This window comes from Bos grunniens, chromosome 17 (genome assembly GCF_055505025.1).
Source record: "Bos grunniens cultivar Pamir isolate PY7600 chromosome 17, Bosgru_T2T1.0, whole genome shotgun sequence".
Lineage (NCBI taxonomy): Eukaryota > Metazoa > Chordata > Mammalia > Artiodactyla > Bovidae > Bos > Bos grunniens.
The window spans coordinates 23,128,023-23,200,111 of record NC_141181.1 but is presented as its reverse complement, the minus strand read 5'-3'; the positions used below and the strand labels follow the sequence as shown (position 1 = coordinate 23,200,111).

General features: G+C 36.8%; 1 long non-coding RNA gene across 8 annotated transcripts; it reads left to right on the top strand.

Moving 5' to 3' along the window:
- The first annotated feature begins 33,735 nt into the window (after positions 1-33,735).
- On the top strand, positions 33,736-65,076 carry LOC147355116 (uncharacterized). 8 transcript variants are annotated; one of them, XR_015143943.1, is made up of 4 exons: positions 33,736-33,845; positions 38,731-38,861; positions 48,286-48,454; positions 63,346-65,076. It is a non-coding gene; the product is annotated as an uncharacterized LOC147355116 (long non-coding RNA). The 8 variants fall into 8 exon arrangements; XR_015143942.1 differs by lacking the exon at positions 63,346-65,076 and adding an exon at positions 50,300-51,820; XR_015143941.1 differs by lacking the exon at positions 48,286-48,454.
- Positions 65,077-72,089: the final 7,013 nt, after the last annotated feature.

Here is a 72,089-nt window from a genome sequence, read left to right as displayed (position 1 = left end):
GGAGCCATAAGAAGAAAGGACTATCCTGTTGAGGGTGAAAGGATGCATCATCCCTGAAAGGATGCACAATGGAGAACAGAGGAAATACAACTGGATCTCAGGTTATTTACTAAGAAATCCTTTTTTTTTGGGGGGGGGGGTTCAGCACCTATTGAAAATGGCAGATTGAAGCAACCACAAGTGACACAGGGACGAATCAATTAAAACCACATCTCTTTTGGTTCCAAAGGTCCTGGATACTCTACCATGTCAAAAATAAAGAAATTAAAAGAAACTAAACAAACTCTGTCCCCAAACTAAAAAGAAATCATGAGTCACCAGTTCAAATAAAACTTGATCTTGGGTTTAAGAAAATATAAAATGAGTAGTAGAGGAAGAAAACGATGAACATCATTCACCATCTCCAATAGTGAAGACTGTTGTCAGCTATTTCTGATTAAAGTTGGGGAAAAAAGAACACTGTAAATAACCTAGGTAATTTTAAGAACTTAATGACTGGATAGATTTGAAAATATCTTCTCAATAAAACAGAGAGGCTTTTCTGTTTTCAGAGATATGGAGTTCCTGAAGTGCAATGTGAAATGGAGGATACCTGCAATGTGTGATGTGCATGTTCTTTCCTACCTTATATGCACCCTCTGCAATTCTCACCTCCCATCCTAATACTTTCTTTTTGAGGCTAACTCTGGAGCTACTACAGGTCTCACTTGTTATACATCCATAACTTAGAAATGCAGACAAATTAATTCATTGTAAGGGAAACTTTGACAAAGGGGAGATTCTCCCAACACAATTTGTCTTAAGATTCAGGACAGACAGCCTCTAAGAAAGTGTTGAAATAAAACAGAATCACCTGATATCAAATTGAGACAAACTTGTATTGTCTGACTGTTTGTGATCCAATGGACTGTACCCACAAGACTCCTTTCTCCATGGGATTTCCCAGGCCAGAATACTTCAGTTCAATTCAGTCACTCAGTCGTGTCTGACTCTTTGCGATCCCATGAATCACAGCAAGCCAGGCCTCCCTGTTCATCACCAACTCCCACAGTTTACCCAACTCACGTCCATCGAGTCGGTGATGCCATCCAGCCATCTCATCCTCTGTCGACCCCTTCTCCTCCTGCCTCCAATCCCTCCCAGCATCAGAGTCTTTTCCAATGAGTCAACTCTTCACATGAAGTGGCCAAAGTATTGGAGTTTCAGCTTCAGCATCAGTCCTTCCAAAGAACACCCAGAGCTGATCTCCTTTATGATGGACTGGTTTAATCTCTTTGCAGTCCAAGGGACTCTCAAGAGTCTTCTCCAACACCACAGTTCAAAAGCATCAATTTTTTGGTGCTCAGCTTTCTTCACAGTCCTACTCTCACATCCATACATGACCACAGGAAAAACCATAGCCTTGACTAGACAGACCTTTGTTGGCAAAGTAATATCTCTGCTTTTCAATATGCTATCTAGGTTGGTCATAACTTTCCTTCCAAGGAGTAAGTGTCTTTTAATTTCATGGCTGCAATCATCATCTGCAGTGATTTTGGAGCCCAAAAAAATAAAGTCAGCCACTGTTTCCACTGTTTCCCCATCTATTTCCAAGATGCCATGATCTTAGTCTTCTGAATGTTGAGCTTTAAGCCAACTTTTTCACTCTCCTCTTTCACTTTCATCAAGAGGCTTTTTAGTTCTTCTTCACTTTCTGCCATAAGGGTGGTGTCATCTGCATATCTGAGGTTATTGATACTTCTCCTGGCAATCTTGATTCCAGCTTGTGCTCCCATTTCTCATGATGTATTCTGCATATAAGTTAAATAAGCAAGGTGACAATATACAGCCTTGACATACTTATTTTCCTATTTGGAACCAGTCTGTTGTTTCATGTCCAGTTCTAACTGTTGCTTCCTGATCTGCATATAGGTTTCTCAAGAGGCAGGTCAGGTGGTCTGTTATTCTCATCCCTTTCAGAATTTTCCACAGTTTATTGTGATCCACACAGAATACTTAGTGAGTTGCCATTTCCTTCTCTGATAATCTTCATGACCCAGGGATCGAACCCACATCTCCTGCATTGGCAGGCAGATTCTTTCCCCTGAGCCATCAGGGAAGCCCATATAATCCTGTAGTAGATGATATGTGATTCAGTAAACTGAAGAAGAGTAATCTATATATTATTAATAAGAATCTTTCTCATTCATTTTCTAAAATGAAATAGTGTGTATAACATAGAGGCTTAAAATGAGATAATTTAAGTCACAAAAAATTTATAATGCTAATTATTATATGTATTATAAATTATATGTTATATATTATTATTATTGTTACCATCTTTCTAAATTCCATATATATGCATTAGTATACTGTATTGGTGTTTTTGCTTCTGGCTTACTTCATTCTGTATAATAGGCTCCAGTTTCACCCACCTCATTAGAACTGATTCAAATGTATTCTTTTTAATGGCTGAGTAATACTCCATTGTGTATATGTACCACAGCTTTCTTATCCATTCATCTGCTGATGGACATCTAGGTTGCTTCCATGTCCTGGCTATTATAAACAGTGCTGCGATGAACATTGGGGTACACGTGTCTCTTTCCCTTCTGGTTTCCTCAGTGTGTATGCCCAGCAGTGGGATTGCTGGATCATAAGGAAGTTCTATTTCCAGTTTTTTAAGGAATCTCCACACTGTTCTCCATAGTGGCTGTACTAGTTTTCATTCCCACCAACAGTGTAAGAGGGTTCCCTTTTCTCCACACCCTCTCCAGCATTTATTATTTGTAGACTTTTGGATTGCAGCCATTCTGACTGGTGTGAAATGGTACCTCATAGTGGTTTTGATTTGCATTTCTCTGATAATGAGTGATGTTGAGCATCTTTTCATACATTTGTTAGCCATCTGTATGTCTTCTTTGGCGAAATGTCTATTTAGTTCTTTGGCCCATTTTTTGATTGGGTCATTTATTTTTCTAGAGTTGAGCTGTAGGAGTTGCTTGTATATTTTGGAGATTAGTTGTTTGACAGTTGCTTCATTTGCTATTATTTTCTCCCATTCTGAAGGCTGTCTTTTCACCTTGCTAATAGTTTCCTTTGATGAGCAGAAGCTTTTAAGGTTAATTAGGTCCCATTTGTTTATTTTTGCTTTTATTTCCACTGGACTGGAGGAATCAACCTTCCTGACTTCAGGCTCTACTACAAAGCCACAGTTATCAAGACAGTATGGTACTGGCACAAAGACAGAAATATTGATCAATGGAACAAAATAGAAAGCCCAGAGATAAATCCACGCACATATGGATACCTTATCTTTCACAAAGGAGGCAAGAATATACAATGGATTAAAGACAATCTCTTTAACAAGTGGTGCTGGGAAATCTGGTCAACCACTTGTAAAAGAAGGAAACTAGAACACTTTCTAACACCATACACAAAAATAAACTCAAAATGGATTAAAGATCTAAATGTAAGACCAGAAACTATAAAACTCCTAGAGGAGAACATAGGCAAAACACTCTCTGACATACATCACAGCAGGATCCTCTATGACCCACCTCCCAGAATATTGGAAATAAAAGCAAATATATATTATTATTATTAATGATGTCACTAATAATTAAATATGATTAATTTTTAAAAATTTAAAGTGTCTCACTTTAAGTCAGTAATTCTTTTTTTTTTAAGTTTAATTATATTATGCTTATTTGTGACAGAAATCAGGGAAGTGAGTGATGACTGCCATTTTAAGAAATGAAAAAAAGCAGCAAGAAAAGGAATTGAAAGGAAACATGATTTTGAGAAAAGCTGATTGTCATCTTGGTAGATTTTTAATTACTTATAAGAATGTGATTTTTATATATTCACACTTGTAAGCTTACTTAAAAGAAAATGCCTAAATGTATTCTATTTCCGTTTACACTTATACCTATACCTATGTCTTCTGTATCTTCAATTTCTTTATTTTATCAAAAATATATATATCGATGAGACTGTAATGAATTAAACTATATACTGTATTATTTTGATAATTTTATCACTTCAGTTGATGGGTTAAAAATGAGTTAAAATTTATTCATGAATGCCTAAATATTTCATAATATGCACATTACATTATTTAAATGTAATATTAATATAACACAACTAAAATATGAAATTAATGAAACTTAGGGCACAATACCAGACTTCATATGCTACTTACAAGCTAATCTTAAACATCATTCAAACTATGAGATTCATATTCTTCACTTTCAGAATGATAAGAACAATAGCCCAGTTATAAGGTCATGGTGATATTGAATATCATAACCTACATAAATCACGTGGCATAATGTTTGGTGCATATAGGGTAATCAACATTTGATCTTCTGCTGTTTTATCAGCCACCATTTTCTCAAGTGTTACCAACACTTTATCAATTCTCTTTTACTGCCACTACTATTAAAACCTTTATCTACCAAGTCAGTTTTGAGATGACTTTCTAAAATCATCTTTATATATATATCCTGTCACTAAAAAATGACACTGTTAAGTTCCATTTTTTCCATGAGTTTGACATTATTAAAAATGGGTTTATGTCAAAGTGCACTTTGCTAATTGTTCTCACCTTGAATTTTTCTATAATTTCTTTAATGTTTTCTCATGTATCAGATCAGATCAGATCAGTCGCTCAGTCGTGTCCGACTCTTTGTGATCCCATGAATCGCAGCACGCCAGGCCTCCCTGTCCATTACCACCTCCCGGAGTTCACTGAGACTCACATCCATCGAGTCAGTAATGCCATCCAGCCATCTTATCCTCTGTTGTCCCCTTCTCCTCTTGCCCCCAATCCCTCCCAGCATCAGAGTCTTTTCCAATGAGTCAACTCTTCACATAAGGTGGCCAAAGTACTGGAGTTTCAGCTTTAGCATCATTCTTTCCAAAGAAATCCCAGGGTGGATGTCCTTCAGAATGGACTGGTTGGATCTCCTTGCAGTCCAGGGGACTCTCAAGAGTCTTCTCCAACACCACAGTTCAAAAGCTGGGGTAGGACCCTGTTGTTGTAAGTCATTTTCAGATTTCACTTTAATGCTAACTACTAATTTGTTTTTTCTTCCTTTATTTCCATATGTTTCAAAGCCTCTGTCATACTTAAAGCACAATCAAATAGTACAAAATATTTTACAATATATATACAAATCCACAGTAAGAAAGGAAAATCTCCAGGGACCAGAGATGAAAAACAAACTCTGCTGCAGAGTATTTAGCAGTTATTAAATTCAAACAGTGCAGACAGGTATTAGAATCATTCCTAAAAACTGAGATTCTTACACCAGTACTATGCTAGCCTTGGGTGAAGATGAGCTCCCTTCTAAAACAACCTGTGTTCCTATGGCTGAGGGACTTTTAGGTGGAACAAACAGAACTCCTTGGGCCACGGATAGGAAAAGAATCACTAGGAATAATTTGGAACCACAAGATTGTGCCTTTTACAATGAGTGATCTGAATTCACACCATTCAAATTGTGTGGGAACCTGTAGCTGGAAAATTATCAAAAATCTCAGACATCCCTGGAACTCAAGTAAATGTGAAATTTCCCCATAGGGAGACTCCACATATATGTGCCTCTCGGGCTTTCACAGATTAAAAAATCTTTCTGGCCACTTAGCCCCTGGTTAATTTTTAAAATATCTGTGGAAGAAACCTCCCACAGAGACAACCAAAGCATAAAGATGTAAATTTTAAAACTAAGTTTTAGAAAATTATAAAGTTAACCAAATAAAAAAACTATAATAATAATATTTTTCAGACAAAATAGATTTTTAAACAGAAAATATTATTAAGCAAAAAAGTTATTACTTAAAATGAAAAATTCCAAAAAAAATATATCGATTCTCAATCTCTATGTACTTAGAAATACATTTTCAATATCCATAAAAAAGCTATAAACAGAATTATAAAACCAAGTCCATAAATTTGTAATTATGGTTCAATTTTTTTAGTAACATTTCTGAAGAAACTGAAAGATGAAACATGGACATTAATGCAAAGAATATTTGATTCTTTGCATTATTTTACAGTTAAGAAAATGGATATGATGGCAATTTACAAATGTTAAAAATATATACGTATGTATAGGTGTAAGTTGACTCTCATGTTAGCTTTTATAAGTAGAGAAGCCCTTAAACCATGTATTAGTGAAAACATAAATAAGTTGTTCATTAATAATTGTTTAAAATTACAAAACACTATCCTTAAGTCAAGTAATAGGAAATAAATTACAATGTTTTGACACAATGAAAAACATACAGAATTTAAAATGAATTAGTTCCACATTTTAAGTTCTGATTATCAAAATCAGAATCTCAAAAACAAGTATTAAGATAAACATTTAGAAATATATTTAATTTAATGACACCTGGCGTGCTGCGATTCATGGGGTTGCAAAGATTTGGACAGGACTGAGCGACTGAACTGAACTGAAAATATAAAAAAGCTCAATTTAAGGTATTATACTACTTATAGCTAGAAGTATATTATAAAGTCATAAAAATATGGATAGGTTAGGAACTTGTCAATCTGAACATTGACTGTGGAAAGGAAAAGAGGTGAATGGGTTGTACAAGGACTTAAAATGTATAATATTATCACTCTTATTTGTAAATCTTCAGTAAGGCAGAGTTAAATTTAAACGGTTACTGAGAATTATATTTTCTATACATATCTGTAAGTTTTAAATATTTCAAAAAAATTTTAAATGTTTAAAAAAATTAAACTTTAGTGTCCATTTGTAATGTAATCTTTTTTGTGCTTTGCTGAATGTATCAGATATAGAATCATTAGTTTAAATCCTTCATTTACTCATTTAATGAGCATGTCCTCCAGTGCCAGGCACTGTACAAAGTGTTATTTTATAGAACAGTAATTAAAATCAAAGTGGTTCCCTTTTGCTATAAATTTATTCACCTAATAGAGAAGGCAGATACATAATTGTAGAAATACAGTGGTGTGAGATGACTGTTATAATGAAAAACTGGGTGCCATGAGAATACGGGACAGACAGATGTCCCTCCTAGGGGTAGAGGTAGGGGATTTTAATCTGGTCCTTAAAGAATGAGCCAGATTTAGAAAAAACTTGTTGAGAGCTTAGTTGACTGGTAGGAGACAAGGATATCTTCCAGCCACAAGGAGGATCCTAACAGAAATGAATCTAGCACTTTGCTGAGCTGGTCTAGCATGACTAATGCATATATGAATTTGAACAGCAGTTAGATAAGCAGTTTTACAGATCTTGTAGGGTCTGAAAAGAGTGGTAAGGATCCAGCTTCTAAAGGAAAATGTTATATTAGAATTTCTTTTCTGAACGAGTACAGTGAGGGTAGATAATATGGGAGAAGAATCTATTTGAATTAGGTGGATCAACTATTATCCAGAAAACAATGTTTATTAGATTCAGCTAAGACAGAGTCAGAAACAATGAGTGAATTTTCCACAAACACACAAATTAGTAATGACAGGACTTGGTAATTGAACAATAATGTGGTTTTGGAGAATGAGATATTAACGATGCCTACATTTATGAATCGAACAACTGGGTGATTTGTAGTGTCATAACAAGATAGAAAACAGGGCAAATAAACAGCATTTAAAACTCTTAATCAAGAAGACCATCCACTCCAGTGTCCATGAGGCACTATTTACAGTAGCCGAGACATGGAAACAATCCAAGTGTCCATCAGCAGATGATGGGTTTAAGAAGATATGGAGCACATTTATCCTGCTCCTGCTCACTCAATTGTGTTACACTCTTTGCTGCCCCATAGACTGTAGCTCCTCTGTCAATGGGATTTTCCAGGCAAGAATACGGGAGTGGGTTGCCATTTCCTTCTCCAGGGGATCTTCTTGATCCAGGGATTGAACCTGCATCCCCTGTGTCTCCTGCATTGGCAGGTGGATTCTTTACTGCTGAGTCATCCATATTTATATATATAATGGAATACTGCTCCAACATAAAGAAATGAAATATTTCCATTTGCAGCATCATAGTTGGACCTAGAAATTATCATACTAAATGAAGTCAGAGAAAGACAAATATTGTATGATATCATTTATATGTGGAATCTAAAAAGTAACACAAATGAATCTATACCAAAAAAAAAAAAAAAGCCTAGAAAACAAATTTATGGTTACCAAAGGGGAAAGGGGGTAAATTAGGAGTATGGAACTAACAGATATTTACACACTACTATATGTAAAATGGCTTCCCTCGTAGCTCAGATGGTAAAGAATCTCCCTGCAATTCAGGAGACCTTGTTTTTATCCTGGGTCAGGAAGATCCCCGGAGTAGGGAATGACTACCCACTCCAGTATTCTTGCCTGGAGAATTCTATACACAAAGGAGAATTCTATAAACAAAGGCTACAGCCCATGGGGTCACAAAGAGTCGGACATGACTGAGCAACTAACACACACACATATAAAATAGAACATGTCTCTATCATACAGCACAGAGAACTATATTCAATATCATATAGTGGAGAATAATCTGAAAAAAATAAATATAATTGAATCAGTTTGCTGTTTGCCTGGGTCTAACACAATATTATAAGTCAACTATATTTCAATAAGCAAAGAGTAGTACTCAATAAAGGAGATACTGAGTTTTAGTTGCATATGAAACATTGAGGAAGTCATTAGTCTACTAGGAAATCATAAGGATGAATATGAGATTGATGAGAGAATCTGTACTGCTCAAATATCAGACTATGAAAGTCTTCACTGATGTTTTCATGTGTGAATGGGATTACCTAGGAAGTTGGTATAGTTGGGTAATAAATAAGAACATAGTAATGAATGCTGAGTATGAGTTTTTATGGAATTACTGGTAAGAAAGACTCATTGCACTGGGTTAATGAAAGTTAACGCGACAGAGCACAAGCGTGGCCGAGAGGAGCTACCCCACGTCCGAGGTCAGGGGCAGCAGCTGAGAGGAGCAACCCCACATCCAAGGAGTGGCAGCTGCGTGGGTACAGGAGGCCTAGAGGAGCTACTCCACGTTCAAGGTCAGGAGGGGCTGCAGTGAGGTGATACCCCTAGTCCAAGGTAAGGAGCAGCGACTGCGCTTTGCTGGAGCAGCCGTGAAGAGATACCCCACATCCAAGGTAAGAGAAACCCAAGTAAGACGGTAGGTGTTGCAAGAGGGCATCAGAGGGCAGACACACTGAAACCATAATCACAGAAAACTAGTCAATCTAATCAAACTAGGATCACAGCCTTGTCTAATTCAATGAAACTAAGCCATGCCCGTGGGCCCACTGAAGAAAGGCAGGTCATGGTGGAGAGGTCTGACAGAATGTGGTCCACTGGAGAAGGGAATGGCAAACCACTTCAGTATTCTTGCTTTGAGAACCCCATGAACAGTATGAAAAGATAAAGTGATAGGATACTGAAAGAGGAACTCCCCAGGTCAGTATGTGGCCAATATGCTACTGGAGATCAGTGGAGAAATAACTCCAGAAAGAATGAACGGATGGAGCCAAAGCAAAAACAGTACTCAGTTGTGGATGTGACTGGTGATAGAAGCAAGATCCAATGCTGTAAAGAGTAATATTGCATAGGAACCTGAAATGTTAGGTCCATGAATCAAGGCAAATTGGAAGTGATCAAACAGGAGATGGCAAGAGTGAATGTTGACATTCTAGGAATCAGCAAACTAAAATGGACTGGAATGGGTGAATTTAACTCAGATAACCATTATATCTACCACTGTGGGCAGGAATCACTTAGAAGAAATGGAGTTGCCATCATGGTCAACAGAAGAATCTGAAATGCAGTACTTGGATGCAATCTCAGAAATGACAGAATGATCTCTGTTCGTTTCCAAGGCAAACCACTCAATATCACAGTAAACCAAGTCTATGCCCAAACCAGTAATGCTGAAGAAGCTGAAGTTAAATGGTTCTATGAAGACCTACAAGACCTTTTAGAACTAACACCCAAAAAAGATGTCCTTTTCATTATAGGGGACTGGAATGCAAAAGTAGGAAGTCAAGAAACACCTGGGGTAACAGGCAAATTTGGCCTTGGAATATGGAATGAAGCAGAGTGAAGGCTAATAGAATTTTTCCAAGAAAATGCTCCGATCATAGCAAACACCCTCTTCCAATAACACAAGAGAAGACTACACATGGACATCACCAGACGGTCAACAACAAAACCAGATTGATTATATTCTTTGCAACCAAAGATGGAGAAGCTCTATACAGCCAGCAAAAACAAGACCGGAAGCTGACTGTGGCTCAGATCATGAGCTCCTTATTGCCAAATTCAGACTTAAATTGAAGAAAGTAGGGAAAACCACTAGACCATTCAGGTATGACCTAAATCAAATCCCTTATGATTATACAGTGGAAGTGAGAAACTGATTTAAGGGACTAGATCTGATAGATAGAGTGCCTGATGAAATATGGATGGAGGTTCGTGACATTGTACTGGAGAAAGGGATCAAGACCATCCCCATGGAAAAGAAATGCAAAAAAGCAAAATGGCTATCTGGGGAAGCCTTACAAATAGCTGTGAAAAGAACAGAAGCAAAAAGCAAAGGAAAAAAGGAAAGATATAAGCATATTTCCAAAGAGTTCCAAAGAACAGCAAGAAGAGATAAGAAAGCAAAGAAATAGAGGAAAACGACAGAATGGGAAAGACTACAGATCTCTTCAAGAAAATTAGAGATACCAAGGGAACATTTCATGCAAAGATGGGCTCGACAAAGGACAGAAATGGTATGGACCTAACAGAAGCAGAAGACATTAAGAAGAGGTGGCAAGAATACACAGAAGAACTGTACAAAAAAGACCTTCACGACCAAGATAATCACGATGGTGTGAATACTGACCTAGAGCCAGACATCCTGGAATGTGAAGTCAAGTGGGCCTTAGGAAGCATCACTATGAACAAAGCTAGTGGAGGTGATGGAATTCCAGCTAAGCTATTTCAAATCCTGAAAGATGACGCTGTGAAAGTGTTGCACTCAATATGCCAGCCAATTTGGAAAACTCAGCAGTGGCCACAGGACTGGAAAAGGTCAGTTTTCTTTCCAATCCCAAAGAAAGGTAATGCCAAAGAATGCTCAAACTACCGCACAATTGCACTCATCTCACACGCTAGTAAAGTAATGCTCAAAATTCTCCAAGCCAGGCTTCAGCAATATGTGAACTGTGAACTTCCAGATGTTCAAGCTGGTTTTCGAAAAGGCAGAGGAACCAGAGATCAAATTGCCAACATCTTCTGGATCATGGAAAAAGCAAGAGAGTTCCAGAAAAACATCTATTTCTGCCTTACTGACTATGCCAAAGCCATTGACTGCGTGGATCACAATAAACTGTGGAAAATTCTGAAAGAGATGGGAATACCAGACCACCTGATCTGCCTCTTGCAAAACCTATATGCAGGTCAGGAAGCAACCGTTAGAACTGGACGTGGAACAACAGACTGGTTTCAAATAGGAAAAGGAGTACATCAAGGCTGTATATTGTCACCTTGCTTATTTAACTTATATGTATGAGAAATGCTGGGCTGGAAGAAGCACAAGCTGGAATGGAGATTGCTGGGAGAAATATCAATAACTTCAGATATGCAGATGGCACCACCCTGATGGCAGAAAGTGAAGAGGAACCAAAAAGCCTCTTGATGAAAGTGAAAGAGGAGAGTGAAGAAGTTGGCTTAAAGTTCAACATTCAGAAAATGAAGATCATGGCATTTGGTCCCATCACTTCATGGGAAATAGATGGGGAAACAGTGGAAACAGTGTCAGACTTTATTTTTGGGGGCTCCAAAATCACTGCAGATGGTGACTGTAGCCATGAAATTCATAGACGCTTACTCCTTTGAAGGACAGTTATGACCAACCTAGATAGCATATTCAAAAGCAGAGACGTTACTTTGCCAACAAAGGTCTGTCTAGTCAAGGCTATGGTTTTTCCAGTGGTCATGTATGGATGTGAGAGTTGGACTGTGAAGAAAGCTGAGAGCTGAAGAATTGATGCTTTTGAACTGTGGTTTTGGAGAAGACTCTTGAGAATCCCTTGGACTGCAAGGAGATCCAACTGGTCCATTCTAAAGGAGATCAGCCCTGTGTGTTCTTTGGAAGGAATGATGCTGAAGGTGAAACTCCAGTACTTTGGCCACCTCATGCGAAGAGTTGACTCATTGGAAAAGACTCTCATGCTGGGAGGGATTGGGGGCAGGAGGAGAAGGGGACGCCAGAGGATGAGATGGCTGGATGGCATCACCGACTGGATGGACGTGAGTTTGAGTGAACTCCGGGAGTTGGTGATGGACAGAGAAGCCTGGCGTGCTGGGATTCATGGGGTCTCAAAGAGTCGGACACGACTGACAGACTGAACTGAACTGAACTGAACTGAATGAAAGAGATACAGAAGAGTAGGCTAGAATTCTTTAAGACGTTTGTGATAGTCTGAAGAAAATTAGGGTTATAACTAGAGTGTGCACCAAATAAAATAATTTTTAGTGATTTGTATCTCTAAATGCTGATGAACACACACACACACACACACACACACAAAAACACTGATGGACTTTTCTCTCTTCTTCAAATCATTGTGCAAGAACTGTGTTTTCTATACAGAATATTCTTCCACCAAATATCCCTTCGGTGGGGGCTTTTCCTTATTGCTATCTTACCTTAAATATAACCCACCTCTTCAGCGAGGCTTTTTCTAAATTTCAAACAATACTCTGTTCTCTTGCGCTGAAGTTCTGATCACATCCCCCTATTTCATTCTAATCAACTGAATTATCACCACCTACTAATCTTGTTCAGTTATTGTTTTTTCTCTTCAAGCAGTGAGAGATTAAATGGTTGACTTTCAAATGACATTTAATCTTTGCTTTCTTAGAACAGATACAAAATTATCTGATTATAATATATTTATATATACACTGCTTAATTCATTGTGCTAACGTTTAGTGGATGATATGAATTTAGAAAGTTAAAGACACAGGAGACTAGGTGAAAATTCTTTAAGAAGTTTGTGATAGTCTTAAAAAAACCAGACTACTATTTTTCTCAAGAATTTAGAGTCTTGAGAAAAATCCTTCTCCAGTTCCATTTATAAAATCTTTGTTAGGTTTATGTGGTGTTTATAAAAAGTTGAAAAATATTTAATATTATATCTAAGGATTGAATAGGATTGGTCATGTTGACTCCTTACATGTTTGGAAGCTATCATTGGAGAGCCCATCTGGTTTTTTCCATATGGATCATATATATACTGAATGAATATAATATATATATAGGACAAGGTAAATTTTTCAGGTTTTTTGTGTGTCATTTTGGTAAATGGTATTTATTAAGAAATTTATTTTTATATAAATTTAAAATTTTATTATCACAAACTCTTCTTAAACCATTTATTTATTTTTTTATTTTTGCAGTATAGGGAGTAACATCACCTTTTAATTTCTGATATTTATTACTCTGCCTTTCTCAGTTTTGTGATCTTTCTCAGTTTTTCCAGGAGTATTTCAGTTTTATTAGACCTCTCAAATTCCAAATTTGCCTTTCAAAGCCCACATCTATAGTACTTTTTATTCCACCCCTTATTAATGCTTTTATCTTTATTATTCTTGAATATAATCAGAGAATACTTTCTAATTTCTGTATTTGTACACTTTATTTTTATTTTCTTTTCTATTATATGAAATAAAGTTTTAATATTTATTTTTGAGAAAAACTTAGCAGCCCACAAGTTTAGGGTATGTCATGTTTCTATTATTATTTGGTTCAAAATATTTTCTACAAATTCATGAATTAATAAAATACACAGTATTCAGTTTTCTTTTGCGTCTTTGGCTGCAAAGAATATAATCAATCTGATTTCAAACATTTGAAGATCTTCAGTTATCTTTGTATTGAATTCTACCCTAATTCCCCATGAAGTCAGAGAATATATTCTCTATGATTTTCATGATTTAATATTTGTTGATTTTTATGCTAACAATTTGTCCTAAATGCATCAAAATGTGTTTTCTAACAGAGAGTTGGCTTTTTCTCCCTATGGTACAAAACAGTGGTGTTGGAACCAGGTTAAAATATCTATTTTATGTATGCAATAAAATTATATTATCTCTCCAGGGACTAGTGGCTTAGGCATAATAAGGTAATAGATATGTAGAAAAATACAGCAGAGGACTCTGACTCTCTATGTAATTGTTTTTTTCTCAGTAATTGCTATGAAGATGACCATTCCAGGCAGCACCAAGTCCCAAGTGTATTCATCTCTTTACCTATGTTATAATCCAGCCAAGAGCTAATTTCAACAATGCATAAACATTATTGCTCTTATCGCCAATCTTCTTTCTACTTATCTTCTTTTTTTTTTTGTTTTTATTCAGAGAAGAAGTTTCAAGGCCTGACTTAGTGAGAAGAATTAAGGTTTAGGGAGACAAAACACTTTCACTTCCAATTTTACCAAATGCACCATCATAGATCTGATCTTGAATTGAGTTGAATTGAATCAATGTTGGGTTTTTAAAAACGAAAATAAGGCTATGTATTTGAAAGCAGAAATGATCAAGTAAGTAAAGTCACCAAATAGTCATTCCCCTAATTTTGGTCCCAGTGAAGAATATGCTTAATTTTCTGATAACTTCTCTGTGGTGTATATGGCTGGTGACAGATACAATTAAAGCGATGCCTCTTAGAATGTGTGTGCTGCTGACACCGATCCTTCATTTGGCTTTTTAAAGTGGGAGAACTGAGTCCATTGTCAAAGTTGGACCCTGCAGCAGGCCTTTCTAAGGTACATGCAATTACTACATGTACCCTCCTCCAAGTTTTAAGACATCCTGAAGTGGCCTCTGAATCACCGACATATGATCTCAAATTTTATTAATAAGAAGTGGAAACAATGTTTCCTATTGCCTTTTTTGCTTTAAGTTTTGAGTACTTCATATTGCTCAATGAAAACCAAGTTTTGTGGATTTTTTTTTTTTTTTTGGCTATGCCATGCGGCTGATGGGATCTTATCTCCCAGATTAGGTATTGAACCCTAGCCCTCAGTTGTGAAAGCACAAAGTTCTAACCACTGGACCACCAAGGAATTCCCTTCAGGAAGCCAAGTTTAAATCACTGGGAATAAATTAACTCTAGTAATAGATTGTTACTGTCTAGTAAAGAGAGAAAACTTCCATTTTCTTATTAAATGACTTTTTATTGATTACCAGATTTTTTTCATTATGCAAGCATGACAATCACAAAACATCATTCAAGACCCTTATGTAGGGCAAGTACAAGTAAATTATTTCCTATAGTAAGCTACTTTTAAGGACAAAATGGAGTAATTAACTAATTTCAAACATACATTATTTGAAATATTTATTGATCTATAAATTTGTTGACTTGTATTCATTGCCCTAAACTTTCTATGAATAAACTATTTCAAAATTAGAATTATCTCACATATATATATATATATATATATATATACACACATACATATTGCACATTAAATAGAAGCAGATTTTAAAACCTAGCTTATGGCAATTGTCTGAATATTAATACAAAACAAACAAAATTATTATCTTTACATATAATCTTGTAGTTTAATTAATCTCATATTTGTCCATATTACATTATCATTGCCATTTTTGGAAGGCTACATTTTTATAAATAGTCTCTTCATTTAAAAAAATTTACCTGCAATATTTTTCAAAGTTATATTTTGTGGATAGTTTGAAATTATAGAATCTTCAGTTGACTCTTCCTTGTCTGACATAATATTTTTAATTGAGGAAAATTTTCATCAGAGTTCTTGAGATAAGGTCAGAGCAAATTCTACTGCATTTTGTTAGGTTGATGTTATCAATTTTACTTTTTTCAATATTGAAGTAAATATTTTAGCCCTATTATTTACACAGGTTGTCTTTTACTTTCATTCAGCAAAATTTCTAAGACAAATTTTTACACTGAAAAATTTATTGAAACTCCTGTCTATACTTAAGGTATCTTGAGCATTTCCCAAACTTAAACACTTCAAAATCATGAGTTTTCTCAATTTAATTCCATTTTGGCACAGACTATAAATATACCCAGTGAAATGGGGCTGCATCCAAATATTCTTCTCAAAAGCTATTATTAAAATATATATATACATAGTTTAAACAGGAAAGCTTATATATGATTGCAGATTTCATCATTTTGCTTTTCTGTAAATAGCTGTTAATCTCTTCTTGTTTGAAAGTTTTGTTTCCAACAATTGCAGTTCTCTAAGGGCTTCCCTGGTGGCTCAGACAGTAAAGAATCTGCCCACAGTGCAGGAGACCCAAGTTTGATCACTAGGTTAGAAAGATCTCCTCAAGAAGGGAGATCTCCACTCCAGTATTCTTGCCTGGAGAATTCCATGGACAGAGGAGCCTGGTCAATTTTAACAGTAATTTTCTTTTTTTTTTTTTTATGGTGCTGTATCCATTGACTGTTTTGTTATAATTTTCCAATTCATTTTGAGTAAAATTTCTGTATTTTCAAGACATTAAAAAATCAGTATCTGATGACACCACCCTTATGGCAGAAAGTAAAGAAGAACTAAACAGCCTCTTGAAAGTGAAAGAGGAGAGTGAAAAAGTTGGCTTAAAGTTCAACATTCAGAAGACTAAGATCATGGCATCTGGCCCTATCACTTCATGGGAAATAGATGGGGAAACAGTGGAAACAGTGTCAGACTTTATTTTGGGGGGCTCCAAAATCACTGCAGATGGTGACTGCAGCCATGAAATTAAAAGACACTTACTCCTTGGAAGGAAAGTTATGACCAAACCAGACAGCATATTAAAAAGCAGAGACATTACTTTGCCAACAAAGGTCCATCTAGTCAAGGCGATGGTTTTTCCTGTGGTCATGTATGGATATGATAGTTGGACTATAAAGAAAGCTGAGCACCAAAGAATTGATGCTTTTGAACTGTGGTGCTGGAGAAGACTCTTGAGGGTCCCTTTGACAGCAAGGAGATCCAACCAGTCCATCCTAAAGGAGATCAGTCCTGGGTGTTCTTTGGAAGGAATGATGCTAAAGCTGAAACTCCAGTACTTTGGCCACCTCGTGCGAAGAGTTGACTCATTGGAAAAGACTCTGATGCTGGGAGGGATTGGGGGCAGGAGGAGAAGGGGCCGACAAAGGATGAGATGGCTGAATGGCATCACCAACTCAATGGACATGTGTTTGAGTGAACTCCGGGAGTTGGTGATGGACAGGGAGGCCTGGCATGCTGTGGTTCATGGGGTCACAAACAGTCAGACACGACTGAGTGAATGAACTGAACTGAACTGAATATGTACATAAGTTTACTAAACAAATAGCTATTCAAATGATCAAACATTTCTAAAGTCCAACTAATGTTGGCAGCAAAGAAAATATAATTTATATTAAGCTTCAGCTTCATCCAAAATTTTGTAGTATATTTATCCTGTCTACTTATAAATTATGTGTATATTTTGACTACTGTAGCTTCTAATTGATTGTTAGAATGTTGTATTTTATAGAGATGCACATTTGTTTATGACAACTCCAAGTATATATCTGTTCCATAAGTTTCTTAATTTAGTAACAACAGGGTTTTTTTTTTATCTTGACGCTGTGTTATACTAATATTTGTTCTCTAATTATCATCTCCAAGACAAGTAATTTTGTCTTCAATGTTAAACCTTTTAACTGAGATTACAATACTATTTACAATAATAACAAAACTTCACCTTTGAAGAATGAACTTCCAAATGCTATATGAGCATTCTATAACAATATAAACCGTTATTGAAATTCAGTTAACTGATTTTGTATTTGAAGCATCTGTCATATAATATGTTATAAAACTGGCAACATTTAGTTATTCTGCTAATGATGCCAAGATGTTAATAGCTATTGTTTCACCTTATGTGCATTTTTGTATCAGTAATGGAGATGTGCCATTTTGATTTGCCTTCAAAAATAAAAAGTGCATTTCTTTCTGAAAGGAATGTATCCATAGTTAGAAAACAGCCACCAGCTGTACCATTTGGGGACCTCCTGCAGCATTTGAGCTAAGGCCCTGCTCCTTTTCAGGGAGGCCACAGACAATGATTGAACACAGTGGCGATAATAGGGCCTGACAATTTCTGCACAACTAGAGACTCCTTGGGCAATCTTTATTCTGGACAATTGGTTTTACTGAGACTTCATCAGATTTTACATTACAATCTGTCTTGCTTTCTGCCAGTTCTCCTTCCCTGTTATGGAATTAATAATGTGTTCCTCAAATCCATATATCAATGCTCAAACTCCCATACATCAGAGTGTGTCTGTAATTTAGAGACAGAATCTTTAAAGAAGTGATTAAGTTAAATGAGGCCATTACGGTGGGGTTTCAATTCAGTATGTTGTTGTTGTTGTTTAGTCGCTAAGATGTGTCCAACTCTTTTGCAACCCCATGGATTGAAGCTCACCAGGCTCTTCTGTCCATGGGATTCTCCAGGGAAGAATACTGGAGTGGGTTGCCATGCCCTCCTCCAGGGAATCTTTTCAACACAGGGATCGAACTCAGGCCTCTTATGTCTCCTGCACTGGCAGGTGAGTTCTTTACCATTAGCACCACCTGGGAAGGCCACAGCAAGAGAGTAAACATCTGCAAGCCAGGCAGAGGGACCTCCGAGGAAGCCAACCCAACCAGCACTTTGATCTTGGATTTATAATCTCCAGAACTGTGTGAAAAAATAATAATAATTTTTTTTCATTTAAGTCACCAAATCTGGGGTATTTTGCTGTGATAGCCTGAGTAAACTAATACTACTTTTTTTCTCCACAGGTGTCATATCTGCCTTAAAATCTGAAGCCTTTCTCCACCAGATCCTACCTTCTCCCTGTTAGCTTTCACAGACTCCATTACTGTCCTATTGCTTCTGTAACAAATCACCAAACTTAGTGGCTTAAGATAACATCAAATGATTATCTTACAGTTCTGGAAGTTAGAAATAGAAAATGGTTTTGACTAGCCTAAAAATCAGTGTTGACAGAACTGCATTCTTTCTGGAGCCTTGTCAGGAGAATCCATTTCCTTGCCTCCTCCATTTGCTACAGACTGCCTGCATTTGTTTGCTTGTGTCCTCTTCCTTTATCTTTAAACCATAAGCACAGCATTTTAAAGTCTCTCTAACTCTGACCACTGCCTCTGTCTTTCTACATATAGGGATCTAAAATGTTTAGTCATATCTGCAAAGTTCCATTTGCCAGATAAAGTAGTACATTTCAGAATATTCAAAATTTCCAAGGATTAGCATTAGCACGTGTCCATTTTTTTTTTTTTTTTTTGGCAGGGGCTAGTATTAGTATTGGGCTTCCCTTGTGGCTCAGCTGGTAAAGAGTCTGCCTGCAATGACGGAGACCTGGGTTTGATCCGTGTGTTTGGAACATCCCCTGAAGAAGGGAAAGGCTAGTATTAGTATGCTTACCGTTCAGTCATTACATCTCCACTCCCCAAATAAACCATTTCTACCCCTAATTCTTTTTCTGTGTAAGGACAAAACAGACATATTAAAAACTGTATTTTATTTAAATAAAAAATTATGCTTTATAGAATCATATGTCAATGCAACTTCAGCAACTATCTATACTTTACAGTGATCTCTAGACAATCATTAAAATAGTAGGAACTTTTGAAGTAGATACTGATGCATCTTCAAACATTTATAGAATCAATATTATTGGAATCTCTGTGGTAGTTTACAAATGCCAATAAAATTATGTGCAAAATTATATGTTAAAATTAACTCTCTTAAGAAACAGAATTTTAGTAAATAAACATGCACTTCCCTATATTTTAATTTATTGCTGATCAAAGGGTTTTTTGCAAAATAATAGTACTACCCAACAATAAAATAAATTTAAAAATCTCAGTTTATCCATAGTACAAGATATTATGAACAACAGAAAATACTGTTACATGAGATATAGACTTTCTTAAGTTTCTCTACTGGTTTCCTGCTCTAATTTCACATTCACCCTAACCAATTATTTCTAACATTCTCACTGATTCCTCCTGTAGATTACCAGATAACCTAGAGGCTTTGCATGTCTCACAAACTACAGTGCAGGCCACAGAAATATTGGCCGCTACAACAAAGAGCTGGCAGGGGCCACAGCACTAACCACTCCTACCACCAGCTGTCCCTAGCAGATCATGTTTATTTTATCAGTGAATACCCTGAACAGAATGCTACTAGTTATATTACAACCAAAAAGCAAAGAATTATCACTTATTATTTTTTTTCAAATTAACTTCATGTTAAAGTGAGAAATCGGTTCACTACAAATGCTTCTCAGATATAATCTTGCAAGGATTGAAAGTCTACTAAATTCATGCTGACTTATTGTAATGTAATCACTAATAAAAATATCCAACTGAAAATTTTTAAAAATCTGGGACAGAATTAAGCTGAGTAGGCTTTACTGAATTTCCTTTGAGCAGGATCTCTAGGTGAAAATACTAGGAACAAATGCAGGAATCCAGCTCAACTTCCATGTGATCTATGTCACAGGAAGGAGATAACACTTTTAGAGTGCTACATTAAAGCTGCATGGAGGTATAATGGGATGATAATCTCTAAATGATGTTAAGGAATAACAGTGATAAAAAGCAGTATTGTAAACCTTCCTTATCTTTGACAGGGACTTGATATCATTGGCTTAAAGAAGCAGAAATTAATAGCCTATTTGATAGTTAAGAAGCTTCATTTTCTTTGTGATTCTTAGGACATCCAGAGGCAAAGGATAAAAACAACAACAATGAAACCACTAATTTAGTGTAAATCATGGCATAATCTCCTAACTCTTTGGGAAATTAAGTGACAGTTTCTGAGAAATAAGGTCAGGATTTTAAAAGACAAAACCCACATGAAGTTAATCTTGAAATATCTCACTTTTCAGAAATGTTTTATCAAGTAATGACAGAGAGCATGCCAAGATTTATCAAACCTGTCAACCCCTACCCTCTTTTGACTGGTGAAGGAACAAGTGATCTTGCTAAAATAAACCTGCAGTCTTATCTAGTAAGTTGAATTAATTTTCAGGGTGACACAGATGGTGTTTTTATCTCATTTTCCCATTGAATACTATGACTTTGAAAGTGAAAAGAGCCTGTGAAAAATGAAGTGTTGGCTTGGTGGATCATGCTGAAGAAATGAATTTGGTTTGGGAGACTTGGCAGAGATTGGGCATTTCTCACACAGCCCAGGAAGAATGGATCTGGCATGAGTATGGTGATCTGATTAAAAGCAATTTCATTAAAATGTAGAGAGAAAGGAGAATGTATGAAACTAATATGAAGGTGTTCTTGGTTAAGAATCGTGTTCAAATGGCCCATGAATTAGTCAGAAAATTATTCAGAAATTATGAAATGATAACTGTGATTTCAGATGCTTATAAACAATGCAGAGTATTAAGAGTGATAAATAATACATAAAACTTTCTTAGTTAAGACTAATTTATTAGTCTTCATTACTGTGTTTGAGGTCAGGCCCCTGGATCTATTACTTCAAGATTTGCAGTCCTCTCCAGTCTAGTCCATGTTAAATTCATCCATCAACCGTATGCAAGAACATGATGCTCCCAGACTTCGTTTTGTTTTAGTTTGTCAGTTGGTTTGTTTTTAAACAACCAAGCATACAGTTAGACTTCTGATGATATCATCAATTGTGTTGGGAGAACCACTCATCTTCCTTCACTAAGTCCAGGTAGTTTGATGGGGCCATACTGCAGAACTAGGAACGAGGTTCTCATTTAAGCTAAGAGAAATCTACATATTTCATCCCACATCTCACATTGATTCATTCAGGAATATGCATGTGCCCCAAATAGATCTAAATAGAAATAATTCAAAAATGATCATGAAATAAATCACTTTCTTCTTGAATTTAAGGTATACAGATCTGTGTTTTCTAGTACCTTCCTGGATTTGCTAGTACCTTAAAGAGCAAGATTGCCTGAGAATGAAGCAGTGCAGAGAAAAGGTGTGCTGAACTCAAAGGTGGATGATCTGTCGTGAGGTCCTAGGACTTCGTTACCTAAGCCAATTTTTATGCCTGTGGATTTTGTAGACACAGTCTCTCATTACTCATTCCCCTATATGTCTTTCTGCTATATCTCTGACATCAGATGTCCTCTGAATTCCTCACTTCACACACGCTCACAGGCACACACACATACAATCTTCAATAGCTTCTCCCTCTTCTGTTTCTTTTTCATGCTGTGTCTATCTTTTTATTATGATAGTATGTACTAATTTGCAGATGTTTCTGTTTCCTGCATGTGTATTACTACTTAAAGGGTCAGGATACTACATTATTCATCTCATAATTTTACTCGACTTTACTGCCTACACAAGGTGTAGGTATCCATTAAATTCTTTTGAACTAATTTCTATAAATCATGTATCCATTGTAGGAAAATTTTAGGAACCTGTATCTCAAGTGCATTTTTACACATTGATAGAACTATATTTTAGTAATATTTCATTCTTTGACTTAATTTCACAAAATTAGGGGAAAAGAAGACATATTTACTTCATTATGATATGGTTCACATAAAGGAAAGCAACAGCTAATATTTGTTGTATATTTATTATGCAATAAGCCCTACGCTATATGCTTTTTCATCTAGTTCTTTAAACAAATTTATGATTTAGAAACTATTTCACAGTTATACAGATAAAAAGACAAATTTTTGTGTGCATGTGTACTCAGTCATGTCTGACCCTTTATTGGCCCTAGGGATTGTAGCTGGCCAGGCTGCTCTGTCTGTGGGATTTTCCAGGCAAGAATACTGCAGTGGGGTGCAATTTCCTCTTTCAGGGGATCTTCAGTAAATTAAGTGGAAATCACACAGTAAATTAGAAGCATAGGCAATGGTGGAACTCAGACACTTGGACTGGAACACATATTTTTTAACAACTACGCTGAATACAAATACTACTGTTTTGTTCTCTTGAGACAGATTTTTCTATTTGTGAGTAAATTTAACATAGTAGAGTTTTAATTGAACTCAATCTCACCAGAATTTCCAGTTGGCTGCACTGTATGTTAAATCAGCTATCACATTTCTTGATGCCTACAAGGTAGGTAAGCAGTGGTAGTTTCCATTGACTCACGCTACCAGCACAGAGCTTTGATTCTCTATTTAGCTCTTTTCTAGCTAGAAAAGCTGTCTGATTTATTTTTCCATGTGTCAGTTACTTCATCTGTTACAATGGGATCTCACCACAAAGTTCTTTATCAAGTCAAATAAATTGGATTATGTATAAATAAGTCAAATTAGAGGCATTTAGTAAAGTTTACTTAAAAGAAAAATACTGAAAGTAACACAGATAATAGAACGCATTTGGGAAAAAACGATGCACCATCTTGAAGGCATGAGAAATTTGATAGTTTTCAAAATAATAATCATTGCTTCTGGGATTTCAGATTTGTGTCTTTGCTTAAAGGTGGCATATGGCCCCTCTTCTCTGGTCAAGTGTCCTAAGAATGAATCTTGTGAATCTAAACTTAGCTATGAAGCCTAGAGAAGCGAAACAATTACAATTTTTGGCCAGGTTCCTAACCATTAGTTTCTATTTCTCTTGCATACTAAGTCACTTCAGTCGTGTCCAACTCTTTGCGACCCTATGGACTGTGGCCCACCATGCTTCTCTGTCCAAGAAATTCTCCAGGCAAGAATACTGGAGTGGGTTACCATTTCCTTCTCCACTCTTTCTGTTAGCTAAAGTATAAAAAATAAGTCTATCTGAAACATTAACAATCGTAAAAAGAGAAAACTTAGATTATGAGTGGAGAAGGCTGATAGAGAAAATAACACTGTTATGAGATTGAGAGAAATATAACATTTATAACTTAAAAAATTGAAATATAAGTTGGTATAGATTTAAAAACAAGCAGAAATAAGTAAATTGAATATGAGATAAATAAGAAAATTAGTAAAATGAAAACACACCAAAAATCTTTAAGAGAAGTAGAGATTTGGGTATGATGTTTTAAGAATCCTTTCAATGGAATTAAGGGTCTTTTGCATAAACCTCAAAAACACTGATCTTTTTAGTCTCCTTCCTCTTCCCAGTGTTTTCTCATCTTCTTGCACAGTCAGCCTTCATGTTTAACAAATGAAAGAGTGAGCCCTGTGCTTGTATAGAAACACAACAAAATTCAGTGAAATTAGACTAACTAGTTTCTCTAATAAAAAGTTATTCACATGTCTTTATTTGAATAATCATACTTTATAGTAAGTTGTTGATTTTAGAGTTTCTTTTAAAATTTCACTTGCCAGATGCAAAATTTGGCAAATGATTAAGACTCAGTGTCTGTGCTGAGCACAGAAAGAAAACTACAACAATTAAAAGTTGAAACTAAAAAATGGAAATATTCATTCTGCTTCCTCATCACTATTTTCAGTATCTGAAATTGAAAAGTTATTCTCTTTACTCTTTAAACATATTGAAACACACTCGTTTATTCATGTGCTTTTATTTATTCAGGACTTTTTTTCTAATACTTGTACAATACTTGACTGCTAGAGAGATTATAAATACAAATAGACATTATAGTATTTTTTCTTTTGTAATTCAGGAAGCTGAACAGTTTACTCAATTAATTATTCATTTCAATAAAAGTCAGCACGTATGTGAGGCTAAAAAGAAATATGAATAAAAACACATTGTTATCTAACTCATGAACAAAAGGTTCAGGTCCTACTAAATCATATTCTGTACAGTAAATTAACTCTCATTCAGTGAAACCTCCTCAGATGGAAAAGGTAGTAATGAATGGTTTTAAGTGTGTCCATAAGTGCAGGGACTTCAGATAAACCATCGTGACCCAATAATGTTCAAAAACCCTCTGACTGCCAAATTTAAAACTCATTCACAAGGTGATTTTTTGATTTCTCTTATAGACTCATGATAGAAAAACTATTAGCTCTCACATTCATTAGAAGAAATACTTATTCTGTACAGTACAAAACATCTAAAAGCATCAGAAACACTTAGAAATGCTTAATTAAAGATCATATTTAACTGAGGTGGAGACTTGCTTTCTAAACCTATATGCTGCTGCTGCTGCTAAGTTGCTTCAGTCATGTCCGACTCTGTGCAACCCCATAGACGGCAGCCCACCAGGCTCCCCCTTCCCTGGGATTCTCCAGGCAAAAATACTGGAATGGGTTGCCTTCTCAAATGCATGAAAATGAAAGTGAAAGAAAGTCGCTCAGTCGTGTCCGACTCTTAGTGACCCCATGAACTGCACCCTACCAGGCTCCTCTGTCCATGGGATTTTCCAGGCAAGAGCACTGGAATGGGTTGCCATTGCCTTCTCCCTAAACCTATATGAGACTATAATAAATTGGAAGTACTAAACTATTTTTCCGGATTTATAAAATGGAAAAAGAGTACAGTGTAAAATTTGGACAGCTATATATAAGTAAGAATGAATTACATTTTATTATTAGAATTGAGTTTTAGCTCAATTAAATAAAACTGAATAGTCCAACAATATTTAATAAATAGCTCAATAGCAAAAAAAAAAACCTTGAATAAATTAAATCAATTATTCCAGTTTTCATAAAGTCCAAATAACTTGAAGCAAACATTAATATTTGAGGTGACTAGTCTTTTATAAGCCACATAGTACTAACCAGAAATACTACAGCACTTACAGTTTTTCAGCTAACTGAAACAAAACTCAGGTGAAGCTATGTGAATGAGCATTTACTAAATAAATTTGTTAATATTTGTTTTTATAGCTCAATAGTATATTACCTAAAGTCCTGTTTTTCATACAGGTTTATGATGCTTGCAGGCCTAAGTAGACTCAGAGCAATTAGGATTAGTTGACCAAATTGATGATTAGGCAGCTGTCCAAGTTAGATCATTTCAGTATTTGAAACAGCTCTCAAAAGCTTACCATCAAAGTAATCTCAAGTTGAAATACAAACATGACAGGCTCTTCTGCCTCCTTTGAATTCTTAAGCAAGTTCCTTTTTTGTTTGCTTGTTGAAGAGAAAGAAAATATGTACACCTGTATATTTTGTTTCCTGTGAAGACAGTGCCAGTCTTCACAGGCTGCTGGCTCCTTCCCTCAAAATCAATACTGAAGAGAATGTAGAGGCAAGAGGGAAAATAAATGAGAATCCCAGGAACTCCAGCAGCATCTCAAAACTTTAAAACTCTCTGGGGATATTAAAGACTGTTTTGAATTAATATATTTGTAGGAATGGAGTTCCCATAATACAGATAAGAGAGATTTCAAAGGTCCATGTAACAGAATAGTTTGGAGGAAAACATTAATATGGTTTTCTTGCCTCTCCCCATGTTCCCCTTGACAAGCTTTCTGGTTTCCTCCAGGTAATATCAATGTAACACAAAAATCTGTGCTTGGATGACAGGTTGAAGATGGCACTTAATGACCAGCTGCCCTCAGGCGTTCACTGTCACTGCTCCTGAAATAAGGTGGCAGGACTATTGGAAGATACACTGTGGAGGCAGCCTCCTCTCATTGGGCAGGTTCTCCCTAAGTGCTTTGAAGTTAAACCAGCCCTAGGATGCTGCCCTCATCCACATAAACTATGATGCTTCCATCCTTAAACCCATTCCAAACAGCAGAATAGAAGAGAGAGAGGAAGAAGGCTTGTTCCCTCACTTGAAAAGGAATTACAGGTTTTATACCTAACAGAGGTTATGTCACATTCCACTGGAAAGAATTCAATCACATCATGCACATAACCATGCACAACTGCAAGAGAAGCTGGGAAAAGTAATATTATTATTATCTTATTAATATATTAGGTAATATATCTTTTTCTGTGAACATGTGCCTTATAAAACATTTGAGGACTTACTTACCAAATAAAATGCAATGTGTATATTGGGTTACAGCTAGAAGCTTTTCTCAAAGTCCAATCCATTCCCTTCCCCAATATTTCTGCATATCCATCTCACCTTTTTTAAAGAATGTAAAACCTCTTACTCCAGATATATGCATGACTCCCACCTTCCCAATATTCATGATGGAACTCAAGGTAGTATCCTCAGAAATGCCTTCCCTGCCTGCCTGAACAAAATCAGCCTTGTTCTAGTTTATTATTGCCTCTTATTTTCTCCATGTATTTACTAACAACTACAATTATATAGTTGTATAATTATCATACACATTTATTTGTCACGTATAATTCTTATTATACATGTTCATGAACAAATATATCTATAAAAATAAACATATATACTTTTATTTACACATATTTGTATATACTTCTGGGCTTCCACAATGGCTCAGTGGTAAAGAATCTGCCTGCAATACAGGAGACACAGTGGATGTGGATTTCATCCCTGAGTCAGGAACATCCCCTGGAAGAGAAAACGGCAACCCTCTCTAGTATTCTTGCCTGGAAAATCCCATGGACAGAGGAGCCTGGTGGATTACAGTCCACAGGATTATGAGGAGTATGACATGACTTGGCAACAGGCACACATATACACATATTATCTTTTATATATGTGAACAAATATATTGACACAAACATTTATATATTACCATCCAAATATAATCCCCTCTGTCCATGGAATTCTCCAGGCAAGAATATTGGAGTGGGCTGTCATGCCTTCCTCCAGGGGATCTTCCCAACTCAGGGATTCAACCCACGTCTCTTACATCTCCTGCTTTGGCAGGTGGATTCTTTACCACTAGCGCTACCAAAGAAGCCCATATGTAATTTTGTCCCATATAATTTTTAAATTTACTTTTTCCCCTAGAGGGTAAGCTCACTTAAAGTTTAAACAGATTCATCTTAATTATTTGGTTCATTGTTGTATCTTCCAGTCCAAGACATAAAAGGCATGAGTAGGTATTCTGTTTAGAAGATCCAAGATTTCATTCTGAGTTAATACATGTTCAACTAATATATATGGTGTGTGTGTGTGAGTGTGTGTGTGTGTGTGTGTGTATATATATTTTCACTGCTGCTGCTTCTAAGTCGCTTCAGTCATGTCCAACTCTGTGCGACTCCATAGATGGCAGCCCAAAAGGCTTCCGCATCCCTGGGATTCTCCAGGCAAGAACACTGGAGTAGGTTGCCATTTCCTTCTCCAATGCAGGAAAGTGAAAAGTGAAAGTGAAGTTGCTCATTCGTGTCCGACTCTTCGCTACCCCATGGACTGCAGCCTACCAGGCTCCTCCGTCCATGGGGTTTTCCAGGCAAGAGTACTGGAGTGGGGTGCCATCACCTTCTCCGCTAGCCTTCCTCAAATTCCCTTAGATCTGATGACTAAGATCTTGCCAAAGAAGTACAAACTAAAGTGTTTGTGCAGCATCCAGGCCAGTTGCCCAAAGAGAGTTGATTCAAATAAGTAATATCAGGGCTTTTTCTTGTTGCCTGATGCTCTTTTTCTCCTTTGCTTCATTTCACAGAGTAGAATGTTTGCATAATTAAACATCTCAGTCATCTTGAACATAGCTGACTTTGATAAGAGGAACCATATGCTAGGTTGGTAAAGGAAGAGGAGATCCCAAATGATGATCAGGTTCAGTTTATCACACAGGGCTACTCACTCCAGAAATTTTTTTCTTCCTAAGACAGGAATAAATTCCTATTTTAAGACACGGTTATTTTGTTTTTCTTTGCTGAATAAAATTCTTAAATACTATATTAAATTATTATTATTATAACAATAAAAATCTAAGAAGATAGAAAGCATAGTTCCAATAAATTTTTTAAATTAACAGATTTTATTTTTTAGAGCAATTTTGGATGTTAAAAAAGTCAGGGTGAGTTCCCAAATGTTCCCTCTCCTCTTCCTCCCTCCACAGTTTCTCTAATATTAACATCTTACCTTAGTATAGTATATTTGTTAAAGTTGATGAACCAATATTGACACATTATTAACTAAAGTCCACTGTTTACATTCAGTTCAGTTCAGTTTAGTCGCTTAGTTGTGTCCGACTCTTTGTGACCCCATGAACCACAGCACACCAGGCCTCCTTGTCCATCACCAACTCCCGGAGTCTACCCAGAACCATGTCCATCGAGTCGGTGATGCCATCCAACCATCTCATCATCTGTCATCCCCTTCTCCTCTTGTCCTCGATCTTTCCCAGCATCAGGGTCTTTTCAAATGAGTCAGCTCTTTTCATCAGGTGGCCAAAGTATTGGAGTTTCAGCTTCAGCATCCGTCCTTCCAATGAACACCCAGGACTGATCACCTTTAGGATGGACTGGTTGGATCTCCTTGCAGTCCAAGGGACTCTCAAGAGTCTTCTCCAACACCACAGTTCAAAAGCATCAATTTTGCTGTGCTCAGCTTTCTTTATACTCCAACTCTCATATCCACACATGACCACTGGAAAAAACCTAGCCTTGACTAGATGAACCTTTGTTAGCAATGTCTCTGCTTTTTAATATGCTATCTAGGTTGGTCATAACTTTCCTTCCAAGGAGTAAGCATCTTTTAATTTCATGGCTGCAATCACCATCTGCAGTGATTTTGGAGCCCAGCAAAATAAAGTCAGCCACTGTTTCCACTGTTTCCCCATCTATTTGCCATGAAGTGATGAGACCAGATGCCATGATTTTCGTTTTCTGAATCTTGAGCTTTAAGCCAACTTTTTCACTCTCCTCTTTCACTTTCATCAAGAGGCTCTTTAGTTCTTTTTCACTTTCTGTCATAAGGGTTGTGTCATCTGCATATCTGAAGTTATTGATATTTCTCCTGGCTATCTTGATTCCAGCTTGTACTTCAACCAGCCAAGAGTTTCTCATGATGTACTCAGCATATACATTAAATAGGCAGGGTGACAATATACAACCTTGACGAACTCCTTTTCCTATTTGAAACCAGTCTGTTGTTCCATGTCCAGTTCTAACTGTTGCTTCCTGACCTGCATACAGGTTTCTCAAGAGGCAGGTCAGGTGGTCTGGTATTCCCATCTCTTTCAGAATTTTCCACAGTTTATTGTGATCCACGCAGTCAAAGGCTTTGGCATAGTCAATAAAGCAGAAATAGATGTTTTTCTGGAACTGTCTTGCTTTTTCAATGATCCAGCAGATGTTGGCAATTTGATCTCTGGTTCCTCTGCCTTTTCTAAAATCAGCTTGAATATCTGGAAATTCACGGTTCACGTATTGCTGAAGCCTGGCTTGGAGAATTTTGAGCATTACTTTAATAGCATGTGAGATCAGTCCAGTTGTGTGGTAGTTTGAGCATTCTTTGGCATTACCTTATTTGGGATTGGAATGAAAACTGACCTTTTCCAGTCCTGTGGCCACTGCTTAGTTTTACAAATTTGTTGGCATATTGAGTGCAGCACTTTCACAGCATCATCTTTCAGGATTTGAAATAGCTCAACTGGAATTCCATCACCTCCACTAGCTTTGTTCGTAGTGATGCTTTCTAAGGCCCACTTGACTTCACATTCCAGGATGTCTGCCTCTAGGTCAGTGATCACATCATCATGATTATCTGTGTTGTGAAGATCTTTTTTGTACAGTTCTTGTGTATTCTTGCCACCTCTTCTTACTATCTTCTGCTTCTGTTAGGTCCATACCATTTCTGTCCTTTATCGAGCCCATCTTTGCATGAAATGTTCCCTTGGTATCTCTAATTTTCTTGAAGAGATCTCTAGTCTTTCCCATTCTGTTGTTTTCCTCTATTTCTTTGCATTGATCACTGAGGAAGGCTTTCTTATCTCTCCTTGCTATTTTTTGGAACTCTGCATTCAAATGGGTATATCTTTCCTTTTCTCCTTTGCTTTTTGCTTCCCTTCCTTTCACAGCTATTTGTAAGGCCTCCCCAGACAGCCTACAGTTTACCAACAGTTTACATTAGGGTTCACACTTTGTGTTGCGCATTCTGTGGGTTTTGAAAACTGTATATTGGCATGGTAAAAACATTTTACATTATAGACTTAAACAAAAATAGTAAAAGTATGAGTGAGAATGATTTTTATATTTATTTGGTTATGTGTTTGAAGGATGTTTCTCCCTGCTAGAATATAATCCCCTCAGGCATACATTTTTATATGTTTTTTCATTATGATATTTGTAATTTCCAGAGCAGATTCTTGCTTGGAGTAGATGCTCAGTAAAGATTTGTTGACTATACAAATGCAAATATGGATATATATGTTGAATGATCTTGAAACAGAGCTGATATTCTCTAATGCAAAACAAAATGAAAAACTAGAACAAAAAACTGAAAACCATATTTGAAAATCTCAGGAATTTTGAAATGGTTTGGAGGAAAAGGAGGAGATAAAATAATTTGAGGGGAATTAAAGAATTTACAAAGGTGTGGAACAGACCTATAAAAACAAAGCAAAGGTTAACTCAGTAACAAAGTAGTGTAACAATGTGGAGTTATTTCCAGCTATAATACTTAATGTACTAGGAAAGGAAAGCCAGAAAGAGGGAGAGAGAAAAGGTGAGGGTGTATGTTTGTGTGAGACAGAGAGGCAGAGAGATGGAGAGAGCTAGCTAGCAAGAATCGGAGAAGGCAGTGGCACCCCACTCCAGTACTCTTGCTTGGAAAATCCCATGGATGGAGGAGCCTGGAAGGCTGCAGTCCATGACGTTGTTAAGAGTCGGACACGACTGAGTGACTTCACTTTCACTTTTCACTTTCCTACATTGGAGAAGGAAATGGCAAGGCACTCCAGTGTTCTTGCCTGCAGAATCCCAGGGACGGGGGAGCCTGGTGGGCTGCCATCTATGGGGTTGCACAGAGTCAGACACGACTGAAACGACTTAGCAGCAGCAGCAAGAATTCTCTCCCTTTGATAGTCACAACCAAAGAAAGAGATCTGACATGATATGAGTTAGAGAACCAATACCTCTAATTCTCTTTTCATTCTGTGGCTCTCCTATCAGCATTTCTTTTTGTTGAAACTAAATCATACACTGAGAAGTAAGGGAATCTATTGATGTGGCCAGTAAGAGACAGCTTCTAGTTACAGAATAGGATGCAGAGAGTAGAGAATGACTCTGGAGTAGCAAACAGAAGATACCCTTTTCCGGCCTGGTTTTCCGTCTGACAGAACACATTTTTGGGGTGAAAGCTTCTATATTCCTGACATAGAGGATACAAAAATTCTCCTAGCTTGTGGGGTGTTGCCAACTGAGTTGCATTCTCAACTGAAACCATAAATATTCAACCATGTAAAGCAATAAATAAAAAGAGAAGAAATGAGTAAAGAAATAGAACAAAACTCCTATGGCTGGTTATACATATAAATTGATATTCATGGCCTCATTTTTAATTTTTTAATTAATGTATTATTTATTTATTCTTTTGGCTGTGCTGGGTCTTTATTTCTGTGCACAGGCTTTCTCTAGTTGCAGCTCGAGAACTCTAGAGTGCGCCCTTCAGTCCTGTGGTGCATGGGCTTAGTTACTCTGCAGGCATGTGGAACCTTCCTGGACCAAGGATGCAATCCATGTGCACTGCATTGGCAGGTGGATTCCTAACCACTGAACCACCAGAGAAGCCCTCATAGCTTCTTCTTCTAACACACGTAACACACATTCTGCTTTCTTTACCCTCAACCAGCACCTAGACAGACCTGGATCTTTTTTCTTTCTTTCATATTAATTTTATTAGTAATTATAAAATAAAACCAGTTTATGAAAATAGTTCCCTTTTCAAGATATAGGAACTACAGTTTTTGAAAAGACCTGTTTCTTTTATCTGGCTAAATGAGTCAAACTCTACTAATATCTGGATCCTCTTCACTAGCCTGGTTTTTATGTAGTCTCAACACTTTTCCACTGAAAAAGACTGCTGGGCAAGAGACTATTATGGGTGCCCTAGTGACTCCCCTGGGTTCCATTTATGGTCATCTTGGTACTAGTAGAGAGCAGAGTCACTAATTTTCTGCTTAGGAATTAGTTGCCACCCAGTTTAACAATCCTCTTCTTTGTGCATTTGTTCAGTGGCATGAGAAAGCTTTAATGGCCAAAATGTTGATTCAGCTTCCAGCTGACTGAGGTCACTGCTATATTCCATGGTGGAAGCAATTTTTCCTTATAACAGTAGAACCTCAAAACCCCTGGAGTCTGGAGGGTTATCCGACAGTGATAAGAAGGGCCATTTCCATCCTACATCCCTTGGTTTGTGGATCTATGTTTCTGGCTATGGAAGAGACAGCCATTGGTTATGTTATAAACTGAATTATTTAGGAAAGCCCTTCAGTCTTGTAGATGGTTGTCTGCCAGCTGGCATTAAAACTGAGCATTCTGTGGGTTATAACATAATTCTGTCAAACCAGCTGCTTCTGAACTCCCTAGCACACAGTAAAAATATTCAGTGAGTGTGACTCCTTGTCCATACTCTCTTTGTCAAAGAGTCTATCCCTTCATCAGACATGATATTTAATGAGAAATCATGGCAATGGATAAGATCTTCTAGCAAAAGCCTTCTGAGCAGGGTCTTCACATATCTTTTTCCCAAGGAGGTGGAGAAATCATTACATTTTTCATGGCAGAAAATGCCCTATGTAATAATAATAGTGTATGGTCAAGCCATTCAAAGTAACTATTCTATTCCTCTTTATACACCCTGTCCTCTACCGGTCCCTGCTTCAAGCACATGATTGTCTGATCTATTAATTATAGGGCTTAATAGTAATTGCCTGGGTGCTTGCCCCCTGCCCCAGCTGCTGGTTTCCCTGGTAACTGATGAGATGGCCTGACATCACTTCCCCTATAAATAGTGGCCTCCCTCTTCCCCAAGTAGTGAAGACAGTTACTATATCCTTCTTACTGGGTGCCTCACACAACAGGAGAACACTCCAGGACCCTTTTTTTTCTGGACTTGTAAGTTCCCCTACACAGTAAACCATTAGTGTCTCTGTAGCGATCTCTAGGCTCTTTCTTCAGTCTCCAGGCTGGGCAAATTACAAGGCTTGCAGGTCTGCAGGGTGCAGCCCTGCAGCCAGGTATCTCTTTCCCCTATTGAAGAGACACCAGGCAAATAGCCACAAGTTAGTCTGGAAAAATATAATATATGTAGTTATGGTTATATCCTAGACCTCTATTTCAGAGACATGGAATAGAAGTTGCTCAGTGGATTGCTTCTGTATTATGGACTACTTATGTCTGCATTTGTTACTGTGCTAATAAACAATAGTAAAACAACCACCTAAAAAGAAAGCTCTCTTTGAGTATATAATTTTCAGTAAATTGGCTTAGGGCTGGGAAGTAACTTTGAGGTGTTAGGTTTCTGCAAAACAAATGTGGATGTTTTCCCCATGTAAGTTTAGCACCGCTTTACAAGGATATCCATCTGTTATGCTTTCAGGGACATCATGTCAATTAGTCATCAACATTGATAAAACCCAGGGCCAAAGTTCAAAGAGCACAACTGTATTCAATGACAGTTTTTTTTTTTTTTTGTATTTTTTGTTGTTGTCGTTGCTGTAGTAATGAAAAAAAATTGAAGGAATCATGAGCTGTTTCTGTAAGGAAAGGGAATTCTAGAATTCCCTCCAAGGAGCTAATGGAGGCAGGGGAGGACAAATAATTATTTTAATAGGAGACACCAGGGCCAGGCCTAGTCTGGGTGTTTCCCAGGAAGGCAAACAAAGTGAAATTGAATTCAACAGGGTGTGCTATATGGCTTCAGGTGTGTGAGGTTATTAAATGCAGGTTCTGATGGAGGGACAGAGAAGGATGGGTTAGAATGCCTTTGAGTGTCAGCAGAAGTTCAGATATTAGCAAAATCCAATGAGGCTCCTCTCCCCATAGGAACCAGAACAGCAATTTCTCAAGAGTTCTGTGGGGGTGGACAGGGTAGTCCTGGGATGAGAACCACAAGGCTATGCAGGTGCTGGAGACACCTCAACTCTGACTTGCCCTAGGGAATCTAATTCAGGCCACCTATCAAGCAAACCCCAGTCCTCCTTGACCTCCTCTCCTAACTTGGAATCACAGGGCCATGGTGTCTCCCGCAAGAGGCCCAGCCAGATTGGGTGGGAACCAGTCTCTGGACCAAAAACTATGTGGGAGCAAGACCTCCCAAGGCAAGAATGGGACAGTGAATTGCTTGCTTATGCCCAGGTGGCAAATCTGTATCCTTCCTAGAGGCCGCAAGCCCTGGGGCAGTGACATTGGCTTCTGGTAAGAAACACTGAGACTCCAAAATGATATCTTTCAAGGTCTGAGGCCACCTCATATATATGGTGAAAGTGAAAGTGAAGTCACTCAGTCGTGTCCGACTCTTTGTGATCCCCATGGACTGTAGCCTACCAGGCTCCTCCATCCATGGGATTTTCCAGGCAATAGTACTGGAATGGGTTGTCATTTCCTTCTCCAGGGGATCTTCCCCACCCAGGGATTGAACCTGGGTCTCCTGCATTGCAGACAGATGCTTTACCCTCTGAGCCATCAGGGAAGTCTCCCATAATATGGTAGATACTACATAAGATATGAGAAAAGCTATGTATTTATACCCAGTAGTAGTGTTTAGGAGTATGTGTGTGTATGAGAGAAAAAGAGAGGGAGTGTATTTATCTCCAGTGGAAGGAATGTAAGTAGAATACAATTATTTGGTATTTTGTTTTGGTTTTTTTTTTTTTTTATAGTGAGACCATTTATGATTTATTCTCTTAGCAATTTTCATGTATATAATACAATGTTGGTTATCACCATGCTGTACATTAGAGTCCTCAGAACCTATGTATCATACTACTGTATGTACCTTTGAACAACGTCTCCCCATTTCACCCATCCCCTCACCCTGGCAACCAGCATTGTCCTATTTCTATGATTTTAGCTTTTTTTTATATTCCACAAATAAGTGATATCAGAGTGTTTGTCTTTCTCTGACTTGTTTCACTTAACGTAAGGTTCTCAAGTTCCATGCCAGGCTTTGCAAATAGCAGGATTTCCTTTTCCCTTGTGGCTAAATAATGTTCTATATATATACATCACATCTTCTTTATACATTCATCCATAGTTTGGACAATATTATTTCCATCTCTTGGCCACTGTGAAAAATGCTGCAATGCATGTATGAATGCCAATATCTATAAGGGATTCTGTTTTCATTTCCCTTGGATATATACCCAGAAGTAGAATTGCTGGATCATTTGATAGTTCTAATTTTAATTTTTGAGTAACTGCCATACTGTTTTCCATAGTAGCTGCACTAATTCACACTTGTGCTAACAGTGAAGAGGAATTTCCTTTTATCCACACTCTAGTCAACATTTATTTCTTGTCTTTTTGATGACAGTCATTCTAAAAGGTGTGAGGTGATGTCTCATTGTAGTTTTTAAAAAATTTTTGAGTATAGTCTCTTTTTTTACAATGTTGTTAGTTTCTACTGTACAGCAAAGTAAGTCAGATATATATCCTGTTTTTTTTTTTTTTTTAAATTTTCTTCCCATTTAGGTCACCACAGAACACCAAGTAGGGCTCCCTGAGCTATGCATTAGCTTCTCATTAGTTTTCTATTTTATACATAGTATCAATAGTGTATATATGTTGACCCCAATCTACCAATTCATTCCACCCCTCATCCTTCCCTGCTTGGTATCCATACATTTGTTCTCTACACCTATGCCTCTATTTCTATGTTGCAAATAACATCATCTGTACTATTTTCTAGATTCCACTTATCAGCATTAATATATAATGTGTGTTTTTCTCTTTCTGACTTACTTCACTCTGTATGACATTCTCTATGTCCATCCACATCAACGAATGACCCATTTTTTTTCCTTTTTATGGCTAACGTTCCTTTGTATATATTTACCACATCATCTTTATCCTTTCCTCTGTTGATTCACATTGAAATTGATTCCATATCCTGGCTGTTGTAAACAGTGCTGCAGTGAACATTGGGGTGCATGTTTTTTGAGCTATGGTTTTCTCTGGATACATGCCCAGTAGTGGGGTTGCTGGGTCATATGGTAATTCTGGTAATTCTTAGTTTTTTAAGGAACTTCCATACTGCTCTCCATAGTGGTTGTATACTGTTCTCCATACTGTACATTCCCACCAACAGTGCATTAGGATTCCCTTTTCTCCACACTCTCTCCAGCATTTTGTACCCTTGTATCTGGCTATTTTCAAACATACTTGCAATGACTTTAGAATGGTCTTGTTTCAGTCTTGAAGTGTCCTCATCTGATATTGATATTGTATGAAATTTTTCATGTCCAGTGTGAAACAGTGCACACTAATTATTTTCTAACTATTACCAACTGGATCCTCTGAGGGGCTTTTTGACCAGAGGGTTGTTCTTGTCTTTAGTAAAAAGAATTTGTTTTTGCTATTCTGTGGTACATTGTTTAATTATTTTGATAGAATAGTGCTGTCCCATTATTTTTGCTGCTTTGAACAGGATTCATTGGCCAGCTGCATTACATGCAGTTAAAATAATGTTTATCTGTATGTGTAAGAGGCTATGAAGCCAGGACCTCGACCACAAATCCCAATCATGGAAATATCTTCACACTTGCAGCTGAGTCTTTTATAGCATTATTTGATCTCCTGTTGTAGAAAAGTCACGTATTTACATCAGTGCAGTAAGAATATTATATAGCACACATTTTTCCTTGACAAGGAATAAAAGGACATGTGCTGGTTTATGACAACCCAGTTAATCAATATAAACTAATTTGGGGGATTGGCAAAACAAATACCGTTATTGGTGACTTTTCCTGTGGTCAGAGACAGAATTTGGACAATTTTTTCCAGCTGTATTATTAAAATCAGGGGATGCTCAAATCGCTTATATAAAATGGTGTAGTAGAGTTGACCCTCCCTTTGGGAGAGTTCTGTCCCTGGGGATTCCACCAACTGGAGATGCAGAAACCCTAGATGGGGGGCTGACTGTAGTTCTCTCTTTGGTTTTATGGGGTTACCTTTTTCAGGAAAACATACTACGTAGGTTTTAGATGTCTGAAAGGCTCTAACAGTTACCAAATACACAGGATAGATGTGTATTCAGAAGATAAGCTATATGCCTGGTTTTCACATAAGATGTAGTATCCTGGTGGGCCCAGAAAGAATTGGGAATGTAAATATTGTTTACTACCATGCAAAGAAGAAAGTGTTGGTAGCTCCTACCAACTCTTTAGGAACCTATGGACTGCAGCCTGCCGGTCTCCTTCATCTGTGGAATTCTCCAGGCAAGAATACTGGAGTAGGTTGCCACTTCCTTATCCAGGGGATCTTCCCAATCCAGAGACTGAACCCAGATCTCCTGCATGGCAGGTGGATTCTTTACCATCTGAGCCACAGGGAAACCTCTTACTATGAGAGTAAGTCAATTACTAGTATCTGAATGCAGGCTGACTTTCTGAGTGGATATAAATAGCATGTACAAATCAGGCTAAAACGTCTCTGAAGAGAACAAGTTAAATACAACAGCAAGGATAGCCCCAATATTTGTTTCCTCTGAGTTTTTTTCAACTGACAATTCTAATATTATTTCAGTAAAAGCATTCTCTTGATTGGGAGAGGAAGTGAAAATCAATTTTTATAAGATTGAGGTGAATAGTGATAGGACAATTTATTTATCACAAGGAATCTGTTAAAGAAAATGTGCTTTATGAGTGGTAAAGGAAGAGCCGTTAAATTTGTGTCATCAGAATCATATGGAGAATGATAAATTGGGCACCAGTAAGATTTAGAGCATGAATTATATTGTGAAAACACTGAGAAAGCTTTGTTTTTCTTTCTTTTTGCTTAGGTGACAGAAGAAAGCCAGATGAGATGAAGAATAATATGGTGAAGATATGGAAGAACAGAGGCCAAATGATCGTAAAGAGGCACCAAAATACAATAATTATAATATGTAGTAAATCCAAGGAAAATAAGCAGGTTGACTCAGAAAACTGTTTTATAGTTCTGTGTGGAAGCTGTCTGCTTTGTCTAATTATGTGGTTGATCCAAGAATCTTTTCCTCTGGCTTTATTTGATACATAATTGACATATGACATTGTGTAAGTGTAAGATATACAGTGTGATGATTTTATGTGTTTATTGTGCAGTATTTACAATAAGGCTAATTAAACAGCCTTCACTTCATATAATTTCCATTTGTTGTTATAGTGAGAACATTTAAGATTTACTTTTACAACAACTGTGTTAACCATAGTCACCATGCTGTTGGTTAGATCTCTAAAAGCTACCACTTACAAGTTTGTACCCTTTGACCAATATCTCCCCATTTCCCTCACCCTGCAAATCCCAACAATGACTAATCTACTCTCTGTTTCTATGATTCACCTTTTGGATTCCACATGTATCATAAGCATTTCTCTTTCTTACTCTCCTTCTCATAATGCCCTCAAGGCTCGTTCATATTGTTGCAAATGGTAGGATTTCCTTCCTTTTTATGGATAAATACTACACTTGTGTGTGTGTGTGTGTTTGTGTGTGTATGTATATGTGTGTGGGTGAGATTTCTGTGTCCATTGATCTATCAACAGACATTTATGTTGTTTCCATATTTTTGTGGATAATTCTATAATGAACATGAAGATGCAGGTATTTTTAAAAGATAGTGACTTAATTTCTGTCAGATAAATGTCAGGAAGGAGGATTGCTGAATTATATTTTAGTTTTATTTTTAATTTTGGAGGCACCCCTATAGTGTTTTCCACAGTGGAAATGCATCAACAGTGTATAAGTGTTCCCCTTTTGCCACATCCTCACCAACATTTGTTATCTCTCATCTTTCTGATAAAGCCATGATGACAGATAATATCTCATTGTGGTTTTGATTTACATTTCCCTGATTAGTGATGTTGAGTGACTCTTCATGTAACTGAGTCCTTGGGAAACTGTCAATTCACTTTTTGCCCACTTTTAAATCAGATAATTTTATTTGCCAATAAACTGTATGAGCTTCTGACATATTTTGGATATTACCCCCTTATCAGAATATGATTTGTAAATATTTTCTCACATTCTGTAGATTGCCTTTTCATTTTGTTGAAAGTTTATTTTGCTATACAGAAGGTTTTTAATTTGAAGTTTCACTTTATTTTATGCTTTTGATGTCATGTCTAAAAAAAAAAAATCATTGCCAAGACCAATGTCAAGAAGCATTTTCCCTTTTTTTTTTCTTAGGTGTTTTATAGTTTCAGGTCTTAGCATTAAGCCCTTAATCCATTTCAAGTTAACTTTTGTAAAGGAAGTTCAAATTTTGCTATTTTGCCTGTGAATATCCAATTTTCTGAACATCCTTTACTGACTGGACTATCCTAGTCGTGTATTCCTGGATTCTTTGTCAAATATTCCTTGATCATATATGCATATGTTAATTTCTTAGCTTTCAACTCTGTTCCATTAGTCTGTATGTCTGTTTTCTGCCACTATCATATCATTTTTTTTACTATCTGTTTGTAATATAATCTGAAATCAGCAAGTGTGATGCCTCCAGTTTTTTTGCTCTGTCTCAATTGTTTTGGTTATTCATGGTCTTTTGTGGTTCCATTCTAATTTTAAGACTTTTTTTTTTTCCTATTTCTGTGCAAAAATGCTCTTGGTATTTTGGTAGGAATGGTGTTGAATTTATAGATGGTTTTGGTTAGTATGGACATTTTAACAATATTAACTATTCTGATCCACGAACATGACTATCCATTTGTGTCTTCATTTCTTTGTCAATATTTAATTGGTTTGAGTATATATATATCTTTCACTTCCATGGTTAAATTTCTTCCTAAGTGCTTTGTTTTTGACAGCATTGTAAATGATTTCCTTTACTACTTTTTCAGATTGTTAACTTATAGAAGCTCAATGTATGTTGATTATATGTATGTTGTATGTTGATTATGTATCCTGAAACCTACTGAATTTGGTTAGATCTGTTTTGGTTTTTTTGCTGGAGTCTTTTTAGTATTTTCTAGAAATAAGATGAAGCAATTTGCAAACAGAGACAGTTCTGGTTTGGATGGCTTTTAGTACTTTTCCTAATTGCCCTAGCTAAGACTTCCGTTACTGTGTTGATTAAGAGTGATGAAAGTGGTACCCTTTTCTTGTTCCTTATTTTAGAGGGAAAGCTTTCAGCATTTACCGTTGAGTATAATGATATCTGTGGATTTGTTATATATGCGCTTTCTTATTTTGAGGTATGTTTCTTGTATCCCACTTTGAGAGATCTTTTAAATCATAAATTTATGTTGAATTTTCTGTTTTTTTATCTATTGAAAGGATCATATGATTTTTATCATTCACCCTGTTAATGTGGTATATCATAATTTAAAATTCATATCTATTCATTTTTAACTGGAGAATAATTGCTTTACAATGTTTTTGGTTTCTGCCATACAACAATTTGAATCAGCCATAAGTATACATATATTCCCTCCCTCATGAGCCTTCCTACAACCCGTCCATCCCACTCCTCTAGGTCATCACAGAGCACCAGGTTCAGCTCCCTGTGCTATACTGCGACCTCCCTCTAGCTAGCTATTTCACACATAGTAATGTATATATTTCAATACTACAGTCACATTTATTGGGCTTCCCTGGTGGCTCAGACCTGTAGGAGATCCAGGTTCAGTCCCTGGGCATTTATTTGCATATGTTGAACCATCCTTGCATCTCAGGGATACATCTCATCTGATTGAAGTATAACATTGAATCACAATAATGTGCTGTTGAATTTGGTATATAATACAGATAATATGCTGTTAAATTTGGTTTGCTAGTATTTTGAGAATTAGCATTATATTCATCAGGGATATTGGCCTGTAGTTTTCTTGTAGTATCTTTGCATGGCCTTGGTATCAGGGTAATGATGATCTTGTAAAATTAATATGGAAGTGTGCCTTCTCCTTAAGCTTTTTGGAAGCATTTGAGAAGGATTGATATTACTTTTTTAAATGTCTGATAGAAATCACCTGTGAAGCCATTTGGCTCTGGGCTTTTCTTCACTGAAAGGTGTTTGATTATTGGTGTTTGATTTCTGAAGGGTGTTTGATTACTGGTGTTTGATCACTGAAGGCTGTTTGATTTCTTTCCTCATTATTAGTGTGTTCAGATTTTCTGTTTCTTCATGACTCAGTCTTGGTAGATTGTTTCTAGGAATTTATCTTACTTTATGTCACCTATTTTTTCTATATGATCATAGTAGTCTGTTGCTGCTGCTGCTGCTAAGTCGATTCAGTTGTGTCCGACTCTGTGTGATCCCATAGACCGCAGCCCACCAGGCTCCCCTGTCCCTGGGATTCTCCAGGCAAGAACACTGGAGTGGGTTGCCATTTCCTTCTCCAATGCATGAAAGTGAAAGTGAAGTCGCTCAGTCGTGTCCGACTCTTCGAGACCCCATGGACTGCAGCCTACCAGGCTCCTCTGTCCATGGGATTTTCCAGGCAAGAGTACTGGAGTGGGGTGCCATCGCCTTCTCCGAGTAGTCTCTTAGATCCTTTTTATTTCTATGGTATCAGTTTTAATATTTCTTTCAATTATAATTTCAATTATTTGTGTCCTCTTTTTTTTTTTTTTCTTGGTAAGTCTTGGTAAAAGTTTGTCAATTTTGTTTCAAAAAAACTTATTCTTCGTTTATTCATCTTTTCTATTTTTCTATTCTCTATTTCTGCTTTGATCTTTGTAATTCTCCTTCTGCTAACTTCTTTGTTTTCCTTTTTCTAATTCCTTGAGTTATAAAGTTATGTTTATGTAAAATTTTTATTTTTTTTTAGATACGTATTTATCACTATAAGTGTTTCTTTTAGAACTACTTTTGTTACACCCTCCAAACTTTGGTATGTTTTAACTTTTGTCTCAAGATATTTTTTGACAATAGAATCTTGAGTCAGCTCTCCCATCTGATTTTAATCTACTTAAAGAAGGAAATGGTAACCCACTCCAGTATTCTTGCCTGGAGAATCCCATGGGCGGAGGAGCTGGGTAGGCTACAGTCCACGGGGTCGCAAAGACTCGGACACGACTGAGTGACTTCACTTTACTTCATAGAGGATTCCTAAGAATTCTCAACTTAGTGTTCCAAGGAAAAGAAGTACAATAGTTCAGACAAAGTAGCAGTTTAAAAAAATAAGAATAAATAAATTTAAGGATTAGAAAGTTGAAGTTGCATAGTTATGCTAGTTGATGACAGTGCAATTAAAAGGTGATGTCCACAGATGATAAAGGGAGGTTTTTCCTTCTTGTCTGTCTCTGAAAATAAGCCCATGTGTTTTAGGGCATGCAGAGACTTCTTAGGTGGATAATTTGGGAAAGCTGGTAATACTTGTTGGCGATGGGACTGAGTGTCTTTTGCAGTATATAGTCATATTATCTTGGTAATAGGTAAGAACATGTATCAGAGTTGAAGCTCTCAGATGAATAAGCTATCCTGTTAGTAACTAAAAACTAGTAAGCTTTTGGGTCTCAGAGGGAGGAACCAGTAATTATAAAGGTTAGTGATAAAATAGTCTTCCTGGGAAAACTGTTTTTTTGTTTTGTGTTAGTCACTCAGTCGTGTCTGATTCTTTGCAACCCCATGGACTGTAGCCTGTCAGGCTCCTCTGTCCATGGAATTCTCCAGGCAAGAATACTGGAGTGGGTTGCCATTCCTTTCTCCGGGGGATCTTCCCAACCCAGGTATCCAACCCATGTCTCCTTCATTGCAGGCAATTCTTTACTGTCTGAGCTACCAGGGAAGCTCTAATTTTTTTTTTTTTTTTGCTCTAAATACTAAATAATTGCTATTGTTTGGTGTATATATATGTATATACATGCATACATACATTTATGACATAGTATATATACACATATTTATGTTTAAATAAAAATATAGATGAATATATACTAACAAGCATGTATTTCTTAAAATACATATGTATTATATGTGAAAAATTCAAATTAGTTCATATTAGTTTTTATCCATTAATCAAATTCTATTCTTCATGGAAGTTAATACACATAATTCCAACTATGGAGTACTAAATAGCCTACATTTACACAGTAGATTCAAAATGAGAATAATAGCGCATTTATTCATTTGTGGAAGTCACTCTTTTGAGGTACTTCTTCTTTTGTGACCTTTGTTTAACTTCACAAGGAAAAAAATCATCCTTTTTGGTTTTACCTAATCAATGAAAAATGCTGCAGCAAAACGTAAGAATATCTGAAAATATTTTGTCAAACTGGGGCTAATGCTCAGTATAAAGCTGTGTGCAAATAAAGGTATGTTTTGAATATTTCAGTGTTTAAAGTATCATCTGATCCATTTTGAAAGGCAGATGCAAGAGGATCAGCTTCAATTTTAGTTTCTGCATATATATTTGTTTGTTTCTAAGATATCTTATTTTCTGGCATGAAATTTTAGATGATATTAACCAGCCACAAAACTATTTGTCAATAGCCAGACTTAATCTTGAATAATGCACTGTGAGACACAAGTTTTAAATGGTTTCTTGAGCACTGATGCACAGAAATCATCCAGAGTACCATTAGCTATACAAGGTAGCATATAAGGAAAAGAAAATTTGCTCAGATAAAAAACACAATCAAAAAGCATAGTTGCAAAAAAAGTTCATGTCAGTCTTTGGATGCTTTATTTATATCAAGCATGTATACTTGTTCTAAAGCAAATAATCAAAGGAATGCCAAAGTTCACTCTTATTCAGCCATTTTATCTTTTGCAGAATAAGAAAATCTTTAGAAGCTTTTAATCAGATAAATACAAATTCATTATACATTTTCTGCTGAATCTATTTTCATAGAAGTTTTTCAATTAAGATATTTGAAAACTGCTAGAAGTAAGTACTAGAAAGCATATGCATGGAAAATACTTCAATTTCATGCATTTATTGTCCAACAGAATTTTTAGAAACACCAAACTTAGTTCCATGTTTGAGACTTTTCCTCACTATCTGTGTATCTATTGTTTTATATGGAAATAAATCTTTTAGAAATAAAATTTATAAAACATACATTTCAATCAATCATGAGACAGCACAGAAAGACTATTCTGGCTATATTTTCTGTTGAACATGGATGTGCAAATAAAATTAGTTTTGAAAATGCCATTTACAAATTTGCAGAAATTAAGTTGTAAAAAAAATTTCTATGCATTATCACAACAGGCCAATTTATAGATATGTCTTCCACCTTTTGCAAAAAGAAATGTTAAGTTTTTCTTGTAACAGTAAGCTTCATTTTGTCCATGTTTCTTTTCATAAATTACTGGTTTTATTATGTATATAAACTTGTGCATAAGAAGACTATCACTGTCTACATTTCTGTGCACTATTATAATCACTCCATTATTATTGTTAAAGATTTTTTTTTTAGGGTTTTTTATGCTTGTTTGTTTCCTTTTAGGAACAAAATATGTTACATATGCCAATGGTTGTAGGGCCTTCAGGAAACAAATCATCTTCTTGTTTTCCTAGAATTGAACTTCTTTAACAGAAAAATGATTGATTACACAAACAGGTTGTGATCTCAGAAAAGTTGGCACTCAAAAGCTGTAATTCTCAGCTAGTCTCAGGCATCTACAAAGTTAAAAAAAAATTGATCATTGACCTAGGAAAATTTTGGATAGCTTTTGAATAATCTTTTAGGATTATATATTTCTTTGGAGGTTATATCAGTTCAGTTCAATTCAATTGCTCAGTCGTGTCCGACTCTTTGCAACCCCATGAACTGCAGCACACCAGGCCTCCCTGTCCATCACCAACTCCTGGAGTTCACCCAAACCCATGGGGGATATATATATATATATATATATATATATATATATATATATATATATATGTGTGTGTGTGTGTGTGTGTATATATATATATTTCAAATAATGAATTTTTTCTTGGCGGAATTTCAACTTCTCTTTTGAGTCTTTGCTTTTTTTCTAAAATAAAAGTATTTAACAAAAAGTTAGTAGTATAACCTGTTCATTTTTTGAGGTTAGCAATGGGTTGTTTAGTATACTATAGAGTCATAGGGCTTCCTAGGTGGTGCTAGTTGTAAAGAACCCACCTGCCAATCAGGAGACCCAGGAGATGCAGTTCGATCCCTGAGTCGGGAAGATAGATGATCTGGAGGAGGCCATAGCAACCCACTCCAGCATCATGGCCTGGAAAATCCCATGGACAGAGGAGCCTGGAGGGCTACAGTCCATAGGGTCACATAAAGTTGGACATGATTGAAGCAACTTAATACACAGACAAAGAGTCATAAGAGAATGTTAAATTCTTAGATCTTGATTAGGGACTTGATAGAATAAAAGCTAGTTTCAGTAAATGCTGGAGGCATTTCACTCCAAGAATATTGTTGATTCTCTTTGGAAGAGGCAAATACTGATCCAAGTGAGAACTAAGGAAAAGCAAAAGTCTTACCAGTCCACCAAAAGTGTGTGGGTATGAGAACCACTGAAGAGAGAGTTGTATTTGCTTCAGATCAGATCAGATCAGTCGCTCAATTGTGTCCGACTCTTTGCGACCCCATGAATCGCAGCACGGCCATGCCTCCCTGTCCATCACCAACTCCTGGAGTTCACTCAGACTCACGTCCATCGAGTCAGTGATGCCATCCAGCCAACTCATCCTCTGTCGTCCCCTTCTCTTCCTGCCCCCAATCCCTCCCAGCATCAGAGTCTTTTCCAATGAGTCAACTCTTTGCATGAGGTGGCCAAAGTACTGGAGTTTCAGCTTTAGCATCATTCCTTCCAAAGAAATCCCAGGGCTGATCTCCTTCAGAATGGACTGTATTTTCTTAGGACCCACCAAAACATGAAAGATTTCAAGCTTGTTCATAGCTCAGAAAACTGTCTACTGTTTTGACAGGCCACATAGGTGTGTTGCTTTAATGGAAAGCATTATAAGTCCCCATTTTTATGAAATCTTTCACAATAGGAGCAGTCCTTTCTGTTGGGGTTCAGTTGATGTACTAATAATTCATGTATGAAAGAGTCCTCGTGTATTTGTAGAAAGAATCTGTGATGACTGTTGATTTCACTGAGTCTATGGTTTCACGTTGATATCTCCATTGAAGTTTCTCCCTATCACATTTTCTAGAGAGATATTACAGAGAAGAAACTTATGCTGGTGAGTTAGAGGGACAAGAGTTAAAGTTGCAGGTTTTTTTAGGGGAGAGTTTTAGGGGTATTTTAATCTTTACCATCTGAAGTATTCTTCTGACTCACAGGAAGTGGTACAAAGAATGATAAGAAAATTTGTTGTTGTAAGAGAATCAGTGGACTTGAGAACTACAGTCCTGCTTAGAATGCATTCATATTCCATCAGGATTAGGAGTTGTTACTACTTTTTTTTAATCTAGCTAGAAAGAGTCAATTTTCCTTTAGCTTTTTTTATTGATAGTGTCAGCAAGTTTTCCTATAAAAGCTTTGTTATGTGTTGTCCCTTAAGGGTAGGGTTCCAAAAGCTGATCTATTATGTTGCTTTATTTTTATGGCCATTATTTTATTTTGAGCTGTATTTTAAAAATTAATATAAAGTCTCTTGCTATTAGCCTATCATTTGTTTACATTCCAGAACTGTTCTGTTAGTAAGCTATTAACCAAAGAGTGGAAAGGGCCACTAAATATCATCACAGGCTATCCCTAAAGACTGTCTCAAGGTTATGATGAATTCTGTTGACTTGTCCTTTTGCCATATGCAGGACTGAATTAATTTCCATTCTGTTTTTAACAACAACAACAACAAAATGCAATAGAGTTCCTTAAAGTTGTTCTACTTAATATCCTCTGAGATGTCCTAATTTAGTAAAACTTACTTACCTTCAACTGTTGTCAGTTATTTACTATTGCTACGTTGAAAGGTCTCATTGGCTGTGTTAAGTATCCTGAATGAATTTTGTTGAAAACATTACCTGATAAAGCCCTGGGATCAAAGACCATTAAGGACATGCCTGTAATTTAACAAATGTGATTCATCAATTCACTGTAGCAAAGGAGAACACATCAGAGGAAATATGGAGTATCTTAGTAAGGATGACTTGAGGCCAGTACAGTTGATTTACTGGTTTATCTTATTAACTTTGTTTACCTAGGAAGTAGGAGGAACCAAAACAGAGTAAGAGTTTTTTACTGGAGAAGCAGTAACTAATCATGTTAAATAAAAAAGAGATGATTTGTTTTTCTGTGGCTATGTAATGTAGTTGCAATTGTCCGTGTTTAGATAAGATTGTGGTATGATATTGTTTTTATCTTGCTTTGTCATGGTCATTGAGTAATCTTGTCTGATATTATTGAATGCTTAATTTTTTTCTGTTCATAGTGAGTACAACTGTTGGTTTAGCTGTCAACTGAATGGAAATTATTTTCCAGTCTCACCACAGATCCCTGCTGGTCAAATGCTGTGAATATAATTCCATCTTACTGAAGTTATATGGCCCATGTTGACTCTGATTATTATTACCAGCTGTGCTGTGCCACTTGGGGTTTGAAATATTCTCTTCTGAAATCACAGAAATGAGCCCATTTAGTCTCCCCCATGGTAATTGCTGTTGTTTTTCAGTTGCTCGGTTGTGTCCTACTTGTTGTGACCCCAAGGACTGCAGCACACCAGGCTTCCCTGTCCTTCATCATTGCCCTTAATTTGCTCAAACAATTGTCCAATGAGTCAATGTACCATCCAAACATCTCATCCTCTGTTGTCCCATTCTCCTCCTGCCTTGAATCTTTCCCAGCATCAGGATCTTTTCCAATTAGTTGGCTTTTTGACTCAGGTGGCCAAAATTTTGCAGCTTTAGTTTCAGCATCAGACCTTCCAGTGAATATACAGGGTTGATTTCCGTTGGATTGACTGCTTTGATCTCCTTGCTGTCCAAAGGACTCTCAAGAATCTTCGCCAGCACATCTTTCCTAAATTATAAGCTCCTGTCACAGCTTCCCAAAATGCAGATGTTTTATTCATTACCTCAATAAATATATTAATGACTTGGTAAAAGGAATGTTTTCCATGTCCTCCCAAGGGGTATAGTTGAGTTGAGTTCAGTTCACTCACTCAGTCATGTCTGACTCTTTGCAACCCCATGAATCACAGCATGCCAGGCCTCCCTGTCCATCACCAACTCCTGGAGTTCACCCAAACTCCTGAGCATCGAATCAGTGATACCATCCAGCCATCTTGCCTCTGTCGTGCCCTTCTCCTCCTGCCCCCAATCCCTACCAGCATCAGGGTCTTTTCCAATGAGTCAGCTCTCTGCATGAGGTGGCCAAAATATTGGAGTTTCAGCCTCAGCATCAGTCCTTCCAATGACAACGAGGACTGGTCTCCTTTAGAATGGATTGGTTGCATCTCCTTGCAGTTCAAGGGACTCTCAAGAGTCTTCTCCAACACCACGGTTCAAAAGCATCAATTCTTCAGCACTCAGCTTTCTTCACAGTTCAATTCTCACATCCATACATGACCACTGGAAAAACCATAGCCTTGACTAGACTGACCTTTGTTGGCAGAGTAATATCTTTGCTTTTTAATATGCTGTCTAGGTTGGTCATAATGTTCCTTCCAAGGAGTAAGTGTCTTTTAATTTCATGGCTGCAGTCACCATCTGCAGTGATTTTGGAGGCCAAAATTAAAGTCTGCCACTATTTCCCCATCTGTTTCCCATGAAGTGATGGGACTAGATGTCATGATCTTCATTTTCTGAATCTTGAGCTTTAAGCCAACTTGTTCACTCTCCTCTTTCACTTTCATCAAGAGCCTTTTTACTTCCTCTTCACTTTCTGCCTAAGAGTGGTGTCATCTGCATATCTGAGGTTATTGATATTTCTCCCAGCAATCTTGATCCCAGCTTGTGCTTCTTCCAGCACAGCGTTTCTCATGATGTACTCTGCATAGAAGTTAAATAAGCAGGGTGAGGATATACAGCCTTGATGTATTCCTTTTCCCATTTGGAACCAGTCTGTTGTTCCATGTCCAGTTCTAACTGTTGCTTCCTGACCTGCATACAAATTTCTCAAGAGGCAGATCAGGTGGTCTGGTATTCCCATCTCTTTCAGAATTTTCCACAGTTTATTGTGATCCACAAAATCAAAGGCTTTGGCGTAGTCAATAAAGCAGAAATAGATGTTTTTCTGGAACTCTCTTATTTTTTCCATGATCCAATGGGTATTGGCAATTTGATCTCTGGTTCCTCTGCCTTTTCTAAAATCAACTTGAACATCTGGAATTTCACGGTTCACATATTGCTAAAGCCTGGCTTGGAGAATTTTGAGCATTACCTTACTAGCATGTGAGATGAGTGCAATTGTGTGGTAGTTTAAGCATTCTTTGGCATTGCCTTTCTTTGGGATTGGAATGGAAACTGACACAAAAAAGATGTTCTTTTCATTATAGGGGACTGGAATGCAAAAGTAGGAAGTCTTTCAGGAAGAAAAGTTTCTTCTTCCCAGGAAGAAACACCTGGAGTAACATGCAAATTTGGCCTTGGAGTATGAAATGAAGCAGGGCAAAGGCTAATAGAGTTTTTCCAAGAGAACGCACTGGTCATAGCAAACACCCTCTTCCAACAACACAAGTGAAGACTCTACACATGGACATCACCAGATGGTCAACACTGAAATCAGATTGATTATATTCTTTGCAGCCAAAGATGGAGAAGCTCTATACAGTTAGCAAAAAAAGACCAGGAGCTGACTGTGGCTCAGATCATGAACTCCTTATTGCCAAATTCAGACTTAAATTAAAGAAAGTAGGAAAAATCACTAGACCATTCAAGTATGACCTAAATCAAATCACTTATGATTATACAGTGGAAGTGAGAAATAGATTTAAGGGAATAGATCTGATAGACAGAGTGCCTAATGAACTATGGACGGAGGTTCATGACATTGTACAGGAGACAGGGATCAAGACCATCCCCATGGAAAAGAAATGGAAAAAATCAAAATGGCTGTCTGTGGAGGCCTTGCAAACATCTGTGAAAAGAAGAGAAGTGAAAAGCAAAGGAGAAAAGGAAAGACATAAGCATCTGAATGCAGAGTTCCAAAGAATAGCAAGAAGAGATAAGAAAGCTTTCCTCAGCGATCAATGCAAGGAAATAGAGGAAAACAACAGAATGGGAAAGACTAGAGATCTCTTCAAGAAAATTAGAGATACCAAGGGAACATTTCATGCAAAAATGGGCTCGACAAAGGACAGAAATGGTATGGACCTAACAGAAGCAGAAGATATTAAGAAGAGGTGGCAAGAATACACAAGAACTGTACAAAAAATATCTTCACAACCCAGATAATCACAATGATGTGATCACTGACCTAGAGGCAGACATCCTGGAATGTGAAGTCAAGTGGGCCTTAGAAAGCATCACTATGAACAAAGCTAGTGGAGGTGATGGAATTCCAGTTGAGCTATTTCAAATCCTGAAAGGGTATAGTTAGGAGTGGCTAATTAGTACAAATACAATAGCATAGTCAATGACTTCTTGTATTCTTGAGCCTTCAGATTTTTTCACACAGCTTACACCAAAATATGACATTGATTCTTACCAACTTAAAGTCAGATTATAATTAGCCACCTAGCAGATTACTTAAGATGCTGTTAATGTATGAGCCCGTATTCAGTTCTGTTCAGTTGCTCAGTCATGTCTGACTCTTTGCAACGCCATGAATCACAGCACACCAGGCCTCCCTGTCCGGCCATCACCAACTCCCAGAGTTCACTCAAACTCATGTCCATCAAGTTGGTGATGCCATCCAGCCATCTCATCCTCTGTCATCCCCTTCTCCTCCTGCCCCCAATCCCTCTCAGCATCAAGGTCTTTTCCAATGAGTCAACTCTTCACATGAGGTGGCCAAAATATTGGAGTTTCAGCTTCAGCATCAGTCCCTCCAATGAACACCCAGGACTGGTCTCCTTTAGGATGGACTGATTGGATCTCCTTTCAGTCCAAGGGACTCTCAAAAGTCTTCTCCAACACCACAGTTCAAAAGCATCAATTCTTCGGCGCTCAGCTTTCTTCACAGTCCAACTCTCAGATCCATACATGACCATCCTAAATCCGAAGCCAAGTCAAAATTATATTTTTTCCTTTTGCTAATACTCTTAGAAATGACTGCAATACAAGCTCTTCAGACCCCTAATGACACATATTAATAAGTTCCATAAGCATTTCTATGTTGAGGCTGTCTATTCCCCATTTTGAGCTTGTACTTCCCTATTTTAGGTTGAAATATTCTTTTGTATGCTGGGACTTTTGCTATGAGTCTAGAAATAGTATCAAGAGTAGATTTGGGTCTTTATGAGTATCTGAATCCCTGTGATAGGGAAATGAACTTGGTAAAGCTTAAGAAGATTTTTATATGGCAGAAAACTAACTTGTTCAAAATAGGTAATATGAACTGCTTCCACTGATAAGGCAGGTTGAAAGGGATTCAGAGTTCTTATGCTAATGCATGTAATTCCAAATACTCCCATAATAATTCTCCTTTATTACTAGGTCATTTACCTTAGAGCAAAAGATCTGGAGATGTTAACATTTTAACTTCACAGTAATTAACCCAGGCTCTCGATTTGATCTTTTAACTATAGGAGGCAAGAGACACCTTGAATATGTCATTCAAGGCTTCTTATTTTTCACTTTTATTTTGGAGTCAGAAATTCATAGTCTGAAATTTCTTCTCAATTTATCTTTTCTTCATGTGCATTCATAGTTTTAATCAAAAGAACCATCTGACAGTTCAATTCATACAATCTGTTTCAGTTCAGCTCAGTCACTCAGTCATGTCTGACTCTGCCACCCCATGAACTGCAGCATGCCAAGCCTCCTTGTCCATCACCAACTTCTGGAGTCCAGCCAAACCCATGTCCATTGTGTCAGTGGTGCCATCCAACCATCTCATCCTCTCTCATCCCCTTCTCCTCCTGCCCTCAATCTTTCCCAGCATCAGGGTCTTTTCAAATGAGTCAGTTCAGCTTCAACATCAGTCCCTCCAATGAACACACAGGACTGATCTTAAGGATGGACTGGTTGGATCTCCTTACAGTCCAAGGGACTCTCAAGAGTCTTCTCCAACACCACAGTTCAAAAGTATCAATTCTTCACTGCTCAGCCTTCTTTATAGTCCACCTCTCTCATCCATATATGACCACTGGAAAAACTATAGCCTTGCCTAGATGGACCTTTGTTGGCAAAGTAATGTTTCTGCTTTTTAATATGCTGTCTAGGTTGGTCATAATTTTCCTTCCAAGGAGCAAGTGTCTTTTAATTTCATTGCAATCACCATCTGCAGTGATTTTGGAGCCCAGAAAAATAAAGTCAGCCACTGTTTCCCCATCTATTTACCATGAAGTGATGGGACCGGATGACATGATCTTCGTTTTCTGAATGTTGAGCTTTAAGCCAAATTTTTCACTCTCCTCTTTTACTTTCATCAAGAGGCTCTTTAGTTCTTCTTCACTCTCTGCCATAAGGGTGGTGTCATCTGCATATCTGAGGTTATTGATATTTCTCCCGGCAATCTTGATTCCAGCTTGTGCTTCCTCCAGCTCAGTGTTTCTCATGATGTACTCTGCATATAAGTTAAATAAGCAGAGTGACAACAATCTGTTTAACCCATAACAACTAAGAGCCACAGATCCTTGACCTCCAAAGGCTGTTTCCTCCATCTGTACTTTATTCCGTGACACTACTGTTGATAATTTGAATAATTCTTCTGCAATAGATGATTAATGCTAATTTCCTTCCCTGGAAATGAAACATCCTGAGGCTCTTCAAACATATAAGCTGAAATATATTTCAGCATTTATTTTGAGAAGGTAACCTTTATAGTCATTAAAAGAAAAGAATGAATAACAGCAAGAAATTTAAATGTAAAGCATACATTAAAAGGTAATAAACTCTGTATATCAATTACTTCATTAAAAGTGCCTGTAGTTCTCCTCTGTATTCATCTCTCTAAAGAATGAGATCCTCAGATTGGTGTAAATGCAAATCAAGCTCTGTATCATTCATAAGAAGAAAAATAAAGGAAAAAAGAGAAAACAGTTATGTTAAAAACAAATGAAAAAACAGAAAATTCAACAAACAAAAACACTGGATTCAAAAATACAATATAGATTTCATGGACAAAAATACTAGATAAAAACTAAGCAAGAAAAGATGTAGAGGTTGAAAAATTATTAAGGAAGAAGCTGGAACACACTTAGTATCTATGAACAAAGCAAAATGGCACCTAAATTTGTATAGCAAACTCCTAGAAATAGAGGATTTTAATTAACTTCATGCAACATAATGATAATCAGAAAATTATAATGGAAAAATATTTATACATCTTTCAGACTCTATGTTAAAACAGAATGAAAACAGACAAGAAATGTAGAGGCATGTATATGCATAACATTTAACTCTCTCAGAATAATTTTTTTGTGTTCATGGATGGTTTATAAAAATTATATATTTGTCAAGAAGAAGTTGTTAATAAAGTACTCCAAATAGCAATTTATAGGCTATGTGTATATATATCCTGATTGTGATAGAATTATGCTATAATACAAATAATAGTAATACTACACACAAATTATTTTCATATAAAATTAGTTTTTCAAAAGTAACCACTTATCAGAAAAAAATTATACATTACTTTATGGAAATTAGGAAATATCACCAATGGGAAAATTAGAACTAAATTGTCAAATTGTCTAGAAAGTAATAAAATGGAAAACATTTCATAAGAAAACCTAATGGAAAATACTAAGTCTTTTTCTAGAGGAAATACAAATATTTATATGTCTTCAACAATTTTAATAAACAATAAATGAACTGCTACTATTAACAGTAAGTGATTAGCATCCACAAATTAAGGATTTTTGGGTGAAACTTAATGAATCAGAAAAATAATTATTCAACAAAATCATTCATTTACTCAGCAAATGTTTTTAGAGTGCTGACTATATGCTAGACATTCTTCTGGGCTTTGGAAAATAGCTTTGAAGAGAAAAAAGAAAACCTCAACCCTCATACAGTTTACACATTTTAGAGAGTAATGATTGGTTCATTAAACATCAATAATTGTTTTGTAGAAGTTGAATAGGAAAAATAACTAGGAAGAATAAGGTTAGAATCGGAAAAAAAAAAAAAAAAAAAAAGGTCAGTGAATGTCTCAAGAGGTGGAATACATTGGAGTAAAATCAAACTATTTGGGAAGAGCCATACAACTGTTTGGAGTAAGTCCATTCCATCAATCAACAGTGTTTTAAAGAATAGCTAATAGAAAGCTAATTCTTTAAAAATACCTTTAAATTTTCAAGTAATGTCTTTTTTTGTTTGTTTGTTTTTATCTCTCTCTTTTTTTTTTACTTTACAATACTGTATTGATTTTGCCATACATCAACATGAATCCACCACGGGTGTACCCACCTCCCTCCCCATACCATCCCTCTGGGTCATCCCAGTGCACCAGCCCCAAGCTTCCTGTATCCTGCATCGAACCTGGTCTGGTGATTCGTTTCTTATATGATATTATACATGTTTCAATGCCATTATCAAAATTTTGAAATTAAAAACAAAACTGCACATAATCAGATTTAGGAAAAATACTGTATAGTCATTCATAATGAAAGTATGAAAACATTTATAAAATGATGTACATATTCATGGCCGTAAATTCAAAATAGGTGATTTTTTTTGGAAAACACAAATTACTTACATTGTTACTATAAGAATAGACAATGAGAAAACAATATACAGAAAGTATTATAAAGCTGAAGTACTACCAGTATTTTAGAAAGTGAAAATTGCTTATTCATTTGAAAATCCAAGAATAATCCACTTAAATATGATAATTTTATTAAAATCAATTTGAGTATAGATTATTCATACAAAATTATACAGGTTTTTCTATTTAAATTAGTATTTAAAATACTAATTTATAAATACTAATTTAAATAGTAAATTTATAAATACTAATTTAAATAGCCACCTTCCCTAGTGGCTCAGATGGTAAAAGAATATGCCTGCAATGCAGGAGACCCAGGTTTGATCCCTGGGTCAGGAAGATCCCCTGGGGAAGGGAATGGCTACCCACTCCAGTATTCTTACCTGGAAAATTGCATGGACAGAGCAGCCTGGCAGGCTACAGTTTCATGAGGACACATAGAGTCAGACATGACTGAGCGACTAGCACACATGTTTATAAATTAATACAAATGTTTAAAATTCAGAAAATTATACAAAATTTAAATAGAGCATAGCTTAGTGAAGGTAGAGAGTAAAATAATCTATAAGGCTTAATTTTTAGGTTTTTCTACTTGCATTTTTAAATGTTTTATATGAGAATTGTATAATTGAGAATGATAATAGTTTTAAAGGAAAAGCAAAGACCTATAAGCTAATGCAAATTCAAATTGCAGAAATGATCCAGAGAAGTTTGCTAAATATATCTAGCAAAAAATACCATGCAACCTTATGCTTTTAAGTATACATATGATAAAGAAATTGCTGTTTAATTGAAAACTACTGGCATAAATATTCCAACTTAAGGCTGGTTTGAAAGAAAGCTCATTTCTGTCCAAATGAGCAAGATGAGCAATTAAATGCTGGGCATGACTCAGGAATAACTGCTTAGCATATGCTGTGATCACATAAAAGTTTCATTTGTACAATAACAAATGAAAGCATTACTGTTGCCATTATGATAATATATCAGTTCAGAGCTTAGTGAAATATTTTGTCCTTCCTGTTTGTCTTTTATCAAATACTTTGCAAATTATTTTATTTAACGTTAAAGTTTTATAAACAGTAGTGGTCGACCACTGAAGAGAATTTTAAACAGTCTAAGTGATTGTGAATATATCAAGCTAATTATCAAATGAAAAACCAAACTTCACAAGCAGTGTTGTTTTTCAAATGACTTTGTTCCTGTGAACATCAATGTACAAATTAGATCAAGATCAGAAAGTATCAAAATGCCACAGGACGATAGTAAAGTAACATTATTACATGGCTAATACTGAATAATATAATTTTTACAAGTAATATCTGAATCTAGCAGTAGTCACGTAGTTTATCATTTGTTATTTAAGATTTATATTTGTTGCTATAACACAAAAATTATAAACAAAAATTGTAGAAGATAGAAATTTCATTTTCCTCACTTTCCTGTATAACAAAGTGAAAGTGAAAGTCGCTCAATCGCGTCCGACTCTTTGCAACCCCGTGGACTATACAGTAAATGAAATTCTCTAGGCCAGAATACTGGAGTGGGTAGCCTTTCCATTCTCCAGGGGATCTTCCCAACCCAGGGACTGAACCCACATGTGGGAGACCTGTATAACAAGAAGTAGAATAAATCCATTATGATAAGTGATTATTCATGATGCACTCCAAGTCTTCCAGTTTGTAGTTCTACCCTCCCTAACGTGCTGCTCAGATTCACATAGTTAATCATGTCTTTAATAAAGGAAAAAAAGGGGGAATGTGGAGGAAGAGGAGTGTGTGCTTGTTCTTGTTAAAGGCACAACGGAAATTACATAAATCTTTTTTCCCCTCATCTCCTGCTAGTACAAGGTAGTTAAAGAGATTAGTTATAACACAGCTTCTGGAGAAACTGAGAATATAGCTAAAGGCTGTGGTTTTAGGTAGCTAACTACTTTCAGGGCTTTTATTACTAAAAAGTGGTAGAAGGGATATTAAAGATAATGTAGTCTTCCAAAAATTTTTGTAAAAAAAAATTGTTTCACATCACAAAACAGAAAACAGTACTGCACTACTGGGATTATAACAAGTAAGTTAAATTAGCAGTCATACAAAAAAAAACACAATTAGAATAGCTGTCAAAATAGAATTTAATAATACAGATAAAATGTACATACAAATGAACTCTTTCTTTCTCCCTAGCTATTGCTTTGCCCTCCTTATTTCCCAAGGATTTTAATCTAAATATTTTTAATTCAGTGTTCTGCTGAGATAAATAGGCAGATAATACTATATAAAAGATAGATTTGTTGCTTTACAATGGGGAAACTTTCATGCTTCCTTTCTCTTTTTAATCAAAAAAGATAACCTACCTTTATAGTTGAATACTTCAATTTAGAACATAACTCAATAAACTATTTATCCTGAAGAAAGGACTGTGTGTCTGTTGCATTCTATGTAGCCAATCTAGCTTTCTTTTGATAGGTATTTGTATGGTATACATTTTTGCAACCTTTTTCTTTGAACATGCTGTGTACTGTGCTTAGTTGCTCAGTGGTGTCCAATTCTTTACGACCCCATGGTCTGGAAAACATATCTGTAACCTTATATCTGGTTGATGATTCAGTTTTCACTCTTCTCTGTGCTTTCCTTGTTTTCTTTCTTCCTCCCCCTCCTTCTCTTCCTCCTCCTCCACAACCTAATCTTGATCTTTCTATGGTTCAGCCTGGCAATCTCTGCCATTTAACTGTACATGGACCTTTATATTTAATGTAGTTATTGATATGGTTGGCTTTAAGTCTGCCAATTTGTTATTTGCTTTCTGTATGTTCCCCATCTTTTTGTTCCTTCTCCATGTCGTGTCTCCATAGTTTCTTGAGATTTTTATTTAATATCATGTTTTCAGTGAGACTTACTCCATATTTAGATGCATATCTGATGTGTTTACAAGTGGAAGTGAATGAAGTGTCTTCTTACTCTGCCAGCTCAATCTCCCTCTACAGTGTTTCTTTAACATAGCAATATACCTTCCTTATATAAGTATTCTTTGGTTCTTCCCTCTCATCCTTTGTCTGTTTAGTAATTTTACCTCTGAAGGTGTCATCATTTTTGCTTTAAAGAATCAATTATTTTTTCGAGAAATATTTAGAGGGAAAAGTTATATTTATTCACGTTTACTAACTCCATTCAGTTCAGTTCAGTTCAGTTCAGTCACTCAGTCGTGTCCGATTATTTGTGACCCCATGAATCGCAGCATGCCAGGCCTCCCTGTCCATCACCAACTCCTGGAGTTCACTCAAACCCACGTCCATCGAGTCAGTGATGCCATCCAGCCATCTCATCCTCTGTCGTCCCCTTTACTCCTGCCCCCAGTCCCTCCCAGCATCAGAGTCTTTTCCAATGAGTCAACTCTTCACATAAAGTGGCCAAAGTACTGGAGTTTCAGCTTTAGCATCAGTCCTTCCAAAGAACATCCAGGGCTGATCTCCTTCAGAATGGACTGGTTGGATCTCCTTGCAGTCCAAGGGACTCTCAGGAGTCTTCTCCAACACCACGGTTCAAAAGCATCAATTCTTCGGAGCTCAGCTTTCTTCACAGTCCAACTCTCACATCCATACATGACCACTGGAAAAACCATAGCCTTGACTGGACGGACCTTTGTTGGCAAAGTAATGTCTCTGCTTTTCAATATGCTATCTAGGTTGGTCATAACTTTCCTTCCAAGGAGTAAGCGTCTTTTAATTTCATGGCTGCAGTTACCATCTGCAGTGATTTTGGAGCCCAAAAAATAAAGTCTGACACTGTTTCCACTTTTTCCCCATCTATTTCCCATGAAGTGATGGGACCGGATGCCACGATCTTAGTTTTCTGAATGTTGAGCTTTAAGCCAACTTGATCACTCTCCTCTTTCACTTACATTAAGAGGCTCTTTAGCTCCTCTTCACTTTCTGCCATAAGGGTGGTGTCATCTGCATATCTGAGGTTATTGATATTTGTCCCGGCAATCTTGATTCCAGCTTGTGCTTCTTCCAGCCCAGCGTTTCTCATGATGTACTCTTCATATAAGTTAAATAAGCTGGGTGACAATATACAGCCTTGATGTACTCCTTTTCCTATTTGGACCCAGTCTGTTGTTCCATGTCCAGTTCTGTTACTTTCTGACCTGCATATAGGTTTCTCAAGAAGCAGGTCAAGTGGTCTGGTATTCCCATCTCTTTCAGAATTTTCCACAGTTTATTGTGACCCACACAATCAAAGGCCTTGGCATAGACAATAAAGTCATCAGTCATACTATAATGAAGACTAACTTCATTACTCTTCATTATAGTATGATTGCTGAGTTTTCACCTTGTCTCATTTTATTTCATTCTGAAAAACTTTGTTTAAAATCTTTTTAGTATGTAGATGATAAATTCTTTAATTTTGTTTTTGTTTTTGACTCTTCTGTTTGAAATAGTATTTTTATTTATTTTGTGCAAAATAATTTTACTGGCTATATAATTGGAAATTGAAGAACTGTCCCATCTCTCTTTCCTCAACACTTTAAATATTTTTGTTGCTGCTTAGTGTGGGGTGGGGGGAGGGACTCCCCTGAACTTGTGTCTTAATTTCATTCCAACAAGAGTTTGATCATATCTATCTTTGTTTGCTAGTATTCACTGTGCCTTTTATTCCCCATCTGACTTTTTATAAGACATCTCTCTTTTCCATGTCTTTGCTGTAGTATATATATATACTACAGAATATAATTTAGTATATAATTTAATTTGTTTTTCTCTTTATGTTACTTGAGATTTACTGATGATTTTAGGAAGTTTGGGTTTTCATCAAATTTGTACATGTATTCCAACATTTAAAATATATATATTATTATATTTAAACACGATTTATATATTAGTGAAAGTGAAAGGCATTCAGTTGTGTCTGACTCTTTGCAACTCCATGGACTGTAGCCTGCCAGGCTCCTCTGTCATGGAATTCTACAGGCAAGAATACTGGAGTAGGTAGCCATTCCCTTTTCCAGGGGATCTTCCCAACCCAGGGATTGAACCCATGTCTCCTGCATTGCAGACAGATTTTTTACCATCTGAGCCACCAGGGAAGCCCAATTTATATATTAAATGTGTGTTTATGTATATATATATATATATATAATATATATTATATATATGTATAATGCTTTATACATATTTTATATAAAGAATATACATATTATTTCATTTTCCCATTTCAAAGGCTCAATTTTACTTATGTTAGATATTTGTTATTGATTATTGTCACTGAAGTTTTATTTTTTAGTTCATTTTAAACTGTCTCTGCTATGTCCTCAAATTCACTGATCTGATGTTAATCTAATCTAAATGAAGGTTTCATCTGTGACAGTGTAATTTTTGACTCTAAAAATTCATTTGGTTCTTTTGCATGTGTTTGATTTTTCTCCTCATTATGCTTATATTTTTCTTTACATCCTTGAGCATATTTGTTATAGCTGTTTTTAAAATCTAATTTGTCATTTTCTTGTTTCTTTGCATGTGTAGTAATACAAAATTAGATCCTGATATTGTGAATACTATATTTTTGTGTCCCTGGATTTTGTCTTTTGCTTAAAAGGGCTAAAGTTTACTTCTGCAGGCAGTTAAGCATTTTATAATTGAGCTTTACCCATTGTAGACTTGTTTTTTAAAGTTTGGTTAGTGTATATCCATGGCTGAGTTTTAACTGGGGACAATTTAGTCCAATTACTATGGCATGAATCTTCTGTGGTCTCTATTCCATCTTTCAGTGAAATTTCTAGTATATATGGTGAAAACCTGAGTATCTTCTAGCCCTGTGTAAACTCTGAAAATTGTTTAGCTTATTCCTTCCTGATAGTTCTTTTCCTCAGTGTGTTAGTTTTACCCTGTGCAAGCACAGATTAATGTTCTTCAGTATTCTTTTAGGGGATTCCCTGGTGGCTCAGAGAGTAAAGAGTCTGTCTGCAATGTGGGAGACCCGAGTTCGATCCCTGGGTCAGTAAGATCCTCTGAAGAAGGAAATGGCAACCCACTCCAGTAATCTTGCCTGGAAAATCCCAAGGACAGAGAAGCCTGGCAGGCTACAGTCCATGGGGTCACAAAGAGTTGGACATGACTGAGCAACCTCATTTCACTTCACATTCTTTTAGATCTCTTCTTCATGTTAATTCCCTCTACTTAGGTACTCTGACCTGAAAAATGCCAGCTTTACTCTTTCAGTTGTACCCTCTGTTTTCTCAACTCAGAAACCCTTATATATTTTCTCTAAGACTCTTTCTCTATGCACTATAATCTGGAAAGTAACTTGAATTGGAAGGAAAGTGCCATTGTAAGGCTTATATTATTTAATTATAAATCAATTGTTTTCTATTTTTTGAGAGAACATTTTCTACAACTTGGAAATGAAGAAAATATGAGTCTAAGGTTATATTTTCTGAATTACAGACTAATTTTCTAATTTGAAAATAATTTACTATTGAAAATAATAAAGATACTTGTAGTACATAGCCAAAAATGAAGAAAAGAAAAAAAAAAAAAAAAAAGAAGGGATAAATGTTAGCCAGGTAATACATTATTTTCTAGATTTTATATTGCCTTTTTTGAAATTTAATATTTGTGAGTTTATCTTTCACTTAGCTACATATTTTGCTTTTAATTTTGTAGCATAATATTGTATTAAGAATGTCATTAAATTATAATATTTAGTCCTGTTGTTCAGTTGCTTAGTTGTATCCAACTCTTTACAACCCCATTGATTGCAGTATGTTAGGCTTCCCTACCCTTCACCATCTTCCAGTTTGCTCAAACTCTTGTGCATTGAATCATTGATAATATCCAACCATCTCATCTTCAGTCATTCCCTTCTCCTCCTGCCTTCAGTCTTTTCCAGCATCATTGGTCTTTTTCTGTGTGTCAGCTCTTCCCATCAAGTGGCCAAAGTATTGGAGTTTTAGCTTCAGCATCAGTCCTTCCAATGAATATTCAAAGTTGATTTCCTTTAGGATTGACTTGTTTGAACTCCTTGCTGTCCAGGAGACTCTCAAAAGTTTGCTCCAGCACCACAGTTCAAAGGCATCGGTTCTTTGGCACTCGGGCTTTTTTATTGACCAGCTCTCATATCTGTACGTGCCTATGGAAAAATGATAGCTTTGGCTAAATGGACCTTTGTAGGTCTTCTACACTTTTAATGCACTGTCTAGGTTTGTCATTGCTTTTCTTCCAAGGAGCAAGTGTTTTTCAATTTCATGATTGCAGTAATCATCCACAGTGATTTTGGAGCCCAAGAAAATAAAGTCTGTCATTATTTCTATTGTTGCCCCATCTATTTGCCATGAAGTGATGGGACTAGATGCCATGATCTTAGTTTTTTGAATGTTGAACTTTAAGCTAGGTTTTTCACTTTCCTCTTTCACTTTTATCAAGAGGCTCTTTAATTTCTCTTCACTTTCTAACATAAGGGTGTGTCATCTGTGTATGTGAGATTATTTATATTTCTCCCTGCAGTCTTTATTCTAGCTTGTTCTACATCCAACCCAGCATTTCACATGATGTACTCATTCTATATGTAAGTTAAATAAGCACGGACAATACACAACCTCGTGGTACTCCTTTCCTAATTTGGAAAAAGTCCAATGTTTCTTGTCTGATTCTAACTGTTTTTTTCTTGATCTGCATACAGGTTTTGCAGGAGGCAGGTAAGATGATCTGACATTCCCATCTCTTATAATTTTCCACAGTTTGTTGTGACCTACACAGTCAAACTACGGATGGAGGTTCGTGACATTGTACAGGAGACGGGGATCAAGACCATCCCCATGGAAAAGAAAGGAAAAAAGCAAAATGGCTGTCTGGGGAGGCATTACAAATACCTGTGAAAAGAAGAGAAGTGAAAAGAAAAGGAGAAAAGGAAAGATATAAACACCTGAATGCAGAGTTCCAAAGAATAGCAAGGAGATATAAGAAAGCCTTCCTCAGAGATCAATGCAAGGAAATAGATGAAAACAACAGAATGGGAAAAACTAGAGAAGAAGAGTCAAGAAAATTAGAGATACCAAGGAAACATGTCATGCAAAGATGGGCTTGATAAAGGACAGAAATGGTATGGACCTAACAGAAGCAGTAGGTATTAGGAAGAGGTGGCAAGAACACACAGAAGAACTGTACAAAAAAGATCTTCATGACCCAGACAATCATGATGGTGTGATCACTCACCTAGAGCCAGACATCCTGGAATGTGAAGTCAAGTGGGCTTTAGGAAGCATCACTACAAACAAAGTTAGTGGAGGTGATGGAATACCAGTTGAGCTATTTCAAATCCTGAAAGATGATGCTGTGAAAATGTCACACTCAATATGCCAACAAATTTGGAAAACTCAGCAGTGGCCACAGGACTGGAAAAGGTGTTTTCATTCCAATCCCAAAGAAAGGCAATGCCAAAGGATGCTCAAACTACAGCACAATTACACTCATCTCACATGCTAGTAAAGTAATGCTCAAAATTATGCAAGCCAGGCTTCAGCAATATGTGAACCATGAACTTCCAGATGTTCAAGCTGGTTTTAGAAAAGGCAGAGGAACCACAGATCAAATTGCCCACATCTGCTGGATCATGGAAAAAGCAAGAGAGTTCCAGAAAAACATCTATTTCTGCTTTATTGACTATGCCAAAGCCTTTGACTGTGTGGACCACAATGAACTGTGGAAAATTCTTCAAGAAATGGGAATACCAGACCACCTGACCTGCCTCTTGAGGTCAGAAAGCAACCGTTAGAACTGCACATGGAACAACAGATTGGTTCCAAATAGGAAAAGCAGTATGTCAAGGCTGTATATTGTCACCCTGTTTATTTAACTTATGTGAAGAGTACATCATGAGAAACGCTGGGCTGGAAGAAGCACAAGCTGGAATCAAGATTGCTGGGAGAAATATCAATAACCTCAGATATGCAGATGACACCACTCTTATGGCAGAAAGTGAAGAGGAACTAAAAAGCCTGTTGATGAAAGTGAAAGAGGAGAGTGATCAAGTTGGCTTAAAGCTCAACATTCAGAAAACTAAGATCATGGCATCTGGTCCCATCACTTCATGGGAAATAGATGAGGAAACAGTGGAGACAGTATCAGACTTTATTTTTGGACGCTCCAAAATCACTGCAGACTGTGATTGCAGCCATGAAATTAAAAGACGCTTGCTCCTTGGAATAAAAGTTATGAACCAACCTAGACAGCATATTAAAAAGCAGAGACATTACTTTGCCAACAATGGTCCATCTAGTCAAGGCTATGGTTTTTCCTGTGGTCATGTATGGATGTGCGTTGGACTGTGAAGAAAGCTGAGCACCGAAGAATTGATGCTTTTGAACTGTGGTGTTAGAGAAGACTCTTGAGAGTCTCTTGCACTGCAAGGAGATCCAACCAGTCCATTCTAAAGGAGATCAGCCTTGGGTGTTCTTTGGAAGGACTGATGCTAAATCTGAGACTCCAATACTTTGGCCACCTCATGCGAAGAGTTGACTCATTGGAGAAGACTCTGATGCTGGGAGGGATTGGGGGGTAGGAGAAGAAGGGGACGACAGAAGATGAGATGACTGGATGGCATCACCGACTCGATGGACATGAGTTTGAGTACACTCCAGGAGTTGGTGATGGACAGGAAGGCCTGGCGTGCTGCAATTCATGGGGTTGCAAAGAGTCAGACATGACTGAGCGACTGAACTGAACTGAACTGAATACAGTTGAAAGCTTTAGTATAGTCAATGACACAGAAGTAGATTTTTCTGTGGAATTTTCTAGCTTTTTTAATGATCCAGTGGATGTTGGCATGGTCCAGTGTATCATCCCGCAGAACCAGTCCTGTAAACCTGGACTTATATTTTCCTGGGATGCACATTCGTACCTGAGGCAGAAGTACCAGGGAATAACCTTACTGGCAATGAAGTCTAGGAAAAAAGACCAACAAATATCCTGAACACATATCACAATTTACTATAGTGTTAAATTTTAAGTAAATATATTTATAAAAATCTGGTTGAAATTTTTATCCTTTTTTAGTGAAACAGATTTTAATCATACTTCTAGACATTGTAGCATTTCTCACAATGACTATAATTTATATGTATAGATAAATGTATTATTTGAAGTAGCATAATTCTCTTTGTACATTTTTAAAACATGTTACAGTTCATGGTGGTAGTGGTTGTTGAGGCGTTAAGTCATGTCTGACTCTTGCGACCCCATGGACTGTAGCCTGCCAGGCTCCTCTATGAGATTCTCCAGGCAAGAATACTGGAATGGATTGCCATTTGCTTCCAGGGGATCTTCTTGACCCAGGAATTGGACTCAGGTCTCCTACATTGCAGGCAGATTCTTTACTGACTGAGCTACGAGGGAAGCCCATATTTGCCCTCAAAAGATCTCAACATTATTTTTTTTTTAATTTTTTAATCTATGCCTTAATTGATGTCTCCTTTGTTTATCTAATTAAGTAAATATATTAATAAGATATATTTATTTCTTTTTACCCTTGCTCAAGGAATGTAATAAACTTTGATGAGAAATGTAAAAAAACACAGTAATCTTCACTGTCAGTAAGGTTAGTGGGGTGTGGTGAGGGCTATTGTGAACTGAGTCGTGAAGCTCCAAATTGGCTGGAGCTCTAGCCAGTTGTCACCATAAGAGAATAAGGGTTGGATTTCAAACCTTTTCTCATTAGAAGCCAAAAGACTAGATTTTTATGTTACATGTGCTAATTTTTATGAGGATTTTAAGTTTTTAATTATTTATGCTTATTGAAGTATAGTTCACTAAACAATGTTTTCAGATGTACAGTAAAGTGATTCAGTTTATATATGTATATATATACATATATATATATACACACACACACTTTTTTTGAGATTCTTTTCTGTTATAGATCTTTACAAGATACTGAATATAGTTCCCTGTGCTATACAGTAGGTCTTTATTAGTTACTTGTATTATATATATAGTGATAATGAAGTTGCTCAGTCATGTCTGACTCTTTGCAATCCCATGGACTGTAGACTGCCAGGTTCCTCTGACCATAGGATTTTCCAGGCAAGGATACTGGAGTGGGTTGTCATTTCCTTCTCCAGGGGATATTCCTGACCCAGGGATCAAACCCAGGTCTCCCACATTGCAGGCAGTCTCTTTACCATCTGAGCCACTAGGGAAGCCCATAGAATATATATGTTAATCTAAAGTTCCTGGTTCATCCCTCTCCCCTTGCCCTTTGGTAATGTTTGTTTTCTATGTGTATCAGTCTATTTCTTTTCGCAAATAAGTACATTTGTATCATGTGTGCTAATAGAAGTTTTTCTATTGAACATTATCTGCTATATAATCATTCTCAACACTGATTTCATTTTAAGGCCTCCAGACTGACTTTGCTGTTCATATGTCAGTCTTTTTAGATATTTATCTTGTCATAGTTTTTTTTTTTTAATTGATAATGTTTAGTTTGAAGTGAAATATAATTGAAGAGGAAAGTTCTTCTGCTAAATGATAAATATTTGTGCAACATAGTTCCAGAAACTTGCAAACTTTTACTTTCTCATTTCTCATTCAATGAATGCTAGTTTAATCATTGCTATTCAAATAGCTGCTATGATTTAAGTACTGCTAAATAATTGTAAAAATCTAATGAACTCAATTGCTGTGTTGACAGGTTGAAATGATCAATAGTGTCTCATATTGGAACATAACTTCCTTTTGATGATTTCCTAATCTCAGAATGTTGTTATTACCAACTAGCAGCCAAGATATCCCATCAAGATATAAAAAGAAAGTTCTGTTAATTATGCAGCAAGTGTTGCTATACGTCACTGACCTTTTCAAAATTCCTTTTTTGTCAGTGTTTCATAAAGCATTTCTGTAAAGGCATTAAAAATAAACAACAAAAGGTCATTGTTTTAGGCTATTTTTTTATAAATGATTAAGGGAAAGAGACATATTTCAGCATTTTTGCAATATTTTACAAATGGTATTTTTCAGCTAAACTTTTGTGGAAATCTGTATTAAGTGTAAAGCTAATTAAATATATGGAATAACAATGGCTTAGTTCTAAAGCCCTTTGAATCAGCCACTAGGATAACATAAACCTTTGATGAGTTTACATGGTAAAAGAAATCTGCTTTTTATTTTAGATGTGAGGACTAGATTTTTTTCAGAACAGATTTTTGTACTTTCTCTTACTGATTAAGCAAACTTCAGGTGAATAATTTATATGAAAGTTTATAGAAAACCAAAATGCTTATTTTACAGTTTAATTATAAAATATGCATCATCTCATAGACATGTAGATACACATTGCTACGTAAAATTCTTGTTTCAATAAATTTTTATTGTATGTCAGTCAACCAACAGACACTGTTCTTGGCACTAGAAATATTGTTGTGAGCTGAGAAAAAGAGAATTATGCTACAGTAAGGATCCATTCCAGGGTTGGAGACAGAAAATTTATGTATATGTAATTTAAAACTACATTAAAAACCCAGAGGAATTAAAAACTACATTTCAGAGTGAACAACAATTATAAATGCTCTGAGGTGAACGAGATCATACCTGGAATGGTTGAGAAACAAGACTGATCCAGTCGCAGAATGACAAATAATAAAGGCCAGATTATATAGGGTTTCTTAATTCATAGAGAGAACTTTGATTTCTGTTCTGACATTCTAATCTGATTTACATCTTAACTAAACCACTGGAATTGCTATTTGCAAATACATGAAAGTCAGGGGTAGAGGCAGTGTGCTAATTAGAGTACTATATAACCCCAGTTCAGTTCAGTCACTCAGTCGTGTCCAACTCTTTGCAAACCCATGAATCGCAGCATGCCAGGCCTCCCTGTCCATCACTAACTCCTGAGTTCACCCAGACTCATGTCCATCGAGTCAGTGATGCCATCCAGCCATCTCATCCTTTGTCGTCCCCTTCTTCTCCTGCCCCCAATCCCTCCCAGCATCAGAGTCTTTTCCAATGAGTCAGCTCTTCCCATGAGGCGGCCAAAGTACTGGAGTTTCAGCTTTAGCATCATTCCTTCCAAAGAACACCCGGGGCTGATCTCCTTCACAATGGACTGGTTGGATCTCCTTGCAGTCCAAGGGACTCTCAAGAGTCTTCTCCAACATCACAGTTCAAAAGCATCAATTCTTCGGCGCTCAGTCCTCTTCACAGTCCAACTCTCACATCCATACATGACCACTGGAAAAACCATAGCCTTGACTAGACGAACCTTTGTTGGCAAAGTCATGTGTCTGCTTTTGAATATGCTATCTAGGTTGGTCATAACTTTTCTTCCAAGGAGTAAGCGTCTTTTAATCTCATGGCTGCAATCACCATCTGCAGTGATTTTGGAGCCCCCACAAATAAAGTCTGACACTGTTTCCACTGTTTCCCCATCTATTTCCCATGAAGAATGGGACTGGATACCATAATCTTCGTTTTCTGAATTGAGCTTTAAGCCAACTTTTTCACTCTCCACTTTCACTTTCATCAAGAGGCTTTGTAGTTCCTCTTCACTTTCTGCCATAAGGGTGGTGTTATCTGCATATCTGAGGTTATTGATATTTCTCCTGGCAATCTTGATTCCAGCTTGTGTTTCTTCCAGTCCAGCGTTTCTCATGATATATTCTGCATATAAGTTAAATAAGCAGGGTGACAATATACACCCTTGACGTACTCCTTTTCCTATTTAGAACCAGTCTGTTGTTCCATGTCCAGTTCTAACTGTTGCTTCCTGACCTGCATACAAATTTCTCAAGAGGCAGATCAGGTGGTCTGGTATTCACATCTCTTTCAGAATTTTCCACAGTCTATTGTGATCCACACAGTCAAAGGCTTTGGCACAGTCAATAAAGCAGAAATAGATGTTTTTCTGGAACTCTCTTGCTCTTTCCATGATCCAGCGGATGTTGGCAATTTGATCTCTGGTTCCTCTGCCTTTTCTAAAACCAGCTTGAACATCAGGAAGTATGATGTAAATGTGGCTTTGTCCAGGATAGTGACAGATGGTTGCTAAGTTCTGGATATATGTATAGGGATCACCTGAGAAATTAAGACAGAAGCAAAGTGAAAAAGCTTGCTGTGTAGATGTCTGAGGAAGGAGTATTTCAAGGAGATGGAATTTCAGTGGTCAATGCCTTGAGGAGGGAATGTGCATGGAGTACAGGAACAGGAGGAGCCTATGTGGTCAGAGCAGAGTGAATGAATGGCTGAGTGTTGGTAGTTTAGGAGGAGATGTGGTCAGAGAAATAACAGGGACCAAGTAAAGCAGGAGAGGGTTTGTGGCAGGAGAGAAAGAGAGGCAATAAGGTCTGAGGGCCTAAGTAACAAGAAGAATGGAGTTAATAAAAACTGAAATGAGTAAGGCTAGATAGATGTGGCATTAGTTTGGAGGAGAATACCAGCCTAGCTGTTTTTGTTTAGTCACTAAGTAATGTCCAACTCTTTGTGATCCCATAGACTGCAGCATGGAGGCTTCCCGGTACTTCAGTATGTTGCACAGTTTGCTCAAACTCATGTCCTTGAATCATTGATGCCATCCAACCATCTTATCCTCTGTCACCTCCTTCTCCACATGACCTCAATCTTTCCCAGGGTCTTTTCCAATAAGTTGGCTCTTCACATTGGTTGGCCAAAGTATTGGAGCTTCAGCATCAGTCCTTCCAATGAATATTTAAGGTTGATTTCCTTTAGGATTGACTGGTTTTATCTTCTTGCTGTCTAAGGGACTCTCAACAGTCTTCCTGAGCATCACAATTTGAAAGCATTAATTTTTCAGTGCTCAGCCTTCCTTATGATCCAATTCTCACATCTGTACTGAACACTGGAAAAAAATAATGACAGCTTTGACTATACAGAACTTCGTTGGCAAGTGGTACTCTGTTTTTTAAATATGCTGTCTAGGTTTCTCACTGCTTTTCTTCCATGAAGCAAGTGTCTTAATTTCATGGCTGTAGTCATGGTCCACAGTGATTTTGGAGCCCATGAAAGTAAAAGCTGCCTCTGTTTCCACTTTTCTCCCATCTATTCACCATGAAGTGCTGGGACCAGGTGCCATGACCTCCATTTTTTGAATGTTGAGTTTTAAGCCAGCTTTTTCACTTTCCTCTTTCACTTTCCTCAAGAGGCTCTTTGGTTCCTCTTTGCTTTCTGCCATAAGGGTGGTATCATCTGCATATCTTAGGTTGTTGATATTTCTCCCGACAATCTTAATTCCAGCATTTAGAGCCATGATTATATGCTTAATGTTAACAATAGCTGATCTTTTAAGGCTTGTTTTTCTGGTAGTGTTATACTAAAAATGAAGCCCAGTTCTATTCAAAAAAACATTTATGAACTTAAGAGGCAATCTGCATAAAGTTGTGCAAATAGATTTCAAGTTTAAATGATTTCTCACATTTTTCCATACTGTATATTCAACATTTAAAGATTTATGAATTTAAAGATGGTTTAGCAAACTGTTTTCATTCTCTGTAAAGAAAGGCTCAGTTATCTTTTCTAGTCATGTATTTTCTACTGGTTTTGACTCCTTGCAAGGGTAGTAGAAACACATTTTAAATGCTTGGTCTTTTCTACGTGAGGTGTTTTTAAAGTTAACAGACTTTCCGTTTCTATTTTGCATGCTTTTCACACTTATAAACTTACTGCTAACTATTTGTTGTTTAAATGAAAGACTGTACTGACAATTAAATGGAGGCTCATGCATGCTCCACTGCCATATCTTATTATCATCAACATGAGAGGAAGCAGAATGCTGAAATTACTGGTTTTAGCCTGCATCTGCATGGCCTTATTATGCCTACCAAGGTGAAAATGTCGACTTGAAGAATGTAATTATATAACTTCAACTGCAGTGGTGGCAAGGTTAAATCCTTGCTTTACTGATCTTAAAAACAAGTTTAACTTCTAGGTTTGAAAGTGCATTTTGTTTATGAATATGACCTCTCACTTTTCCTTCCTCTGTTCCTCTTAGATAAGATCTTCCACACAGGTGTTAATTCAATATAGATTTTGGATGTTTTTTAATGGCAACCCACTCCAGTATTCTTGCCTGGAAAATCCCATGGATGGAGGAGCCTGGTAGGCTGCAGTCCATGGAGTCGCTAAGAGTTGGACACATCTGAGTGACTTCACTTTCACTTTTCACTTTCATGCACTGGAGAAGGAAATGGCAACCCACTCCAGTGTTCTTGGCTGGAGAATCCCAGGGACGGGGGAGCCTGGTGGGCTGCCGTCTATGGGGTAGCACAGAGTTGGACATGACTGAAGCGACTTAGCAGCAGCAGCAGTCTTGCTGTATAGGTCACTCAGGCTGTAGAGAATGGGAATAATAAAGATATAGAAAAGTCTATTAGAGGGTTGCTTGTTATATCTCTAGTTATACCCATAGGGCAGGAAGCATTTACAAGAAATATTTGACCAAAATACACTTTTAAAAACAAAATGTGTAGATAGT